Genomic DNA, 50,860 nt, shown 5'->3' on the forward strand with positions numbered 1-50,860 from the left:
TCTATGCGTATGTCTGTGTGTGTCTGTGTGTCTGTGTATGTCTGTGCGTGTTTCTGTGTGCATGTGTGTGTATGTCTGCGTGTGTGTCTATGTGTATGTCTGTGTATGTGTGTCTGTGAGTGTGTGTCTCTGTATGTGTATGTGTGTGTGTGTCTATGTGTATGTCTGTGTGTGTGTGTGTATGTCTGCGTGTGTCTATGTGTGTGTCTATGTGTATGTCTGTGTATGTCTGTGTATGTGTGTCTGTGAGTGTGTGTCTCTGTATGTGTGTGTGTGTGTGTGTGTGTGTGTGTGTGTGTGTGTGTGTCTATGTGTGTGTCTGTGCGTGTGTGTGTATGTCTGTGTGTGTCTATGTGTGTGTCTATGTGTATGTCTGTGTGTGTGTCTGTGTATATGTGTGCGTATCCATGTGATGCTGAAAAATTGGGGCAAAAAATGTGTAAAATACAGAGTTAAATCTATTTTTAAAAATGTAGTATTTGTTTCCCTGTTAAATATATCAGTCATTGGGACACAAATAGTTTCCAATAGTTTCCAATAGTACATACAGTCAGACATATAACATTATCGTACACATTCTACATGAACATCAGAACTATCACATAAGCAGGCAGAATACTGAATAATAGGCTACAATGTAGCAACTTAATATTGTATACTGTAAAAAAACACAACATAATGTCAAAATAGCATCAGTGTCCATCTACGAATAGCCTATTACAATAATTTTATACATTTTATACGATATCATAATTTTTTTAATAAGTTTCCATTACATTTTTTACAAGATTTTAGAGTTTTAACTAGCTAATTAAATTTGAAGTGGTCTAAAAAGAACAATAAATTAAATATGAATTTATTGCGCTAAAAGTGTGGCCACTTATGCATCTTACGAAATTAAAAGTCCCACCTCATTTTTACAGTTTTAAAATTATGTTCAGTTAATTTGTTAGCTTGTGCAGCATGTTCTTCTTTAAATTGCACAGATACTCTTTTGCATTGCGTAACTTTGCACTATCGAGCGCAAAGTAAGAGGCGGTGCTTTACATTCACAAGCACGAGCAGAGAGAGACCCACCAGAGACTCGACCAAAACCACCTCAGCATGTTCCACGGGAATGCGCACAGTTCAGTCATGGGCAAACTTCACTTATCTGAAGGAATACCGAGAAAACCCGACCTTACCGCAATGACTGTTGGGAGAAAGTCATTCTTGGAGTTGATTTTTGATGTATAAGGTAAGTTTGGAGCGTCAAAATGAGGATTTACCTACTTGAAGGAGAATTATCTCTCTCACTTACCGCGTAAAAGCGCACAGCATGAGGGACGCGTGCCAAAACTTAAAGAAAACTTCACTGACATGTGAGAGAGTTCATTAACACCAGTGAATTTCCTTGTGGATAAGCCGGTCGTGGCCCTCACTTGTGTACACTGATGCCAGAGAGCCGCGTGCAGGATGAAGGTGTGTAACCGTGGAATGCAGATGCTCCTCACCACGGCGGGGGCTTTCGCGGCCTTCAGTCTGATGACCATCGCGGTGGGCACCGACTACTGGCTGTACTCGCGCGGCGTCTGCAGAACCAAAAGCGTGAATGACAATGACACGAACCGAAAGAATGAAGAGGTGCTCACGCACTCTGGGCTCTGGAGACAGTGCTGCATGGAAGGTACATTATTTTAAAAACGGTGATAAACCGCTTTTTACTGCATGTTTATGTGGATGACATGAAAACAATATATATTAGTGCTGTCAAACGATTCATCGCAAGCAAAATAAAAGTTTGTTTTTATGTGTGTGTACTGTGTATAATTATTATGTAAATACACACATAATATATATAGCCGATATACATCTAAATATTTCTTAAATATATACATGTATGTGTGTGTATTTAAATATACATAATATTTATTACACAGTACACACACATATATTACGTAAAAACAAACTTTTATTTTGTTTGTGATTAATCGCGATTAATTGTTTTACATATATCTAAAATTGTATATTTATATGTTATTTTTTAATACATTTTGACCCTGATAATCACAGTTCCAGCTAAAATACCTTACCACTATAGTTAATGTTGCAATAAAACTGGTATTGAACAAAAAAAATAATCAAATGATCATTAACGAAATGACAGAAAGGTTCTGAAACCTTCATGCAGTGTTTGGTTGAGATTTAATGGTTGATTTAATTTAATTTAATGTTCTGAATAATTGAAATATTCATATAAATCCACTTTTTTTCATTTCATACAATAGTTTTACTGTTTTTTTTTTTTTTTTTAAATGTTCCATGCTAGCATCATGCTAGTCTTTGAAGCATTTTGGATTACTCATGAATATAGTAAACACTATTCAATGTCCACTATTACATATTATTCCTGTCTCTCATCTATTACCATAACTGCTCATCACTTTTTTTGCAGTGGAGTTGTGTTGACTATAAATGTATCAAAGTTGGAGCTGAATCAAACATCTTTCCTGTGGAATGATTTATTTATTTAATTATTGATTGAATTATTTTTACTTTCTCGCACACTACGCGTTCCTCTAGTTTCGACCCATCTCTCACACCCTACTCTCTGACCTATATCTGTTCAACGTCAATTATTTTAATGGAATGTGTAATGAAGCGTTCACTCTGTTAAAAGGGCATCAAAGTGGCAGCGTTCACTTTACGTGTGTGAATGCGAGAGCGAGTACGAGATACTTAGGGTACGAGATGCCAGTTATGAAAGATGGCTGTGCAATTTCTCTACAAATGTCAATTATGCACACAAAGAGCTACATCAACAGAAATACAGCTCCTAAACATCCAGATACAGACACACACACTCCTCACACACTAACATACACCCATGTGGGGACCATTTTGTTGATTTTATATTGCACATAACAACAAAAAATAGCAATGGAGGCCCAGTTTGTAAAGTTATGCCACTTTAATCAGCTTCTATAGATCTTTGATAATAGTTATGTGGTTCATATGTGGAATGAAACTATAAGAGAAAGAGAAAATGTGTTGCCCATTTAAAAGAGAAATAGAGGGTTTGCCTGTGTTTTTTTTTTTTTTTTAGAATGACTAATTAGATGGGAGGATATTGATATTGTTAATGATTTCATAGCATTAGTCCAATCATGTGGAAAATGGCATTGGCCATTAACTGACGCACGTGTGACTGTGAAGGCGTCTGGATGTGTGTGTGTGTGTGTGTGTTTCTTACAGGCGTATTTAAGGGAGTTTGTAAGAACATTGATCATTTCCCAGAGGACACAGATTATGAGCAAGATGCTGCGGAATATCTACTGCGTGAGTATCTACAAATGCTTGACATTCAGTTAAAGGTCAAACACATACAATAAAAATAGCACTTAAAAACTTTATAGAGCATATTCACTGTAAAAAAAAAAAAAATTATAGCAACATTTTGAATTTCAGTTCAATTATTTAGATAAATCACAACAAATACTGACTTTAAATCAGAGACACTAATGAACTTGTGTGTGAAAATAAATAATATGCCAAAATATTAACAGTCAGTTGTACATTTTTGTTTTGTGCGTGTGTGTGTGTGGCAGGTGCTGTGCGCGCCTCCAGTCTTTTCCCTATAATGAGTGTGGGACTGCTGTTCATTGGTGGAGTGTGTGTAGCCGCCAGCGAGTTCTACAAGAGCCGACACAACGTCATTCTGTGCGCAGGCATCTTTTTTGTCTCAGCTGGTATGTCTATGCACATATATAGACTTTTACCTAGTTATTTAAATGGGTATGTACCATAGATGTTATTTTCAAATACATCTAAATATGAATATATCTGAAAGTGGCAATCACAGGGTGAACCTCTCCAACTGCAGCCTGTAGGTGGCACTGTAACCAAATTTATGTGGTGTTTTTATGGCAATGAAATGGAAGCCAATTTCTGCCACACAAAAAAATCATGCTTTGGTAAATCATAATTGATGCTTCGCAAAGACCTGACCCCCTTAGTTACTGTTGCTATGTCCGATAAGCCAAGGCGCTCTCACACCACACATCATGTTATAATATATAGCGGAGCAAAGAGGACACTCACAATATGCCAACAGACAAGAGTTAATTTTGGTATAAAACTAAGTGTTAGCTTTCAAATTTTGTCATTTTTTTAAGAAATTCAAACAATAAGTACCATTTTGTGACCATGTTTCGTGACAGATCGCCTCAGTTCAAGCGTCATGTGAACCGATAATCTCTTCCTACTAGTTATAGCACGAAATAAACATGAATGAACATCAGAAGATACGTTGTTTCAACTGCGGAAATATGTCAATACACAATTTTTCCAAAAAAAGTTAATCTACTAACTCTCCTGTCTGGTTTGTTTGTCAGACAAAATGGTGAATTCGCCGTTATGATTGGACAGATCACCTGTCAATCAAACGAAGGGTGAATTTCGACAGAAAAGTCATAATTATGACATAAAAAGTATAAATGATGAGATACTAATTCAAATATGATAAAAGGTCATTATTATTACTAAAACAAAAAAAGTTAAAATTCTGATAAAAAGTTGTAATTATGTCAAAATGTTTACATATGTCATTTCAACTTTCCTTTTAATTTCATAATTAGGACTTAGTTTCCCACAATTTCGACTTTTATCTAATTTTTTGGGGTGATTTTTGTCTTTGTTATGATAGGGTAGTATAAAGTGGACAGGAAGCGAGGTGGGAGAGAGAGAGGGATGGGATCTTGAAACGTTCGCAAGCCGGGACTCGAACCCGGGTCGCCCAAAGCGCAACAGCGCTATATCCCGGACCCCCTCTCTGATAAGGGCCCTTGAAATCATCCTAACATAATAACTTCTATGAACATTTAGCTTATTTCTAGGTACATTTTTTAGCAAATTTGTCCCCAACATATGACTAGGTTTGAAACACTCACACAGACATGGATTGCAGCAAAAGAAGGAAAATTGATCGCATGCTTTTCTTTCAGGTCTCAGCAACATCATTGGCATTATCGTGTACATCTCGTCCAACGCTGGCGACCCCAACCAGAGCGAGTCCAAGCGCAGTCACTGGTACGGCTGGAGCTTCTACTGCGGCGCTCTTTCCTTCATCATAGCAGAGACTGTGGGGGTCCTGACCGTGCATCTGTTCATCGACACGCACCGTGTGTTGAGAGCGCGTTCGCATCGCACATTCCAAACCAGCACGCATTCCCTGCAGCATCGCCGCTCGACCAGCTACCGTTCCCGCTACCGCTGGAGGCAGGGTCAAAACCGCTCGTCTGACTCCCGATCTCGCGAACCCTCCCCTGCCCGTCGCGGGAACGACCTCGGGCTGTACGCTCTGGGACGCGGGATTCCACCCACAGCTACCCACACGCTCGCGCGCAACTCCCTCAACACTAGCCATGGTTTTGCACATTTTCATAACTCTGTCATTGTTAATAACAGCTTTGCAAATCCTCACGTTGTCACCGTGCAGAACTCTGTGAAATCAGAAAGAGGGCTCCCGCACATACAGAACTCGTTGAGCACTGAGAAAGGGTTTGCACATGGACAAAATTCAGTCAAGCCGGAAAATGGAGTCATGCTGTCGCAGAACTATAAGCTCAACTCAGTAAATCCCAGTAAAAGCACAGCGCACATGCAAAATTCTGGGGATGACATTGCACACATGCAAAATGCTGTAAAAGAGCCCTCATATGTGTCTCAAAGTGGGACAAAAACAACTCCAGTGTGAAAAGAAATGGTTTAACTCTGCTGCTACTTGAAAAGCTATATATGAAAGGTCTGAGTGAAGATTAGCTTACCTTTACTGAATATGTGCATATTATTTTCTTTTAACTTTATGTACTAAATTATGAAAGCTTGTTTGCACCACGAAATAAAAAAGGTAATTGTAACTTTATATCTCACAATTCTGACTTGTGAGTTTATATCTCGGAGTTCCGACTTTATAAGACACAATTCCAAGTTTATATCATGCAATTCTGACTTTATAACTTGCAATTGTGTTTATATCTCGCAATTCTGAGGAAAAAAAAGTCCGAATTGTGAAATAAAAAGTCGCATTTACCTTTTTTATTTGTTTATTTAGTCGCAGAAACAAGCTTCCAAACTAAATGGAGTGGATTGACAAAAAAATGGTGCTGTTTATTGTCCCTCTGCTGTCTTTATGCAGAAGCGAACATGCTACTTTGTCCTTGGGATGTTTTTCGGATGCAATACTCATAATGGCCACATGAGCAGCCAAGTGCAACTGTCATGTCAAAAATAGACACTCTCAGTACTGGTTCATCCTTCATTTCTAGATCCTTATGAATCATAAAATCAATCCAGTGTAAAAAACACAATGCATGATTCTCAAGTCAGTGCTCACACATCTGCAAATTCCAGCCAGTGATTTAACAGACAATTTTATACAAATTAATGACAACTCAATTGATAGGACAGATGGCTTCGGGCAATGAGGGTTAAGTGGATTGATTTTAGACTCGGTGACGACAGAACAGAATGGTGACATTAGTGTCTGGGTCACACATGACTATGACTGAACCTTGAACCCTTGTTTTAGCATATTAGCCAATCAGCATCTCACTGCCTCATTCATTTGTTGTCACCCTTTGGAAGGCAGAGCGGGAGTGTTACAAAATATTCTCAAAAACAAATTTTAGTTTTTTATTTTAGTCTTTTGATATGAAAAACTATGTGTTATATCTTTCAGAATAAGTACCTCATTTTATTTAAATTAGCACTTACAAAAATTTTATGTACACTACTGCTCAAAAGTTTAGGGTTGGTAGGATTTTTAATGTTTTTAAAGGATTGTCTTCTGCTCACCAAGGCTGCATTTGTTTGATCAAAATAAATGCAGTAAAAACTGTAATATTTTTAAACATCGGTACAATTTAAAATAATTGTCTTCTGTTTTAATACATTTAAACTGTAATTTATTCCTGTGATGATGGCAAAACTGAATTTTCAGTATCATTACAGTCTTCAGTGTCACATGATCCTTCAGAAATCATTCATGCTCAAGAAACATTTATTGTTTTAAATGTTAAAAACAATTGTGCTGCTTAATTTTTTTTTTGTTTGTTTTTTGTGCAAACTGTGATTCATTAGAAGTTCAAAAGAAGTTCCTTGCTGAATAAAAGTATGAATTTACTTAAAAAAGTAAGAGTGCACTGGAAGAAAATTAAAAAAAGAGATTTTATTAAGATGGATCCATATCAGTTTGGCACAACAATGGTGTTCCTTAAACAGATGAAATATTCTCACTCTTGGCCAGAAGGTTTCTCTGAATCTTCGTTAAGCTGTCCAGCTCTTCTCTAAATCTACAAGTTCCATGCCTTCACAGTAAGAGCGAGGACGAGACGCTTTCACCTGGATGAGTATAGCATAGTTTTCATGCTACAACAATACAATCTCAATCAGTTACAACAATATAGAAATAGAGTCTGTGTTTGTGTCTTACCGTAGTTGTATTCCTGCTGAGCTGCTGCAGTAAAGGGAATGGTGTCCACTGAATCGGCTCGATTGGCCAGCTACAGACCGACAGGTCGCTAGCTTTCCCAGAATCCACTACACCATCTGCCAAGCTGCAGTTGCTGAGATCCCAACCATACTGAGAACTGTAAGCCCAAACATACACAGAAAAATCAAGTTAACAACTTACTCTACTTGTGTACTTTGGAATATTCACTGCCAATCAAGTGTTTGTTTAGTTTTCGTTTTGATAGTTTTATTCAGCAAGGACACATTAAATTGATCAAAAGTGACAGTAAAGACATTTATAATATATATTTAAAAAAAATCTATTTCAAATAAATGCTGTTCTTTTCAACGTTTTATTTATCAAATAATCCTGAAAAATGTATCAGTGTTTCCGCAAAAATATTAAGAAGTGTAACTGTTTTCAACATTGATAATAAGAAATTTTTCTTGAGCAGTAAATCAACATGTTAGAGTAATGGCTGCTAAAAATGTAGTTTAGAAATAAATGACATTTTTAAATATATTGAAATAGAAGACCGTTATTTTAAGTTGTAAAAGTGCCCGCCCACTTTTTCAGCAGCATTGGTTCTGGAAGTATTTTCCATTCATTCCTCTAGGTATTTCAAAAAAGTCTTCGTTAAAGCGTTATAAGCCATGAACCAAGTCAAGCAGCTGCGAGATGAGTCATAACATTACAATCTTTATTTGAAGCAAAAAATTATTTTAAAATTGGACAAAAATACAAAGGTACAAGACTGCGTACTTAACGGCTTTAGTGAGGGAAAGAACTACAATCCCATGAAGCATTGCGAACAGCATAATACAAACAGCATATAAGTTTATTGCAAAATATGCATATATACTGAAATATTTAAATATTTTGAGAGTGGAGGGAGACCGACTCGATTACATCATTCGCGAGGCTTCATGGGAGTTGGCGAAGCTAACGAGATCTTTTGGAAAGTGTTGCTTTTTTCGTTGGTCTAATTTTCTGTACACAATCATGGGTAATCTAGTTTTTCACCAGGAATTCCATTGTTAAACACGATTATCTTAAAAATAAGCTGAAATAATGCGGGCTGACAGCTTCAACAGAAGCATATACCATCGATTAACAATCTAGTAGCTCACAGTAGGGCTGTCTTTAAAGGTTTATAAGTTATCATTAAAAATTAATTTCCCTATGGAGAAATTTAAAAGTGCCCTAGAATTAAAAATGGAATTTATCTTGGCATAGTTAAATAACAAGAGTTCAGTACATGGAAATGACATACAGTGAGTCTCAAACTCCATTGTTTCCTCCTTCTTATATAAATCTCATTTGTTTAAAGGGATAGTTCACCCAAAAATGAAAATTTGATGTTTATCTGCTTACCCCCAGCGCATCCAAAGATGTAGGTGACTTTGTTTCTTCAGCAGAACACAAATGATGATTTTCAACTCCAACCGTTGCCGTCTGTCAGTCAAATAATGCTAGTGGATGGGAACTTCTACTATAAGAGTAAATAAAACATGCATAGACAAGTCCAAATTAATCCCTGCGGCTCGTGACGACACATTGATGTCCTTAGATACGAAACGATCGGTTTGTGTGAGAAACCGAACAGTATTTATATCTTTTTTAACTCTAATACACCACTATGTCCAACCGCGTTCAGCATTCGCTTAGTAAGGTCTGATCGCGCTCTGACAGCGGCAGTGATGTCTCGCTCTCATTGAAGTATATGCGCGAGACATCACTGCCGTTGTCAGAGCGCGATCAGACCAAACGAATCGAGTGATGAATGCAGTTGGACATAGTGGTGTATTAGAGTTAAAAAAAGATATAAATACTGTTCGGTTTCTCGCACAAACCGATCGTTTCGTGTCTTAGGACATCAATGTGTCGTCACGAGCCGCAGGGTTTAATTTGGATTTGTCTGTGAATGTTTATTTGTTCCCATTCACTCGCATTATTTGACTGACAGACGGCAACGGTTGGAGTTGAAAATCATCATTTGTGTTCTGCTGAAGAAACAAAGTCATCTACATCTTGGATGCGCTGGGGGTAAGCAGATAAACATCAAATTTTCATTTTTGGGTGAACTATCCCTTTAAAAGACCTCCGAAGAACAGGCGAATCTCAACATAACACCGACTGTTACGTAACAGTCAGGATCATTAATATGTACGCCCCCAATATTTGCATATGCCAGCCCATGTTCAAGCATTACACAAGGACAGGACGTCTGGATGTGCACAGCTGAATCATCAGACTAGGTAAGCAAGCAAGGACAATAGCAAAAAATGGCAATAATAACTGATATGATCCATGATTACATTATATTTTTAGTGATATTTGTAAATTGTCTTTCTAAATGTTTCGTTAACATGTTGCTAATGTACTGTTAAATGTGGTTAAAGTTACCATCGTTTCTTACTGTACTCACGGAGACAAGACTGTCGTTATTTTCATTTTTAAACACTTGCAGTCTGTATAATTCATAAACACAACTTCATTCTTTATAAATCTCTCCAACAGTGTAGCATTAGCCGTTAGCCACGGAGCACTATCAAACTCATTCAGAATCAAATGTAAACATCCAAATAAATACCATACTTACGCGATTAGACACGTTGCATGACGAACACTTTGTAAAGATCCATTTTGAGGGTTATATTAGCTGTGTGAACTTTGTTTATGCACTGTTTAAGGCAAGCGCGAGCTCCGTGGGCGGGGAGCGTGAGCATTTAAAGGGGCCGCAGCCTAAGTCGGCTCATATTTAATTATGCCCCAAAATACGCAGTTAAAAAAATTAATAAAAAAAAATCTATGGGGTATTTTGAGCTGAAACTTCACAGACACATTTAGGGGACACCTTAGACTTATATTACATCTTTTAAAAAGATGTTCTATGGCACCTTTAATGGAGATTTTACTTCTGGAACGCAATTGTTGCACTCTATAGTAGTGTTGTCAAAAGTACCGACTTCGATACCAAGTTGGTACTGAAACTTTAAAAATGTGACGATATCAGCATTGATTGGCAACAATGATCAACGCTTCAAAAACATGTAAACAAACATCTTTGACGCTCTTCACTGAGCGCTTGCACAGACCGGTCCGCTGATAGGTGCCTGCTTTCAAACACTCGTGCTTTCAAAATGCTTTTGAAAACACCCGTGGGCTTTCAACACGCTCCCCTGTGTTGATCGTTGTAGCCAATCACAGACGTATCTATTGAGCGCATGAACACAATGGCCAATCAGATGTGTTTAAGAATCCACTCAACAGCAATCAAAATGCTAGGGGGAAATGCTGGTATTGTCACATTTTTAGAATTTCAGTACCAACTTGGTACCAAAGTCAGTACTTTTGACAACACTACTATAGTATAGTATTTCACTGTTTTACTGTATTTTTGATCAAATAAATGCAGTCTTGGTGAGTATAAGAGACTTCTTTCCAAAACATTTAAAATCTTGCCGACCCCAAACTTTTGAATTGTAGTGTACCATGGTACTGAAATTCATTTACCATGGCGTTCACAGGGTACTTGAAAGAATACCATTGTATTACTATGATACCATGTCCAAAAAACAATGGTAAACCATTGTTTATTCAATAATATGCAAATAATCTTACGGTACCCGTGAGGATATATGGTGTTGAGGTGTGTTCCGCTTCCATGGTATGTGGAAACCACAGAAAGAGTGTCATCATGGTAACAGCAGGTACGATCAAGTGCTCTCAGATGTAGTAATTCATCTGAGCGAGTGAAGGCAGGGTTATCCAACGAGTCGTCAGAGCCTGGCCAGGACCTTCCCCAAAAACGAGCCGAAAGCTCATCAAAGTGATTGAATCTGCGATAACTGTGTCCACACACACAGAAGACAAAAGAATATTAATAAAATTCACATATAAGAGTGTCTGTGTGTGTTCACTCGACCCTGTCCCTCCCTGTGTCACATTCAGTGGTGCTATCACAACATAAGGATTGTTTTAACTAGCCAATGATTTCCTGCAAACTATTTCCAATAACAAAGCCAGGCTACTACCGATGACTTCATGGTAGTGTTTGTGTGTTTAAAACGATTGCACATGATACCTGCTGCGTGTTTGTTCCACTTTGGCCTGCATAAGCATGCTTTTATATCGGCGCACTGCGAGATAAGACAGAAGAGCCATGACTGCAGCGACAGCGATCAGTACCCCAAAACACACGCCAACCAAACGCGGTCGGGTCATGCGGAGGTCACAGCGCTGCCCCATAAACCAGTAATCCTCCCCAACAGGACACCTTCAGAAAGAGAGAGTTTGGTCAAACCTGCAGGTCATTTCAGCAAGTATTTTTAATTAGTTCTCCTGGAAAGTTGCATTTACAAGCTATACGTATCAGTGAGAAGGTTTCTTCCTTTATAAATGGGAAGATCTTGACTGAAAGCTGCAATGAGGGCCAGATTTTATGCCGCAAGTACATGTAACTTACTGGCAGATAGGCTGTTGCCCGAGGCGATGGACACAGATGCCCTGATGTTTACAGTATTCAGAGTGGCAAACAGATGTACAGGTGGCATTGCCTTTCGAAGAAACACACTGGAACCCAGATGGACATTCAAACAACCATTCACAAACATCTGCCTGCAAACCTGAGAAAGAAAGAAAGAAACAAAGAGGGGGGGGGGGGGGGTATTTTCAAATGCTTTTGCGATCTCTTGCAAAAGTATTGCATTCCCCTGTGAAACTTTGCAGAATAATATGAGGTGTGAAGGACAACTATATTTCAGTACTTTTGAGAGATAATGCAGTTTCTCGAGTAACGCAAATGTTATGCAAGCGAACGCACATCTAATTTTTTTTCAACTCCGTATTATACGAATAAATGCGAGAGATATTAAAAAAGATGTAACTGGTTAAGATCTTGTTGTTCAACACTCACCTCCCACAGTAATATTTTTCACTTTAACTCCTCCCACAAATATTCCTTTCTTCGGTAGTGGGTTTAACCCCGCCTCCTGTAACAGAGACTCCACCCTTCCCAGCCAGGAGAGTGCTTCCACTGTTTGGAATTGAACTACTGTTTGCAGAACTGGACCACTGATGAAAACACACAGGACAGAGTCAATCAAAGGCATTTAACTGACACGTCATCAACCACAGATATTTTAGATCAGGTTTTCACAATCTTTTTGTCTGCTGAAGAACAACTGTGACTTTAATTAAAGCGGAACTCAGTAAGATTTGCGAAGCTCCCCCTACAGGTTCCTTCAGTGAATCACACTGTCGTGAATACTCCAAGCGCAGCTCTGGACTACAACGACTATAACGCTCACCAGCGTAGTAGTTTTGCAAATACAGTACAATAAATCTCGATGGAGGTGGGTAATTTTCGAAATTGTCTAATGAAGTCATAATATATACATTGTTTTTGAATTACCGTAAGGCATTTTGTCACTCTCGCGTGAACGTGAACATGAGGCGAGATTGTGTCGGGTCGGTGCAGCTCAACTTGCAAGTGCTGTTTTCTGGCGTAGACGTGCCGGGGGGGTTAGTGCACGCCTCAAACACACCAATACAAGCCAATTAACCATCGTAAGGACTTAGAAAACTATTTATGAAGGTAAAAAAGTTACTTAGTTCTGCTTTAAGTACTCCCTAAGATTTTAAACTTTATATTTTGATTGATTTAATAATTTATATTTAACAATATATTTTATATAGCCTAATAATATAATGTATATTTAATCATACATTGTGTTTTTTTTTTAAATAATGGTTTTATTTAGATTCATTTTGCATTTGCATTTCTATCACAATCTCATGAACCCTTTGCAGTTCAATTATGATCCTATACATATAATTAGGGTACGTTTACATGACAACAATGTACTAAAAACGGAAAAGTTTTTTCTTCGCGTACAGACAACACCATTGTCAAAACGATCCCCATTCACACACGGATTCACGAAAAAGATTAAAATGTTGCATTCTGCTGCAAGGCCAGTAGTTAGCGATGTCACTTTGTAAAGAAACACTATGCACCTATAGACTGAACATGCATGCGCATGACGTCACTGTTTTCACAAATTCGTGTTTTTGTAGTTTGTACGGAGACGATAATGGTATCGTTTTCAAAAACATGCACTTTGAAACCTGTTTTCAAAAGTTTGCGTTTTTAGCCACCCAAAACACCATTGTCATGTGAATGAATGGCCAAAACGCATAAAAAGTGTTATGTTTTTAGTTGAAAATGGTGTCGTGTAAATGGACCCTTAAAGTTTAGACAATCAGTCAAAACACTTAAAGGAACACTCCACTTTTTTTGAAAATAGGCTCATTTTCCAACTTCCCTAGAGTTAAACAGTTGAGTTTTACCGTTTTCGAATCCATTCAGCTGATCTCCAGGTCTGGCGGTACCAATTTTAGCATAGCTTAGCATAATTCATTGAATCTGATTAGACCATTAGCATCTCGCTCAAAAATGACCAAAGAGTTTTGATATTTTTCCTATTTAAAACTTGACTCTTCTGTAGTTACATTGTGTACTAAGACCGATGGAAAATGAAAAGTTGCGATTTTCTAGGCCGATATGGCTAGGAACTATACTCTCATTCCAGCGTAATAATCAAGGAACTTTGCTGCCGTAAGGGTGCAGCAGGCAGAGTGATATTACACAGTGTCTCTCACAAATGTCTCCATGGTTGCAAGGCACGCTCCCCGAGCAAGCAGGGGGGTCACAGGCAGTGCGTAATATCATTGCGCCTGCTACACCCATGGTACGGCAGCAAAGTTCCTTGTTTATTACGCCGGAATGAGAGTATAGTTCCTAGTCATATCGGCCTAGAAAATCGTAACTTTTCATTTTCCGTCGGTCTTAGTACACGATGTAACTACAGAAGAATCAAGTTTTAACTAAGAAAAATATTGAAATTCTTTGGTCATTTTTGAGCGAGATGCTATTGGTCTAATCAGATTCAATGAATTATGCTAAGCTATGCTAAAAGTGGTACTGCCAGACCCGGAGATCGGCTGAATGGATTTGAAAACGGTAAAACTCAACTGGAGTTGGAAATTGAGCCTATTTTTAAAAAAAAAGTGGAGTGTTCCTTTAAATTACATTAAAAGAAAAATGTGTTCATTTACATCAACAACTACTTTTTAAATACTGACTGAATGGCAATAATGATTACAGCAAAATCTAGTCTCTCAGCTAACCTACAATGCACATCTCTAAACAGATGAATTGCAAATATACAGGCCAATAAAGCTACCTGTGCCAGGTCACTTGTTGATTCTGGAATCCAGAAAGGCTCTGCAGAAATGTCTCCACCTGCAGGAGTGGATGATTAACCAAACATTATTGCAATGCCAATTAAATGGGATCAACCATCTAATGACATGAGTGTGCATACACTACAGTTCAAAAGTTTGAGGTAAGATTTTTTTTAAAGAAATTAAAATTCAGAAAAAAAAAAAACACATTAATTTGATCAAAATTACAGTAAACAGTAAAGACATTTTAATGTTTCAAAGCATATATATTTCAATATTCATAAATGCTGGTCTTTTGAACTTTTTGAAGTCTTCCTCAAAGAATGATGAAACAAATGTACTACAGGTTCCTCAAAAATATTAAGCACAACTGTTACCAAATCATGTGACACTAAAGTCTGAATATTAAAACAGACAATTTAAATTGTAATAATATTTTAATATTTTTTGTAACTGTATTTTCGATCAAATAAATGCAGCCTTCTTTCAAAAAAAAATTGTACCAAACTTTTGAACAGTAGTGTACATAAAGTAATTCAAATGGTTTCACCTCAAGCAGTCTCATACTAGGTGCATAATCCCCTTCCAGGATGATTTGTAAGAGTACTTGAAATGTTTTCTCTGAAAAAACAGAACAAATGTTTTTCATGAAAACAAAAAAAGATCCCTTTTTAATCAGAAATGTGTAATAAATTAGGAGTCTCAGAGAAGCAAAATCAACAGAAATGTTACTCACCCTTGATGATTGCTGGCTGGTCCTCCACTATGAAATAATGCTGCCCATGTGGCCACTTCCTGTCAACGCTGGATGCAGTAGAATGGATCTTAGATGTTTGGGTGACTGCTTGTGAAGATATTGTGTGTGCTTTTGTTTGAATAAGATAAGAGCTTGTGGTCATATGTTGGGGAGGTCTGACAGTGCTGGATTGAGGCACTGGGATGTGCGTACGGACCTGGGCTGAAGTCGTTTCTGTGGACGTGGCATGTGGATTCATCTGCAGTGTAGTTACTGAAGGTGGGTGAACCGCAGAAGTCTGACTGGTTTCCCAATGTGGAGTAGTCACGCTAATAGGTGTGCTTGTCCGAAAGCCACGATCAGTTGTACTGACCTGAGAGATGTAGGAAGCTGTGGTGTCAGATGATGAAGTACTCAATGTTATGGTAGTGTGGGCAGTAAAGACATTAGTGTTTTCTGTTGATCCAGTATGAATGTCATTAAATGGAGATAAGCCAAGAGTCGTCTTCAAACTTGTCGCACTAGTCAGAGTAGGACTCGAATGACTTACACCCATTGTTTGACCACTACTCATCTCACTGATATCTGTTGCATCGGAAAATCCCACATTGCTCTGCGTGTTTTCAGAAGATGGAGTTGAATACTGAGGTGTAAATGTAGGGAATTCAGTATGCATACTTGCATTTGTGTTGGCATTCTGTGATGGGGACACTTCAGGTTTCTCAAATCTCACTGTAGAGCTATCTTCAACCATGAGGTCAGAAGTCACATTAGGACTAATCTGAGGACTTGCAGAACTTGACAAAGAGATCGATGGAGAGCTGGTAATGGGGCTTTCTTGTTCTCCTAGTACTGTAGATGGTAAATACGAGGTGCATGCAAGACCAAGACAATCACTTCCAGATGGTGATAGACCCTCATCCTCTTCTGGTGTACTAGGACCTTCAGTAGGAGTCAGGTTTGGAGGGATGGTAGTTGGGAAAGTGGTGAAGGCACTGATTTTGTTATTGTTGTGTGCCGTCAGATCAGACATTGATGCAGACGCAGAGCTGGTTTCTTGGGTGCTTGTATTGTGCTGACTCTGGATGGTGTGTGAGATGTGAGGGGTTGATGCTTCCAAAGAAGTTAAAGTTGGAGTTGGAAGCGTGTTAAGTGAAGTGTGCATGAACTCGCTTGAGGTTGTTGGCTCGTTCTCAGTGGTAAGAGTTATTGGTGGCTCACTTATTTCACTTGGAGATGTGGAGTAACCTGAGTATTCATTCATGTCGCTATCAGAAAATGCTAATGGGTTGATTTGATTAACAACTTGAAACTTTGATACTGTAGCAGGCGTACTCCGAGTAAGTACTGAGTCATCATAGATTGTTTGATTTTGATTAGTTGACCTTGGAGAGCGATCTGTCCTGTCCATTTCCGATGCTATAGGCTGGTTGTCATCTGTGATAGTGTTTGAACTCAAAAAACTGGCATGAAATTCACTCGTTCCGACGTTCTCTGGTACTGTAAACACATCCTTGTTTGGGAGCGTCACTATTGTAGCTTTAGCCTTGTTAACAGTGTCACTAAGGAAGTCTTTAGGTTTAGAAGTTGTGTCAAATGGCTGAATATTTTGTGGACTTACCATAATAAAGCTGGAAGTCGGAAACATTGAACTCGGAAGACCTCTTTTAGTCGTTTTGGACTGAATTGTGTGTTGTGAACTTCCTCTATGCAATTTAGTGTGTGCAAAATCAGTAGTGGCTAAAAGTGCACTTGTTTTTGTCGCAACGTCTGTTGCCTGTCTGGGTGTAGTTTGGACAGACAGCAATGGTGATTGGATTTCAGTGGAAGCCAAAGAAGGTTCATGGGACAACCCGACGAGCGCGTTCATGTGTGTGTCAAGGGCAGAGGTGGTGTGCGTATCAAAATAAGAATGTGTGCCAGTGAGTGTGAGGTCGGAGTTCCAGGCTCCAGCCGTTTCCTGTCCATTGTTGGTGATTTCCTGCAGAAAGAGGGGTCTGCGCTTATCGGCCAGGTCAGACACACCTCCGCCCTGCTGTATATTCTCGCCCCTGAGAGCGTGTGTTCTGGGGGCTGCATTGCTGCTCACTGGAATGTCTGCGGTGTAGGTTACATCGTTTGAGCCACTCGGAGAGGGAGACACTGAGTTAGCGTCAAAGTGGGTGTAAGGAATCATAGCAAGAGTGTGATTGTCCTCTGACGTGTTCCATCCTGAGAAAAACACACACACACACACACAGATGAATGGAAACAGGAATTATGAGATTATTCATGACACAAGATTCTAATACTAAATAAATAAACATACAACAACCTTCTCTGAAAATATTATAATATGCTTGAGTAATGTTTCTTATCAATGTTGAAAACATAATATTTTTGTGAAAACAGTGATACTTTTTTAAGATTCTTTGATGAGTAGAAAGTTTAAAAGAACAGTTGAAATTAATTGAAATGTTACTGTAACTTTTGATCAATTAATGTGTCTTTGCTGAATAAAAGTATTAATTTCTCTATAGAAAAAACAGATTGCTGACCCCAAACTTTTGAATGATAGTGTAAATATTAATATGAAAATATTTTACACTGATGAGCGCTAAATACATCAACATCTAAGACACTTGTTTTTTGTTCTGATGTGTTTACAAGATTAGCAGATTATATGTGTACAAAAAATACCATGCTGTTCTTTTGAACTTTTTTGTTCATCAGAGAATCCTGAAAAAAATATCACGTTTCTCAGAAATTTTAAGCAGCACTCTTTTCAACATAGATAATAATATATGTTTCTTAAGCACCAAATCAGCCAATTAGAATGATTTCTGAAGGATCATGTGACACTGAAGACTGGAGTGATGATGCTGAAAATTCATCTATGCATCACAGGAATAAATTATATTTTAATCAAATAAATGCAGCCTTGGTGAGAATAAGAGACGTCTTTCAAAAACATTTAAAAATCTTACCAACGATACTTATAGTTTTTTGGACATGCCATGGTACCCCTTACCAAAAAGCTACTGTACCATGTCCTTACAAAAAAAGTATGGTTGCGGTATTATGGTATAGTGATGCTAATACTATATGGTACTTTGAAATTTACCATGGTCCTGAAATTCATGTACTATATGGTATTTACATGGCACTCTATGGTACTTCCTAGAATAACATGGTACTACCACGGTACATGAACAAACCTTTGATACTTGGTATTGGCATTATACGTGTCCAAAAAACATGGTATTACCATATTTACCTAAGTACTATGTCTAAAAACATGCTATTGACATCCTACTGGCTGGCATGACCTTATTACACTTACTTAGATGTAATGTGGCAAATGTTTTATCAGTCCTTCTCAAGCTCCATTCAATGATGGTTCTCCCAGTGCCAGAGAATAACGCCCGCTCCTCTTTTTTGTAAGTAAGTGTATCCCTTTTCCCAAACTGAATCCCAAGGGCACCTTTCCCAACAGAAATGACATCTATCCAAACAGTCTGGTTTTCATATGCATCAATATCCCAAGTGCAGGTAACATCCAACAGTTTTTCTGTGCTTTCGTTGGTTATCCTGTTAAATAAAAGGCTGTTTGGGTGTAAAGAGTACCGGATTGAGCCACTCCTCTCTCCAAGAATTTTACCACCACAGTCTTGCACGTTTAACAACGTCTTACCTACAGAGAAACATCATTATTCATCATCACCTTCAATAATTAAGAAGCATTACATATTTCTTCTGAAAGTTAGGCCATGAATTTCAGTACCATATTTCAAAGTATTAAAGTATTAACATCTGATACCAGCACTATTGGTGGTAAAGTACCACCACAGCACTTTTTTAAGGGGTGTTACTGTGGTACTTTGATAAATAATATACTGAGTTCATGTACCATGGTATTTACATGGTACTTCCAAGAATACCATAGTACTACCATGGCATATGTCCAAATACATGGTAGTACTTTTGATATGTGTGTAAATTCTGTGGTGCATAACAATTCAGTAGGTCTAGTATATGGAATTTTAAGGTTACCATGGTCAATTTATGTAGGAATATTATATATAAAATATTAAAAAACTATATGAAATACAGTTTTTTTTTAAAGAATATTGCTTATCAATAGGCTACATTTTTAACATAAAGCAGGATAAATAATATGTTTAGCATTTAAATATCTCCTATCGTCTATTAATGAAATGATCTTCTTACCTGGAGCAAAAATAAATAACAAAACATAGACAAAACGAAACATTTTGCGAGCCAAAACATTCCAGGATGGAATCCGTCCACACAGTTAATTCCATAAAGAATATTATACTGTTCTAAAATATGATGTAGACAATACTTAAACTAGTCGAGAAGAATGTGTAACGAGGGTCAATAGCAGTTTTCGTTCTGTTTCTTTAAAAAGACCTTTATAGAAGAGTCGGGTTCATCCTTCAGTCCGCCACAGAGAGGTTGAACTGACCGCAGCTCACTTTAATGAAGCGCGCGCGTGCGTGCGTTTCTGTGAGCGCGCAAGCTCGCCTACAGAGTGTAGAAAACAAGGCAACGTGCAAACATATGATTACGATTAGGCATCTTTTTAAGAGGGAAAATGGGACGGAAGCGGTTAAAAGTTAAGGGGACAGACAGAGGAGATTTCAAGATTAGGTTAACAACCCAGGTTGTGTGTGTTTGTGTGAGAGAAAACAGAGAGAGTGCTTGTTTTCGCTCCCCTGACGAGCTTGTGCTGTCAATTCAAACTAAAATACAGTTTAACATAGAAGGTCATTCAGAGATCATTGTCAATGTTGACTCATCATGCGTCTCAAAATCAAGAGATACCTATTTAGACAGCAGTTTTTGGGGATTGAATGCACCTAAAACAAACAACAAAAAAGTACTAAGGAATACCATATTATTACCACAGTATCTTTGTGTGAGGGTGTAGACGCAAGTACAAATCAGTTTCAGTACCAATATCACTAAAACAATGTCTTCTTTGGAGCTGCATTTGTACAGGCAAGTGAAAACTAAAACTCTAATATCATTGCATTTAAAACTTTGCTTAACAATTCCCAAATGCACAGAAATTCTGACACTCACAAACACAGAGAAAAGAAGGAAATGCCTGAAGCGTCCCTCCCTAGCTTCTCATCATCTCAGTGAGAGGTATGTTCACAGACATACTAACACACACATAAACACAGAGGGAGGGAGAAGGGTTTATTACACCTAAAAAGGAAACATGGGCTTATTTAAGTTAATAAATTTCAAATCTAAAATCTTTTGAACTTAACATCAACTAAAGTCTGAATGAGCCATTATGGCAATAGCATATTGCTTATTTATTAAGTCTAGATTAAGGATGAATCATATGTCAAAAATCATATAATAGTATTGCTGTAATCCTAAATTTTGATATAGATTAGTTCTCACTGAAATTGTGTTCTCTGCATTTTGCTCCTCAGACTATTTTGACTATTATGTGTAATATGTAATATTCTGAAGGAAATACAAGGTTGAGACAGACACATTAGTCCTTTTATGTTCAAGAGAAAATCCTGAAATACACAAAATTTAGAAATGGCATTAAAGGAATTCATGTGCAAATGTGAAAGTATTCACTATTTTAAGCCACACTATAATAAATGTTTACTGCTTGATATTATTTAGGGTGAGTTAAAAGTTATAGTGGAAGATTGTATTAGTTTAATTACAATGAAGATTGAGTACTGGACAAGAAATGTTTCCTAATATAGCCTGTTTAAACTCTTGGCTCCAGCTCTGGAAAAGACTTTGGGTAAAATTTTAGACTTTGAAAGCATTTCCAGTAGGTGGTGCTGTGACATACCAAATACAACCACTCCTAAATATGATTGTGAACTCTTGCAGTTTCTTGTTTTGTACATTACCATTCAAAGTTTTTTTTTCTTTTTTCTGTTTTGAAGGAAATTAAATACTTTTATTCAGCATGGATGCACTGAATTGATCAAAAGCGAAAGTAAATACATTTATAAACTTACAAAAGATTTCTGAAGGATCATGTGACACTGAAGACTGGAGTAATGATGCTGAAAATTCAGCTTTGATCACAGGAATAAATTACATTTTAATAAAATAAATGCAGCCTTGGTGAGAATAAGAGACTTCTTTCAAAAACATTTAAAAAAATATATATATACCAACCCCAAACCTTTGAATGGTAGTGTACTTAACATTGATACTTAATTGGGTAACACTTTATTTTACAGTGTCCTTGTTACATGTTACATGTACTTACCATAGTAATAACAGTAAATTATGCATAATTTCATGCAGCTAACCCTCAAACCCTTGTCCTACCTTAATCCTATAGTAAGTACATGTTGTCAATTAATATTATTCTGTACTCAATAAATATATAATTACACTGTAACAATGACATCTTAAAGGTGCCCTAGATTCAAAAATTGAATTTATCTTGGCATAGTTAAATAACGAGTTCAGTACATGGAAATGACATACAGTGAGTCTCAAACACTGTTGTTTCCTTCTTCTTATATAAATCTCATTTGTTTAAAAGACCTCCGAAGAACAGGCGAATCTCAACATAACACCAACTGTTACGTAACAGTTGGGGTGTACACCCCCAATATTTGCATATGCCAGCCCATGTTCAAGGCATTAGACAAGGGCAGGACGTCTGGATATGCACAGCTGAATCATCAGACTAGGTAAGCAAGCAAGGACAATAGCGAAAAATGGCAGATGGAGCAATAATAACTGACATGATCCATGATAACATGATATTTTTAGTGATATTTGTAAATTGTCTATCTAAATGTTTTGTTAGCATGTTGCTAATGTACTGTTAAATGTGGTTAAAGGTCCCGTTCTTCGTGATCCCATGTTTCAAACTTTAGTTAGTGTGTAATGTTGTTGTTAGAGTATAAATAAAATCTGTACAATTTTAAAGCTCAAAGTTCAATGCCAAGCGAGATATTTTATTTAACAGAAGTCGCCTACATCGAACGGCCAGTTTGGACTACATCCCTCTACTTCCTTCTTTAATGACGTCACTAAAACAGTTTTTTGACTAACCTCCGCCCACAGGAATACACAAGAGTTGCGTTTGTAGAGTGTGTTTGTCGCCATGTCGTCGAAACACTGTTATTTTCATCCCGCAGTCCAATCACCGGGTCTGATTCCGGCTCAAATTGATAGGGTAAAATTAAAGACATGTTTACAATAACACTGAGCGCGTGCATCTCCACGTTATGGTAAGAGGCGTGACCTTTCCGGGCAAGATGCGCTAAACTGCTGTCGAATCACAACACAGGAACCGCTGGCACAATCAGAACTCGTTACATATTTCTGAAGGAGGGACTTCATAGAACAAGGAAGTCATCAGCCCGTTTTTATGACAGTGGAAACAGCGGTATACAGATAAGTAAATTATGTGAAAAATACTGTTTTTTTACACGCGAAACATGAACACGTTATATTGCACACTATAAACACAATCAAAGCTTCAAAAAAACACGAAAAACGGGACCTTTAAATTAACCATAGTTTCTTACTGTATTCACGGAGACAAGAGCCGTCGTTATTTTCATTTTTAAACACTTGCAGTCTGTATAATGCATAAACACAACTTCATTCTTTATAAATCTCTCCAACAGTGTAGCATTAGCCGTTAGCCACGGAGCACAGTCAAACTCATTCATAACCAAATGTAAACATCCAAATAAACACTGTACTTACGCGATTAGACATGCTGCATGACGAACACTTTGTAAAGATCCATTTTGAGGGTTATATTAGCTGTTTGAACTTTTTTTATGTTGTTTAAGGCAAGAGCGAGCTCTTGGGGCGTGGAGCACGAGATTTAAAGGGCCACACACCCTGAATCAGCTCATTTATAATGATGCCCCAAAATAGACAGTTAAAAGAATGAATAATACAAAATCTATGGGGTATTTTGAGCTGAAACTTCACAGACACATTCAGGGGACACCTTAGACTTATATTACATCTTTTTAAAAAAGGTTCTAGTGCACCTTTAATTCTTATAAATACTTTCTGGTTTATACGTCAAAAAACAAAAAATCTTATCAATGAGCGAACTGATCACATTGGCAAAGATTCATAACGTACATCTGAAGACAAAATTAAGATGCTTAAAACTGATTTAAAGTCTTTATTGTTGTAGCATTCATATGAATTATTAACATTATTTGCAAGCTCTTTTTGTATGAATGAGGAGCTTGTATGTGTATCTAGCATAGAATGCTGCAGACCTGCAAATCACAAGCGGCCACAAACAAAATTATGAACACCGATTTAAACATGTATCTAAATACAAAAAGAATAAAGAATGAAGAACTGCAGAAACAAACAGTTCGTGACAAAACCTCCATGGTCTTTGTCATCTGACGGGATGATCTTTATCTGGATGAAAAAGAGCAAATAAACATTCATAAGCATAAGTGAAGTGAATGTTCAAGATAAATCTGCAGAACTGAGGCCAGCGGCGTCAGACCAGAAGTTCTGGTGGTGCTGACGATTGCGTATCCCGCTCCAACCACTAACCCTACCTTTCACTATATCTATAAGCTCAACCCTAATGAATGCCCAACCCCACCCAACTACTAAACCTACCCTTAATGATAAGCTATACCCCAACACGGGTCTGAGACGGCTCGTCTAGCACTGCTGTCCTGTTTTGATGTATGGCTCTGCGGTTCTGCAGTTGGTTATTATTGAAATATTTAAAAATTGCAAAGTGTAACTAAACTCACAATGAATATTTATGCTCATTCATAGACATCCTTCTTGTCTGCGATGTACTGAGCAATTTCTTGTGGTGTCATCAATTTCTCTGCCTCGGCGTCAGGGATCTCAAAACCTGTACACGTGAGAAAACACTGTATCAGCTGGGTGAATACACATCCAACAATGCATACATTCAAAGAATCCATAAATACAAAACAATGGTCATAATGTGAAATGTAATACATGAAATTAATTATAAACATTTGTAAATGCAAGTACAAACCAAATTCATCTTCCATAGCCATGATGATCTCCACTTGGTCTAAACTGTCCAATCCCAAATCTTTCATGAAGTGGGACGTAGCCTGAAGCTATAAAAATAAAAATAATCAAACAGTTAATCTGCAGAGAGCAATACATTTGGAGCTGATTTGAAATATTTCAGACAAACATGTCCATCTGATCAAACTGATGGAGTATTTACCTTCTCAGGGTTGATCTTGTCATAGAGCTTCAGGACGTAGAGGACACGGTCATGGATCGTCTCTAGGGTTAATGGAGGCAAGTCACCGTACGCCCTCCACTGCAAGACCTGAAACGAACTGCCAGAGATCTACAGAAGAAAACAAAACATTTTAGAAAGTATATATGTGACCCTGGACCACAAAATAAGTCACACAGGTATATTTGTAGCAATAGCCAACAATACATTGTATGGGTCAAAATTATCGATTTTTCTTTTATGCCAAAAATCATTAGGATGTTAAGTAAAGATCGTGTTCCATGAAGATATTTTGTAAATTTCCTACCGTGAATATATAAAAAAATGTATTTTTGTGAGTGGATATGCATTGCTAAGGACTTCATTTGGACAACTTTAAAAGCGATTTTCTTAATATTTTGATTTTTTTTGCACCCTCAGATTCCAGATTTTCAAATTGTTGTATCTCAGCCAAATATTGTCCTCTCCAAACAAGCTTATTAATTCAGCTTTCAGATGATGTATAAATCTCAATTTCAAAAAATGGACCCTTATGGCTGGTTTTGTGGTCCAGGATCACATATAGACAACTGGAGCAGTGTTGTTTTAATAATATTTATATATGATTATAGTATTAAAGTTTTGAATTAGCTTTTATTTTTATATTTTCAGTTTTCATTTTATCTTAAGTTTTAGCAATTTTGTTATGTGCTATTGTCATTTTCATATTTCTATTTAATTAGCTTTATTTTTTATTTCAAATTTTAGTAATGTTAGTACTTTAACAGTTCGATTTTTTTATTTAAGCTTCTTAGGATTAAGTTTTTCATCTAATATTTATATTTTATTTTATTTCAATTACCAAAGACAATTTAACAGTTTTAGTTTTAGGTAACAATAACAACACTGTAACGGAACTGTTCAGTTAATGATAAATGGTGAGTATTATGATAAGTGAATCATATATTTGTTTAATATCACAGAATATCAATGAGTTTGTTGCCATTATACTATACAAACATTTTTAAACTTTTAAACATTCATAAAGGTACATGTACGTACAATCTTGTAATGTATACAAACCATTATAATTGTTAAACCATGAGTGATTACAGGAAAAGAGATTAAAAATTAATAAATAAGAAAAGACCAGTCTAATTATCTGTTATGCCACATTAAGATGATAACACATTAAATTAGAAACAATATCGCTGACTGCATTCAGCTCGTTTGGTTCACACCTATTTCGTTGCTGCACACCGTACATAAACTGAAAAGAAGTGAAATAAGGCAGTTTGTCCATCATGTTGAAGTCATAACTAAAGACACGGGTAGGTCATTGGATGTCATCAGTCAATCATTAAAACACACCTGCGCCAGCGGAGACTTGTGTCCATTAGTCAGATGTGAAAATGTTCGGCCATGGGTGAGCGGAGCTGCTGTTAATGTCGCGGCAGTATTTACACGGTTAAAATATACGGAACGGTGGTTCAGGGATCGGACACACCGGGCAATGATGCGCGCCGCCATGTTTCTCAATCCGCTCCCACAATGCACGAGACTGTCACTGCGCATGCGCGACACACTGTCCTTACGAGACATCAAACAATATATTTTCGATTTACTTTAAATTTACATTTAAAGATTTTTTTTTAAGTACAATTTTAGTTTGACCACACATACTATATTACATAATAGTAAATATTCAAATAACTATGAACTATAACTATAAAAGCTGTTATGACCTTTTCTTTTTGTGTTCTTTTTATGTTGCCTTGGTATTGGCATTCATTTAAAAAATAATGGATAAAATAATATAGTTCAACATTAAAACCCACTAAAACCTTAAAATTAAAGACATATAAAGTATTTAATCTTTCACAGAAAAAAAGTCCATTCACAAAATTATATTTTATTTTGTAAAATATTTTTACATATCACATACAAAAAGTACAAATTCTCTGTAACAATTAGCTGTGCCCCTATTGAGATTTAACAACTCAAACACAAACACAAAATCTTGTGTAATCATTTTTTTTAAAGATTTTAACAGTGTAAGATTTTAAATGTTGTAGAAAAATGGTGTTCGAGAACTTTGAATTAAAGTGACTGACAAACATTTTGTTGAACTGGGATGTATGATCTGTTTATGTAGATTTATAATGAAACACACTAACATCCCCATTTAGATATCCAGTCAGCAGAGTGTTTGGCCCTGCCCATCGAGCTAGTCGACACAACTCGTCCAGCACGCCAACAACTTTCGCCACGCTTCCTCTAAGATCCCAAACAACAACATGACCAGACTGAAAAACGCCAACAAGCCCAGAGCCCAAGACATCACCATCTATTAACCTAGAGAAAGAGAGTAATATTGATTCAACTTTACTGCTAACATAATGTGCACTAACATCACAACATTTATCGCTTCTAGTCTTACTGCTGATTGTGTTGATCAGGGTAGTTGATAGAGGTCAGTGTGATGTGTTTGCCAGTAAGAGGATTCATGGCAATCAGAGTAAAAAGGGATGCGTTACTCTCTTCATCACACACATTTCCTGCATTTTGAAGCAATACACACAGCACACCCTGGAGGAATGAAAGCACAAGGTTATTACTGGCACATACTCATTTTAGTAACACGAGAACAATACACTGACTCACTCTGTAAGAATATCCTTTCATGCAGTTTGTCATGGTTAGAGTCTTTTCCAGGTATATAGTCTGAAGCAGCTGGCCGGATTTCATGCTCCTGAAATACACAATTATGACAAAAGAGATAATCAATTTGAAAAAATTAAAATACTAACAAAACAAGATATGAGAAGTACTAAGTCATTTACTGAAAAAAATGCTCAAAACTGACCCAAATTCAACCCACCTCTTAGTACCATATCAGAAAATAATTTAATCAGAAATTAATAATTACAAATCAAAACAAACATCAGTACAACATCAATATAATAATAGAAAACTTGTAATTGTATCTTAATATACAGGACAGATACAAAAAATCGTTTAAAAGTTTAAGGCTCAATATTGCCCAATTCATCACCATATGAGGAGGGTTTTGCATTCTGTCCAACCAATCAGAGCATCTTTTTCCCCCTCTACAGCTGCAAGGGTCCGAATGTTCTGCTTAGCAGACACCAAGGGAAGAGTGTTCACTACCCTGTAATTATGAAATAATTAATAGTTTTGCTAAAATATTTTAAGCGAATGATATATTAAAAAGGTTTCAGGTCTTTAAAGGGTTAGTTCACCCAAAAATGAAAATTCTGTCATTTATTACTTACCCTCATGCCGTTCCAAACCCGTAAGCCCTTCGTTCATCTTCGGAACACAAATTAAGATATTTTTGATGAAATCTGAGAGGTTTATGACTTTTTAACCGACACTTTCAAGGTCCAGAAAGGTAGTAAAGACATTGTTAAAGCAGTTGACGTGACTGCAGTGGTTCAACCTTAATTTTATGAAGCGACAAGAATATTTTTGTGTGCAAAAACAAATAAAAAAATAACGACTTTATTCAACAATCTCTTCTCTTCCCTGTCATTATCCTTACGCAGGTGATGCAGTAAGCACAGTGAAGGCTTCCGTGTTTACGTCCAAATGCCGGCTCAGTATTGGCCAAAGCTGATCATGTGAGCAGCACGACATATGCGTGTGATGCTGACGCAGGAGCCGGCCAATAATGAGTTGGCATTCTGACGTAGAACCTGGAAGTGCTGGACGTAAACAACGTATGAGAATGACAAAGAAGAGAAGATATTGTTGAATAAAATCGTTATTTTTGTTTTGTTTTTGCGCACAAAAAGTATTCTCGTAACTTCATAAAATTAAGGTTGAACCACTGCAGTCACATGTCTTTAGTACCTTTCTGGACCTTGATTGATTGAGTGTTGATTATATTGCTGTCTATGGACGAGTCATATACCTCTAGGATTTCATCAAAAATATCTTAATTTATATTCTGAAGATAAACAAAGGTCTTACAGGTGTGGAACGACATCAGGGTGAGTGATTAATGACAGAATTTTCATTTTTGGGTGAACTAACCCTTTAATATAGGCATGATGGTTTGTTACCTTCCCTCTTGAGTCACTGTTAACACATTGACTCTTTGTTGATCTCCAGGGGTGGAGCAACACACAAGCCGACTGTTAGACACACCCACCACTGCTTGCAATGTGTCCTTGCACACCACGTTCTGAGAGAACGTCCCATCCACACTTGGACAGCAGAGCACCCTGCAATCAAGAACACAGAGTGAATTAGCTTTGCATTTCAGTTTATTGAATTCTAACACAAAAACTCATCTTGGTTTTTGAGCGCAGTTCTCCAAGTGTTTGAGTACAATGTTTTCAAAGGATGAATTAGTTTTGGTCCGCATAATGGTAATTTTGCCAATTTTTATATTATGAAATTTTTGTTACCTTGTTTCTGTGATTTCCAAGCGACCCAAAGTCACACAAAGCAAGCCCGAAGAGTCTGGAATCACTTGCAAAGACATGACAGGCTACAAATACAAACACAGGAGTCAAAGCAGAGGGACTTAGGCATATTTTTTAATTATTGTGATAAAGGGTTAGTCACCCACAACTGAAAATTCTGTCATCATTTACTCACCCTCATGTTGTTCCAAACCCCTAAGACATTATCTTCAAAACACAAATTAAGATATCTTTAATGAAACCTGACAGGTTTCTGTCCCTCCATTGAAATTCCAGGTAACTAAAACTTTTATTTACATCTAAACAATGATAGACACACATACATAGAGCACATCACATACGGTAAACACGGAATCTTAAACGTGTGCGTTTCACAAGAATAAATGAGGCTTGTTCTAACTTATGAAGCATTCATGTGATGCACACACGCTTCCGTGTTTACTATATGCGATGCGCTCTACAGGGAGTGCAGAATTATTAGGCAAGTTGATTTTCTGATCATATTTTTTTTCCAAGCACATTTTACCAATTCCAATCCACATCAATCTTAATAACTACTATTAATATTGTTTTAATCATTTATAAGTGATATATAATTGTTCATGAAGGCTGGAAATGAAAAATGCCCTATATTCAGGTGTGCAGAATTATTAGGCAGGTTTTCTTTTACAGGCAAAATGAGCCAAAAAAGAGATTTAACTCAGACTGAAAAGTCAGAAATTATTAAATACTCATGAGAAGGACGCAATACTAATTCAATACTAGAAATTGCAAAGTTAAAGCATGACTAATGGACAGAAAAATGCTCACTGGGTCAGCGGGGTCAAACAAAAACAGCTGGAGAAGCAAAGACACATGTTAACTGCAAAATAATTCAGAATTAAGGTGAAGAATTAAGTGTGAAACAATCAGGAATCCTTTAGTCTCCAGCAACACCATTTTCCAGAACTGCAACCTACCTGGAGTCTCCAGAAGTGCAAGGTGTCAGGATCTCAGAGACTTACGTTAGCTAAAGAATCCTAAAAAATAACCCACTCTTAATAAAAATCACAAGCTGAAGTGTTATAAAATAGATGAAGACTGGGTTTTTATAGGCCTTATAGACAGACAGCTTGAGAGTGACTCCTGAAGGACCAGCACCACAATCTCTTGTACCACTGTTTGAAGAATTTATCTTCCAGAATCTGGCAGTAAGTTTTGGAAGATCATTTTTAGTCCATCTCTGCAAGACGGACATTTCAGGATAAGAGATGGACTAAAAGTGAACTCCCACACTTTACTGCCAGATTCTGGAAGATAAATTCTTCAAACAGTGGTACAAGAGGATGTGGTGCTGGTCCTTCAGGAGTCACTCTCAAGCTGTCTGTCTATAAGGCCTATAAAAACCCAGTCTTCATCTATTTTATAACACTTCAGCTTGTGATTCTTATTAAGAGTGGGTTATTTTTTAGGATTCTTTAGCTAACGTAAGTCTCTGAGATCCTGACACCTTGCACTTCTGGAGACTCCAGGTAGGTTGCAGTTCTGGAAAATGGTGTTGCTGGAGACTAAAGGGTTCCTGATTGTTTCACACTTAATTCTTCACCTTAATTCTGAATTATTTTGCAGTTAACATGTGTCTTTGCTTCTCCAGCTGTTTTTGTTTGACCCCGCTGACCCAGTGAGCATTTTTCTGTCCATTAGTCATGCTTTAACTTTGCAATTTCTAGTATTGAATTAGTATTGCGTCCTTCTCATGAGTATTTAATAATTTCTGACTTTTCAGTCTGAGTTAAATCTCTTTTTTGGCTCATTTTGCCTGTAAAAGAAAACCTGCCTAATAATTCTGCACACCTGAATATAAGGCATTTTTCATTTCCAGCCTTCATGAACAATTATATATCACTTATAAATGATTAAAAACAATATTAATATTAGATATTAAGATTGATGTGGATTGGAATTGGTAAAATGTGCTTGGAAAAAAAATATGATCAGAAAATCAACTTGCCTAATAATTCTGCACTCCCTGTATGTATATATGTGAATAAAAGCCTAAAGCCGGGGACACACCTAACGATTAGCTGAAACATTCTAAGACTGAACTGAACACACATACTGATTGTTTCCTTCGACTGGAGCCGATTTATATACTCACACATGGAATTTGAACACCGACTGTAATCACAGACTGAACGCAACTGGCTCTGACTGGACGCGTTTGAGCACGATCAGTCATAAGTATCAATTTACATTCATAATCGGCCTTACAATCGTTAAGTGTGTGCGCGGCTTAAATTAAATCTGTGCATCATACACAACGATCATATCTCTTCACAAGACTTAAATTAAACTGCTCGATTCATACAGATTCGTTTTACAACAACTTTATGACCATCTTCTAAGTTTTGCTTACTTGAACTTTCAATGAAGGGAAAGAAACATCTCGGATTCATTAAAAATACCTTAATTTGTGTTTTGAAGATTAACCAAAGACTTATGGGTTTGGAACGGCATGAGGGTGGGTAAAGGATTTTCATTCCTGGGTGAACTAACCCTTTAAAGTTGGCATGAAACAGAAGTTGTGATAGTCTTTTCTTCCCTATTGTGACATATTTAAGTGAAATGGCTTCTGGAATGAGAAAAGAATGTAAGGCAGGTTTTATTTCATCCTTGGGAATGGATTGGATTGTAGGAATTTGGGCATTGCTTAATAAATGCAACGCCCTGAAGCAAATGAATCGCTGCATTTCACAGAAACAACTGGAATACAAGCAGCGAAACATGGATTTACAGTTATCATTTTGTGTCAGATATGCTGGATTAAGGGGTAAAATTATACCCTAGGTTATATAATGTATTGACAACTCATCAATTTAATATTTACCATCTTATATTCTACGCAACTGTAAAGTTTTTGTCAACATTTGTCAACTGTCGAGTCCAACTGCCTTTAATTTAAGATAGTTTGTTTTACTCCCGTTTTCGACGTTTCCTCTATTTAAACAGGTCATGTTGCAGGATGTTTTATCACTCAGTCTAACTGAGGGGGCATGTCCTGGCAGGAAAGTAATCTCAATGCATACCCTCTATTCAATAATTATGTTCATGCATTTACTGGCAATTGAACCCATGATCTTGGCAGTGGTAACTAAATGGAGCCAGATCTGAATGCCAAATTGCAGTTGTGGAGGATATTTAGTTCCACCCTCTGCCGAGATATACGTGATGAAAAGAGTAGGTTACTGTTTTGAGAAGGAAGGGAGGTTGACGTTTTTGATTAAACATTAGGGCACGCGAATTAAAAAAATTATGTGCACAGATAAATAATTTATAATAAACACTGAAACATTCTGTAAAAAAAATAAAATAAAGACTTGTCAATTTTGATTTCATGGTGATTTTGAACTTTCACGCCATGTTGAAATTCTTTAAAATTTTGCTTTTATTTATGATGAAATGCCATAGCAAATTGGATTACCTGTGCAAAAGTCCAGGTATGTAAAAGACTCCAAGACTGAACTCCCTTCATCTGAGCCCAAAGGCAAACGCTCCATTCTCCTGCCACACAAATGCACCAATCCTCCGACGACCATCGCACCAAACACAAGTCCAACACGCATCCGCCCTCCAGTGCCTTAATACAAAGACAAGCACCAACCACATACATATTAGGTAATTAGATAATTAAGCACATATCATTGCTTTGCATATCAATAGATTATTTCTTATAATTTATTGATACCTTAAAAGTGTGCATCTCCTGCAGGACTCCAGAACAACCTGCTGCATCACTGAATGATGTGGCAGTTACAGTTTCCTCATGTAATAATGTCCGATTGTTGGATGCATCAGTGTTACGTTCCTCTGATTGAGTTCTGTTATTGTCAGAACCTATTGTTGTATCTGGCTGCCGATTGGTGGAAGTGTCCAAAGAGGTTGTCTCAACAGGAGTTTGATCTACATTACCAGACTTAAACTGTTTCATATCTGTAACGGCATTACTTTGGATTTCTGACCCAAGCTCAGAGTGTTTATTGGATTGAACCTCCATTTCAAAATTGTTCTGGGTTTGGATTTCAGACTCAGAAAGATTTTTAAAACTCCCTGGGTCAGGAATATTGTGGAGTTGAACTTCATTTTCTGGTGTGCAATTGATTTTATGTCCAAATTCAAGATTGCTTTTTGTATTGAAACCGCATTCACGTTCCTGTTCATTTTCTGAGATGCATGAGGACTCCTTTTCTGGGCTGTTTAAGTTTTCATATCCCAGTGCATTGTTTTGTAATGGAGTACCTGGTTTCACAGTATTTTGAACTTTTGTCATTGTTTCTTGACTAATTTGAGTTTGGTTCTGTGTTTCAGAACTTCCCTGATCTCCACTATTAGTAAAGATACAATTTTTGATGATCCCTGATGTTTTAGCTGACACTGATTCTGGAGACACACACCCCTTAAATGAGACTGAAGAGGGAGACCTAAAGACTCCAGATGGAGAAAAGAGAGGTGACCGGAGGTCTATGGGTGAACCTGGAATCAAAAAGTGAGGGGACATTCCCAAAGATGGTAGAAGAGGATCTTGACCTTTCTGCATTTGTGGGGTCAGAGACGGACTCAAGTTCAGTATCACGGGGGAAAGCGAGGTGTTCTCAGAGGGCATGTGAGATTCTTTTTGCATCTGGTTTATGTGACGCTCACTAATATTTTCAGGTTCAGAAGATTCCACTTTTGTCTCATTGCTTATTCTTTTGTCTGGTTCAGTTTGGCCAAACTGTCTGCTGTCCATGAGATCTGAAGAGATGATCTTCATTTCATTTACAACGTTGAGGTCCATCTGTATCTCTCTCTGTGATTGGTTAGTGGGGACTGACTGACAAAGAGGTAAACTATCCTCAAGAGAAGAGGTAGTTAGGGGTTCTCGAGTAAATAGTTCACACTCTGAGTAGCGTACTTCACAATTTCTTATTCTCCCACTCACTCTCTGGCGCCTGCTGCTCTGCCGTGTGTTGTACACTAGGGGGCGCTGTGCGAAAGGTTCTACAGCTGAAGTTGACAAGCGCAATCTTTCGAGCTTTAGTTGTCCAAAATCATCATCAGGTAGGTGGAAATCCTGGATATCAACAGCAGCCAGCAGTCCAGTTTTCGTACCATTTTCTTGAAGAGCTTGAATGAGTGAAGCTATTGATGGCAGAAGAGGTGACTGTTCTAAAATGCAAAAATTATTAACAAACATTATTTTTTTGTATGGTACTGTTACACATCAATTATTATTCACATTTATGCATTTGGCAGATGCTCTTATGGAGGGTGTGCACATGACGTCACAGTAGAGTTGCTGCGGTTACACCCAGCGAATGGCAAAAAGACTGAGCCTGCGTCTCAATGTGCATACTATCCATCCTAAATAGTATGTGACACTAGTAATTTTCAATACCATTTAGGGCGGATAGGGTGGATAGTATGCACATTGGGATGCAGGGTGAGTGGCAGCATAGAGACAGAGCGACACGCGTCATAATCTGAAAACCACGCCCACCAGGGGGGAAAACAATCCAACCGTCTCCATTGACTTTGTATTGCGTGAGGCTGCCTCCTTGTCATTTCTGACTTATAACAAAAAACAGGACAATGTCTAAAAGCTGCTATGTGAAAAGGTGTGCAGCAAACAAGCTAAAAAACCCAGAACCAAAAACCCAGAAGTTTTTATTACCTGTCGACCAAAACAAACGAGTGTTTAAGGACACAAAAGTGGATACAGGCAATTGAGACAGAGCGTGACATGTTACATTACATTGAGAACTACGTCCACTGGAGGGGAATGTAATCAGCGACAGGAAATATAATATATAAAACTGATATTTGGATATTTGACTTATCATTGACTAAATGTTTACTGCACACGTAGGCATACTGAGGCATACTGAGTGTCAGGATCCTAAAATTTACCCATTCTTCCTGCTAATGCTTCACTTCTTATTGCCTGTATCCACTTTTTTCTCCTTAAAGGCTGGCTTATACGGTTCGGTAACTTATAAAAAACTTAGTTCTGGGTTTTTTTTTTAGCTTTTTTGCTGCACACCTTGTCACATAGCAGCTTGTTCTGTTTTTTGTTATAAGTCAGAAATGACAAGGAGGCAGCCTCATGCAATACAAAGTCAATGGAGACGGTTGGATTGTTTTCCCCCCGGTGTGGGCGTGGCCTAAATGCGCTCCGTCTCTATTGGTGTTCAGCTTGAATACCGTGAAAAAAACCCCACAAAAAACATCTAAAATGAGAAAGAGCTTCATGATTCACTGTACAAATAGATTCAACAAGAAATCAGAGCTATCTTTTTACAGACTGCCGAGTGCTATGGAAAAAAGAAGCAAATGAATCGCTGCAATTCACAGAAACAACTGGAATTCAGGCAGCGAATCATGGATTTGCAGTCATCATTTTGTGTCAGATATGTTGGATTTGGGGATAAAATTATACCCTAGGTTATATAATGTTTTGACAACTCAACAATTTAATATTTATCATCTTACATTCTGCGTAACTGTAAAGTTTAGATCAATGTTTGACAACTATCAAGTTATAATTATGTTCATGCATTTCCTGGGATTTGAACCCATGACTTTGGCATTGCTAGCACCATGCTCTACTGCAGTGGCTCCCAACCCTGATGCTGGAGTACCCCCAACACTGCACATCTGGGATGTCTCTCTTAGGCTGGCCACACACTTGAAGATTTTAAGGCCGATTCTGAGCCCGATCTGCACCCTCCAACAATCTAGGGAGTGTGGCCCAATTTGAGGTTTCTCACAACTGACTTTTTGTCCTGAAAAATCCTTTGTGTGGTGTCATTACGATTATTACACTGCTCCAGATCACGTCAGAGCCTGCACGATCCTAAATCATAAATATCAAACATGTTTGATATTTATGACTCTTGATTGGGCTGGACAATGAGAGTGAGCAAGCTTCACCAACTGGATGTTGCATGCTTCTATAGCTGAAACTTGGCAGCCCCAAACATGCCACAAAAGTGGAGTATTGAGAAAGATCACCCATATTTTTTTTTTCTCCTTTTTCTTCCCGTAAAACAAAACGTCGCACCGTCAATCGTCCTCCATTTGTTTTTCTTCTGAAGTCACGTTTGATCTCACGAGTCTCAGTGAGATCATCGTCTGACTGTAAAAATGTTACTACAATCGACAGGTGTTCAATGGTCTCACGGTTCAGACGAATCTTCCAGTGTGTGCATTCGAAGGATTATAATGCTATAAATTGGTTGAAACTGCCCTTATGTCTGTGGTCTCCCACAGTTTTAAAATAGGTTAATATTTAAAAAAATCATTAGTGTATGGCCAGCCTTATCGGACAGACCCATCTGAGGTCTTGAAGTCTTTACTAACGAGCTGATGAGTTTGATTAGGGCGGCATCTAAACTGTGCAGTGCTGGGGGTTCTCCAAACCAGGACTAGTGTTGGGAACCACTTCTAATGTTTGAGCAACAAAGGAATACATTTAATAATACATTCATAAATAAAAAAAACAGTGATTCAGAATTATCAGAAAAACATACTACAAGACAGACAAAATATTTTCTCTCAAAGAAAATTTAAAATATAAATCTCACCATCTTTTTTAGAACTTGTCTGACACTCTCTTCCAGTTTGTCCATGTTTTCTTCTGAAAATAGGGTATAAATTTGAATCTGGGTGGAGTTGGGAATCAAAGTAAAGCTGAGAATCTGGGAGATGCTTAAAATCTTGAGTAACTCCTTGCTCTGGGCTTGTCTTCAAACTCATTGTAGGACCAGGTGACTGGATTGGCCAAGTTTCTGTCTGTGGTTGTTCAAGAACCGATTGCGATTGGCTGAGTGATTGAGTGTCAGACTTTGATTCTATGAGAGACTCTGAATCTGCTTGAGAATCACTTGCAGGATGTGATACTGTATAATCTAGAGCAGCTTTGGCACATGAGGCCCTACCAGCAGTGCCTCTTCCTCTCCTCCCTCTCTGACCTTTTCCTCTGAATCTGGCCTGATACAAATCTGAATCCACGAGAAGTTGGGAATCAAAGTGAAGCTGAGAATCTGGAAGGTGCTTAAAATCTTGAGTAACTTCTTGCTCTGGACTTGTTTTCAAACTCACTGTAGGCCCAGGTGACTGGATTGGCCAAGACTCTGTCTGTAGCTGTTTGAGGAGCAACTGTGATTGGCTGGGTGATTCAGTGTCAGACTTCAATTCCATAAGACACTCTGAATCTGCTTGAGAATCACTTGCAGGATGTGATACTGTACAATCTAGAGCAGCTTTGGCACATGAGGCCCTACCTACAGTGCCTCTTCGACGGCCTCTTCCTCTCCTCCCTCTCTGACCTTTTCCTCTGCATCTGGCTAGGTACAAATCTGAATCCACACGAAGTTGGGAATCAAAGTAAAGCTGAGAATCTGGGAGATGCTTAAAATCTTGAGCAACTCCCTGCTCTGGGCTTGGCTTCAAACTTACTGTAGAACCAGGTGAATGGATTGGCTGAGATTCTACCTGTGGCTCATCAAGAACCAAATCTGATTGGTTGGGTGATTCAGTGTCAGACTTTGATTCTATAAGAGACTCTGAATCTGCTTGAGAATCACTTGCAGGATGTGTAATTGAACAGTCTTGAGCAGCTTTGGCACATGAGGCCCTACCTACAGTGCCTCTTCGACGGCCTCTTCCTCTCCTCCCTCTCTGACCTTTTCCTCTGCATCTGGCCTGGTTTGTGGACTTGGAGACCGATTCTGAACGCTCTGGGGTCATTTGACCTCTACCACTCATTTGTGATTGGCTGAGCCTGCGTCTGCCCCGCCCCCCAGTGAGCTGGCTGTAAATGACAGCGTCTAGATCGACAGAGCTGTGAGATGCAGCCATGCGCCGTGTCGTCCGAATATAATACTCCACAGGAAACGGTAAACCCTCAACCAGCGTGCAAGAATCCAGAATGCCAGATGTAAACGAGGAGTGTTTAATGTCTGTCCTGTCATCATAACCTTTATTTGAGTCTGTGAGCAACTGGTTTGTTTGTTTAAGCATCTCTTCTGATTTGTCAGTAATCTGTACTGCTTCAGATGGCTGAGAGAAAGATGAGGTTTGAATAGGCACTGCTGAACCTGACTGTATTTTTTTCTCAACAGGTCGATCAATCAGAGGTACGTTAACTTCTTTCTTGCTCCAGTGAATGTTTTGCAGTTTGTTATCTGATTGGCTCACAGAGCAGTTTAATACACAATGCCCTTCTCTTTTCCCATCATTCTCCAGTTCTTGTGATGCTTTAGCAACTTTACAATCTGTACTTACTCCTATAGGCCTATCCTGATTCTTCTCCCCTATAGCGGGCATCATCTTAATTTCTTGTTCTTGTTTTCTTGTTCTTGTTTTCTTTTCACAGTCCTTCTCTTCCTTCTTACCTTCATTTGTCACTCCTTTCAGACTTTTCTCTTTATCAGTAAATTCACTACCCTTCTCCTTTTCACGAATATTGTCTTCACAACCATCTCTTTCTTTCTCTTGGCTGATGTCAGCGTCTGATTCTCGCTCTTTGTTCTGTAGGCGCAATCGACTGCGCCTGGAGCGCAGTCGGTGGGCAGGAGTTCGCCTGCATTCAAGGGAGTACAAAGGTGGTGTGGATGCAATTTCTGAGTGTTGCAATTTTATGGCAGGAATTTTCTGTACAGAGCTGTTTGTTTCTGCAACTATGTCTGAAAAAGCAAAAAGAAAACCATAGTTTATCAGTATTTGGAATTGAATAGGTTCTGGTATGCATTTAACTTATTTTCAACACTCTTTAGAGGGATAGTTCACCCAAAAATGAAATAAAAAACAAAATATCTTCTTTTGTGTTCAGCAGAAGAAAGAAATCTATACAGGTTTGGAACAACTTGAGTAAATGATGACAGAATTTTCATTTTTGGGTGAACTATCCCTTTAACATTAATATTACAATTAAGTATGGGAAAATAAATATTTTGGGCATTTTTCAATCCTATGGGATGTTTTGCCAGTTCATATGTCCAACTACTTAGATATAGCGCTATTCCTTATGTGGTGAAAACAATGTGTGGTAAATGTTGTTAAAACTATTAAAAAAACTATTAAAAAATTGTTTTCATTAATCGAAACAAAGCTGAAATATAAAATATAATTAGATTAAACATTTTTTAAATGTTGCCTTAAAAACAAAGTACTAAAATAAAATGAAATACAAATAAATTAAAGAAAAATTGAAATATTTAAATAAATTAATTAAAATGACAAAGGCACACAACAGAATTACCGAAACTAAAAAATAAAAGATAATTCAAATATTAGTAAAAACTATAATTGTATTTTGTATATATATATATATATATATATATATATATATATATATATATATATATATATATATATATATAAATAGAAATAAAATAAAAAAACTTAAAATGGTCTATATGATCATCAAAGGTATCTCAAACTACTCAGGCTTCCAAATGAATAGTGCCACATTTACAATCTTGTATGGTCTAGGAACAAGAACACTGAAACATGTTTGTATTTATTCATGTTTGATTTCATACTGAAGATGGCCTTACTGGTCCGTAGTCGCAGATTCTCATGGTTTTCAGAATATTCTGAGGTCGGCATGAAAGAAGTCGCAATAGACGGCTCAGATGTGTGTGCAAAGTCAATCTGTGTAAATCTGTTGTGGTCAGAGTCTCCGTTCTGCACACGCCTGCAAGTGGCATCATGATGCTCTGCTCTCTAAACAAAAAACACACAAACATTCATTAATAGGTTTTAACAAGTTCAATTTTATGATAATTCAAGCTCTATTATACTGCAGAAATCATTGTTTTAACATAAGTTTGAGGACAAATTCTTCCATAATCACAAATACAGCATGTCTTTACCTGCAATCTCTGTGCCGTCCTCTCATACTCTCGCTTAAGCTGCTCCAGTCGTCTCCTCAGCTTAACACATTAAATGAATGACAAATGAAATGATGTTTTTGTCTGTCATGTTAAATGTTAACATAAAAAAACACTAAAACATAAATAAATGTTAATCTTACATATAAAAACATTATATGGTACCTTTAAAAGTACTACTATGGTACAGAGAGGATATCAGATGTTAATACCATGTTACTACACCAAGTATGCTGAAAGGTACCATAGTATTTACACTGTGTAACGTTACTTCAAAAAATACCATGGTATAATGACTTTTGTCAAATGGTGCTTCCACAATATGAACTTACTGTCTCTTTATCTTCGTTATGGAGAATCTCCTCTGACATCCTGTAAACTAATATGTTATTTCTTTATTTACAAGATGCAGGTGTACATTTGACATGAAAACATCAACCAACTGTAAACAACCACACAAACATCTTGACTGAGACGCACTTATGAATAAACACAGATTTGGCTGCCCAAACAATCATTTTCATTTACTAAACATTCGTTTACATACCTAGGTGAATTGTTTTATTCTCAAAAGCTGGTTTTGAGTTTTGTTTCTAACCTGACAAGACGTGCTGAATATTTTGCCGCACTCAACCGTCCCGCGAGTTCTGACTGCAGACAAAAACAATCGACAACAGATCACATGCCGTGAACTTTAGGAAAAGGTTAACTTACTCGGTTTTCCTACTGGTATTAAAATTGTTCATTATAACAACAGACATATAACCCATTATATAATTAGATTAAATGACCTCCAGAAGAGCATGATTTAATTTTAGACAGACGTATGCATTATCCGTCTCATCGGGACTCTTTAGTAATGTCTGTTCCCAGACTTCTTCTGGCGGAGCAGAAGATGGCGGTAATGCACCAATAAGCTGAGCCGCCCGTAAAATAAGAACTAAAAAGAAGAAGAAAACTTGGTCTGAGTGGTACCAGAGAAGTAGTAAAGACTGCTTAGTTAGAACATAGACAGTAAAAGAAATGGACACAGCGACCCCATTGGAACTCAATTGAGACAAGTGAAGCCCATTTTTAGCGATTTTTAGCACTTCCGTTTCTGACGCGCAGACTCAAACTAAGCTTGATGACGTCTGCAACCTGTCTGACAGATGTAAATCTTCTAGTAGCTGTGCGTGAAAACTGCCATCGTTAATCTTGCAGAGACGGCGAGCTTGAGCGGGGAGTTCTTTGGCGTGAGTAAGCAGGAGTAAGTATTCTGATTAATTATTTTGTATAGTATTTTAAAATGTAACGCCAGTACGCCATCTCTCTTGACATCTCCCCGATTGCCTGCGAGCTTCTCCTCCTGTCTGTACGGTAATTTCTCTACTGTGCGACAGAGAGTCGAGTGGTTATGACGCAATCGTTAGCCTATTTTTACAAAAACTGTATCTACGGGGCCATAATGTAACATAGAAGGTAATGGAGCCCTTTATACATTGTCGTGTATCTTTAGAAATAAATAATGGACAAATGGAGTCTTTAAACGCCTCAGATGTAAAGTTATTCACTGTCAAAGTGACGCCAAAATGAATGGGAGTCAATGGGGATGCTAACGCAAGTGAAGTTCTGCTACAAGATGGCGGCACCCGGCCGACTTCAACTTCCGGTCGACTTCCTTGGGCACTGAGTTAGAAGAGCCGCAGTGTGGTAGATTAATATTAGCTAAAGGTGTCTATTTGCATTAGAGGGAACGGTGCTCAAGTCAAGTAACGTTAGTCAAGAAGCCTACATAAAGATCACGTGTAGAAGGATATATATATATATATATATATATATATATATATATATATATATATATATATATATATATATATATATATATATTTTTTTTTTTTTTTTTTTTTTTTTTTTTTTTTTTTCATTTATTGCTTTAAACAACAAAATACAACAACATATATTTTGGAGCCAGGGGAGCAAAGAACACACACAATACAGGAAGGGAAAAAAAATAATACATTCACAGAAAAACAAGACCTTTATATCATTCAAAATGTTTGAAGATATTACACAGATAAATGTAATCTTTATAGCTTTTCCATTATTACTATTCTGAATAGTGGACAAGTACTTTTCAAATTCTTTAAGAACTACTGAGAAAAGGGGCTTTTTGTTAGAAAACTTACACTTATGAATGTGACATTTGACTAATAAAATTAACAGATTAATTACAAAAGCTTCCTTATTCACCCTGCTATCATACTTTATAAATCCAAAAACTACATTTTCAAAATGCAAAATAAAAGTAAAGAGTAGCCTACCTTTTTCTTAATAAACAGACATACATCATACCAAAGCTTTTTCACATGACTACAATTCCAAAAAATGTGGGGCACCGTGTAGAAGGATAATATACAGTAGATTTATTAGCAGCTGATGTTAGTGGTAAATAATAGCTTTTTTATTGAAGCTTCTGCGATTTAAATTAAATCCAACTAAAACCATTAAAAAACATTGTCGTTACTTGAAATGAAATAGACGTTAAAGGTGCAATATGTAAGATTTTTGCAGTAAAATATCCAAAAACCACTATGCCAGTGTTATATATTTTGCTCACTTGAATACTTACAATATCCCAAATGTTTCCAACTATTTGTAAATCGTGAGAAAATTGCAATTTTAACCAAGGCTTCGGGATGTGTGAGGAGTCGCCTGTCAATGGCGTCATACCCGCGTTACCCTTGGTTTCCGGTTTTATTTTGTAGAAACCATGGAAACACCAAATACGCTTTAATATTTACATGTTTTAAAGGGAACAACTGTTTGGTTACGTTTATAGACAGAAAATGAATTGTTATATAGCTCAACACGTTTAGTCTTATTGTTTAAATCTAATTTTCTTGATTTATTTTTGCGAGTACCATGCTTTACCATGCCTCAGAGAAAAACACTATTTTGTCAAGTAGCTAACATAGCATAATCAGATGCAGCTTTATTTTTATTAACAGTAATACATAATTTTCTCCATCATACAATACATTTTAAAATTAATTGCATGCCATTTATCAACACAAGCCATCCAGCATATATGATATTCTAAAATCGATCTATCTTACTGCAGTGTGTCTCACAGCAGCAGGCGAGCGAACGCACAGAGTAACGCTATAACATTTTCAACACTCAAATGTATCTAAATATGATAAACAGAGCTGTGTTACCTCATTCTTATGACCGGAAAAGCGGCGCCGGCGACTGTGTCATAAAAAAAGTCCCGCTGCTCGTGAGGCGTGTTGCGCAATCGCTCCGGCGGCCTCATTCAGCTCCCACAACACTCAGTCCTGCTCTGCTTCATACTACAGTAACGTTAATAATGGCATCCATGAACATGATTTCTTCCTGAGTCCTATCCCTATTGTTTCCACTGGCCGTTGAGGTGGAGACCACATGTCCCAAGATTCTGCTCTCAAACTTGCCTTCATCAAGCTACGCCTTTATTTTGAATAGGCTTCTAGCGACGTCTAGCGGACAGAAATCTTACATATTGCACCTTTAACTGTAATAAAATAAATAAAACGTATTGTATTTCAGCTAGTTCTCAAAGCAACATCCCTCATTTTCATTTAGTTTAAAAAAAGGATAGTTCACTCAAAAATTAACATTCTGTTCAAACAATTGTGGGGCACCATTGACGTCAGTGATGCCCCACAACTGTTTTGTTACAAACATTCTTCAAAATATCTTCGTTTGTGTTCATCAGAAAAAAGAAATTTATACAGGAACTTGTGGCTGAGTAAATGATAACAGAATTTTCATTTTTGGGTGAACTATCCCTTTAACTTGATGTAGGCCTACTAAAATAACTAATACTAAAACTGAAAGGAAATTAATAAAAACTATATATAGACATTTTAAATAATAATAATAATATGACAACAACACAACATAACACTGGAAGGCACCATAGCTAGAATGATTTTTACTTTTTCTGAAGAAAATGTGAGTGCAGTGCTTGTCCATCTCACTTCATTGACACTGGTGCAACCACCTTGCCACAAAGACTCCCTCAAGGAAAAAATTGGCCTACTTTACAAAAGTAATATCACATGTCTTGTGAGGTCTGCATCAAACAGGACATTCATTCATTCTTTACAAGCATGGATGTCAAGGGTCCATGCAAGGAAGGTGGGTCTCCATACGTCATGGTTCCTTGGAGGTGATAGTGTTGTGATAGTGTATGTGTGGGTGAAGAGGATGTTTATGTTAATCCTGGCATTTACATACAAAATGTCAGCTCTCTGCTCTCTGACATTTGCTGTCTGATGTCAAAAAGTCACATGCAACTGTCCTGAGCACAGACTTATGTCTTAATAAATATAGGTTAATCACTTTATGTCATTTAAAATTTTTATTAGTACATATTTATAGAATATTAAGTATGTGATTACATAATATTCTATATATGTACTAATATAAATTTACTATATACTGCATTAAATATACTAATAAACAAGACAAAGTTCAGAAAAGGCAGAACTGGAAGCCAAATAAAATTAATCATGTCTTTTATGCTAGATATATGGAAATAGACAAAGCACTTTGACTTCATAGCCTTCAGACTTGCATAAACAGTGTTTGTGTGGAAAATGTCGTTGCTCTGAGGTGGCCATGTGTATTGCCATCCCTTCCATCTGATACTTTAATTTTAATATGCAATGAATGGAAACTCACCTCTGACGTGATGAGCTCATGAAACAGTTGTTTGAAGTATTACTGACCTCAGGATGCGCTTTCTGTCTTCGCTTAATGGCAATTAAGTTACAGCCTTGTTTAAGCAATTAAGCATATAATGCTGTTTTGAACATTTTACATATTTTAATAAGTACTCAACCGTTTTTTTTCATGAAAGGACAACATGATGAAACAAATAAATTAAGATCATTAAATAGGTAATTTCCTGGAGTCTTATGAAAGTCTTTGAAAGGTCAGTCAATACATCAAGATCAAGATGATTAAATTAGACATCAAATAACTGGCTTGTTCACACATTAGTTCAATAATTAACCCTGATGTTAGATAAGCGTACATGCAGGGCAGAGTAAAAAAAAACTTTCTATAGTTTGCCAAACCACACAAGAATCAGGCTCAGAAATCCTGATTGGAATAGCACACTTTTCTTAACATACTGTATCCTGCTAATTCAATTTTTTTTTTTAATAATTCAGTTTCCACTCTGAAATTGCTAGCAAATTTCTTATTTTTTGTAAAAGCACACTTTAACGATATTTGTTTATGAATATGAAATATGTTTCGCAAAAATGAATTAAAGGTGCCCAAGAATGCTTTTTCACAAGATGTAATATAAGTCTAAGGTGTCCCCTGAATGTGTCTGTGAAGTTTCAGCTCAAAATACCCCAAAGATTTTTTTAAATAAATTTTTTTAACTGCCTATTTTGGGGCATCATTAACTATGCACCGATTTTTTCAGCGCGCCGCCCCTTTAAATCGCGTGCTCCCTGCCACACGAGCTCTCGATTATATTACAGCACATTTACAAAGTTCACACAGCTAATATAACCCTCAAATGGATCTTTACAATATGTTCGTCATGCATGCTGTATGCATGCTTCGAATTATGTGAGTAAAGTATTTATTTTGATGTTTATATTTGATTCTCTATGAGTTTGAGGCTGTGCTGGAGATCTCCAACTCACTGTTGGAGAGATTTATAAAGATTGAAGTTGTGTTTATGAATTATACAGACTGCAAGTGTTTAAAAAAGAAAATAGCGACGGCTCTTGTCTCTGTGAATTCAGTAAGAAACGATGGTAACTTTAACCTCATTTAACAGTATATTAGCAACATGCTAATGAAACATTTAGATAGACAATTTACAAATATCACTAAAAATATCATGCTATCATGGATCATGTCAGTTATTATTGCTCCATCTGCCATTTTCGCTGTTGTTCTTGCTTACCTAGTCTGTTGATTCACCTGTGCAGATCCAGACGTTACTGGCTGCCCTTGTGTAATGCCTTTCATAATGTTGGGAACATGGGCTGGCATATGCAAATATTGGGGCGTACACCCCGACTGTTACGTAACAGTCGGTGTTATGTTGAGATCTGCGTGTTTTCCGGAAGTCTTTTAAACAAATGAGATTTACATAAGAAAGAGAAAGCAATGGAGTTTGAAACTCAATGTATGTCTTTTCCATATACTGAACTCTTGTTATTCAACTATGCCAAGGTAAATTCAAATTTTGAATCTAGGGCACCTTTAAATTGACAAATAAATAAAGTGAGATTTGACAAATTAATAATTTTTTCAAATGTTTCAGTAACCACAAAAGTTAGGTTATTTCACCTGTCATAGACTCATCATGTAAACGAATCATGACTAAAGAGGTAACCATAGCAATACTCCCGCATTTAGTTTTACATTCATAAAAAGTACTGTCATCATTCACCACTTTATTATATATTTGCATATCATAAGTGTACCCCTTCCCCAATTTGTAGAATGTCGATGACCAAAAAGTTGATGGGCCCCATTGACTTCCATAGTATTTTTCCAGTCATTGGGCTCATCAACTGTTACCCATATTCTTCAAAATATCTTATTTTGCGTTCAGCAGAAGAAAGAAATTCATACAGGTTTGGAACAACTTGAAGGTGAGTAAATGATGACAGAATTTTAATTTTTGGATGAACTATCCCTTTAACCCTCTATGGTACAGAGTTGCCATGGCAACAATTTCTACTCATTTCCTTGTTATTCAGAAAAAATACAATATATTGCACTTTGGGAATTAAAAGGGTATGCCTTAAGGTTGCCAATGATGTGCTATTTTTAATTCCCATGACATTTGAATGTCCCTCAAAAACTCTCTTTCCCACTGTCACCCTCACTAGGAGGACTGTTGAAGTCCTCCAGAAATTGCTCTCATTTCTAAACATCTCTTCTCAAGGGGGATTTTTTGCAGCATCTTTGACAAGTAAAGTAGAAAGTTTTATTCACAAATCATCAACTTTGTCTAGTTTTACTGTAAATAGAGAAATTATCAATGTTGCCATATGGCAATGCTGTACCACAGTGGAATTGCAGTAATGTATTTCCCCATTGGGATTTTTTAAAGATAGTAGCATCAACAATATGATTGCAGTTATTTATTTATTTTGAAGTGTTTTTTGTAGTATAGTTGTATTTATGTATAAATAACAAAATTATTTCTTCTTTTCAGAAAATGAATATAGCAATATTTTACGGAAAGGGCAATAGGAAGAGTGCAGAGTTAGCTCTACTTAGAGTTAGGGATCTACTTATTTTTGGTTTGCATGAGTTCCAAGTATTTAAATCTATCAATTTCTAAAAGAAATGTGCATTTAAATAGAAAAGAAAATCCTAATTTTATAGAAAAACTACTTTCCATTGTGGTACAGAGTTGCCATATGGCATCGTTTCCCTATAAGTACCCCCCTGCCCCCCTAAAATTTTTTTTTTTTTTTTTTCAAAAATCTTTTTTGATTTCCATAATTGAAGCTATTTCATGTAATAAAAACTTATTTGAAAAAATATTTCATGGTTAGAACATAATGCGTACCATAGAGGGTTATGGCACCAACAGACCGCTTTTGCACGAGATTAATGAACCCCAACAGTTTGCGCCTCGACATTTTCCTACTCACCCTTAGCTGAACTCCTGAATTTAGTAAATATTTCGCACAATGTGAAACTCTACAACACAGAAACCCACGCGTCACGTCACTCGCGTTTCCATTGGCTACAACTGAGTGGTACGTAGGACGTGTTCAGGCAATATAAGGGCAGCATCCTTGTCTCTTCTCAACACTGAATACAGAATCTCGACGACATTGGCACACTCAAAGTATCTGATTCATAGCCTATGTGTTATTGAATGTTTGCTCATCAAAAAATCTTTTCTGCAAACTACAATTTATAAAATTAACGACTGAAGGAATATGTCTTTGTTGGTGCGGGAGCATCGGACTGTGCGCTTTGTGTTTCTGGGCGCCGCCGGTGTCGGAAAAACTGCCCTGATCACCCGCTTCTTGCAGGATCGCTTCGACTCCAAATACACGCGCACGGTGGAAGAGCTTCACGCGCTCGAGTACGACACGGACGGCGCGAGGGTGCGCATTGAGATCTTGGACACGAGCGGCAGTTATGCTTTCCCAGCGATGCGCGCTCTGTGCATCCGAACCGGGGACGCGTTTGCGCTTGTATACGCCGCCGACGAGCCAGACTCCCTGGATGAGGTGCAGCGACTCCGTGAGGAGATTCTGGAGTTGAAAGGGGAGAAGTTTACGGGCATCACGGTGATAGAGAACAAAGCGGACCTGGGCAGTCGTGGTCGCCAGGCTACTGCCGAGGTGATGCGCACGGTGGAGGAGGACTGGGGCGCGGGCTTCGTGGAGACGTCCGCGCGCACCGGCGAGAATGTCAACGGTGTGTTTCGGGACTTGCTTCAACAGATGAAGTTACCGAGCCGCGTGAGCCCGGCACTGCGCAGACGGACGCAGACAGTGACCAGAGAGCTTACAGAGACACGGAAAAAACCTCAAATGAAGAAGAACAACAGCTGTATCTTGTCTTAATGGACATTTACGTGACGTTATATATTGTTATGCATCATACTGATGCTTGAGTGTTCTGGATCAAATAGACTCCATAAATGTTGGACAGTTGAGGGACACTGAATGTTGATACTTTATCATAAACATAAAAGGGTTTTCTGTTCTATGATTGCTGTGAGAGCCAAAGGCATCTTTAATGAATGAATAAATGCAAATTATGTTCCAATCAATATGTGTTCTTCTCTGCATATTCCTTGGCTTGTTCCATAGAAGGTAATAGGTAATCAAATGTGACCTATAGGCTACAAGAAAAGTAGCCTACAACAACAAACTTGTGCATGCAACAGACAGACATGTTTTTATTTGTATAGGAATGAAGGAGAGGCATATACTTTATATCCATTCATTTGAAACATTATCTTGAGTCTAGGCCAGACTGTCAATAAGTGTTTTCTGCACCTTGTTGCTCTGATCCCAACAGACAGAAAATATCACTCTGACTTATAGAACATGTGAGGGGTTTTGTTACATGTGCTGAATGTCCTGACCTTTCCTCAATAAATAAAGTCAGCTCTGCACCTTACAGATGGCCTATCAGTCTGTGTGCTCAGGTCTTTGCATGACTCAACATCGTGTCACACCCTTTCTTTACTATTGGGATCAGACATGAGAGCTCACAAACTCTGCAAATAATATCATCATGTCCTTAAAGGGTTAGTTCACCCAAAAATGAAATTTCTGTACTCACCCTCATGTCATTCTACACCCGTAAGAAAGACCTTCGTTCATCTTCGAAACACAAATTAAGATATTTTTGATGAAATCCGATGGCTCAGTGAGGCCTTTATTGCCAAGAGGATAATTAACACTTTCAGATGTCCAAAAAGGTACTAAAAACATTTTTAAAACGGTTCATGTGACTACAGTGGTTCAACCTTAAAGCAGAACTAAGTAACTTTTTTTACCTTCATAAATAGTTTTCTAAGTCCTTACGATGGTTAATTGACTTGTAGTGGTGTGTTTGAGGCGAGCACTAACCCCCTCTGGCACGTCTACGCCAGAATACAGCACTTGCAACTTGAGCTGCACCGACCCGAAACAATCTCGCCTCATGTTCACGTTCACGCGAGAGTGACAAAATGCTTTACGGTAATTCAAAAACAATGTATATTATGACTTTATAAGACAATTTCGAAAATTACCCACCTCCATTGAGATTTCTTGTACTGTATTTGCAAAACTACTGCGCTGGTGAGCGTTGTAGTCGTTGTAGTCCAGAGCTGCGCTTGGAGTATTCACGACAGTGTGATTCACTGAAGGAACCTGTAGGGGGAGCTTCGCAAATCTTACTGAGTTCCGCTTTAATATTATAAAGTGATGAGAATACTTTTTGTGCGCCAAAAAAACAAAATAACGACTTTATTCAACAATCTAGTGATGGGCAATTTCAAAACACTGCTTCGAAGCTTTACGAATCTTTTGATTTTGAATCAGTGGTTCGGAGCGCCAAAGTCATGTGATTTCAGTAAACAAGGCTTTGTTACGTCATAAGTGTTTCGCAATTTCAATAGTTCACGTGACTTTGGCAGTTTGATACGTGCTCCGAACCACTGATTCGAAACAAAAGATTTGTAAAGCTTCGAAGTGTTTTGAAATTGCCCATTACTAAATATTGTTGAAAAGTCATTATTTTGTTTTTTGGCGCACAAAAAGCATTCTCGTTGCTTCATAACATGTAGTCACATGAACTGTTTTAAATACGTCTTCAGTAGCTTTCTGGGCGTTTGATAGTGTTAATTGTCTTGCTGGCAATAGAGGTCTCACTGAGCCATCGGATTTTATCAAAAATATCTTAATTTGTGTTCCGAAGATAAATGAAGGTCTTACGGGTGTGGAACGACATGAGGATGAGTAATTAATGATTGAACTTTCATTTTTGGGTGAACTAACCCTTTAATGCTCCAAAAAATAAAAATGTAAGCAATGCATTATAGTGGTCAATGAGTCCGACCATGGAATTCATTCAAACATATAGATGGTTTGTGGCTGTTTTGTAGCATATCAACTTAAAGGTGCAGTAAGCGATTTCTGTAGGGGGCGTGTCCATTCATGATCCGTGAGGAGAGAGAGAGAGCAAGAGGGAGATTTGAAGCAAGACTGTAGAAAGAGAGATGGCTGAGAGACATTACAAAAGAGAAAAGGTCAGAGGAATATC

General features: G+C 37.5%; 5 protein-coding genes across 8 annotated transcripts; 2 read left to right on the top strand and 3 right to left on the bottom strand.

The window, feature by feature from the left end:
* The first annotated feature begins 483 nt into the window (after nucleotides 1-483).
* cacng3a (calcium channel, voltage-dependent, gamma subunit 3a) lies at nucleotides 484-6,889 on the top strand. Its single transcript, XM_048197784.1, has 5 exons — nucleotides 484-1,237; nucleotides 1,405-1,666; nucleotides 3,235-3,318; nucleotides 3,588-3,728; nucleotides 4,983-6,889. The coding sequence occupies exons 2-5, from the start codon at nucleotides 1,456-1,458 to the stop codon at nucleotides 5,732-5,734; spliced, it is 1,188 nt and encodes a 395-aa protein (XP_048053741.1). The 5' UTR covers nucleotides 484-1,237; nucleotides 1,405-1,455; the 3' UTR covers nucleotides 5,735-6,889.
* A 299-nt stretch (nucleotides 6,890-7,188) lies between these two features.
* Nucleotides 7,189-20,278, bottom strand: si:ch211-14k19.8 (mucin-4). 2 transcript variants are annotated; one of them, XM_048197786.1, is made up of 11 exons: nucleotides 19,689-20,278; nucleotides 18,802-19,152; nucleotides 15,480-17,690; nucleotides 15,294-15,364; nucleotides 14,743-14,801; nucleotides 12,411-12,568; nucleotides 11,961-12,120; nucleotides 11,580-11,771; nucleotides 11,122-11,343; nucleotides 7,472-7,628; nucleotides 7,189-7,380 (listed from the first exon to the last, which is right to left on the bottom strand). In XM_048197786.1, exons 1-11 carry the CDS (start codon nucleotides 19,729-19,731, stop codon nucleotides 7,306-7,308), a joined length of 3,699 nt encoding a protein of 1,232 aa, XP_048053743.1. In that variant the 5' UTR covers nucleotides 19,732-20,278; the 3' UTR covers nucleotides 7,189-7,305. The 2 variants fall into 2 exon arrangements, with proteins under 2 accessions (XP_048053743.1, XP_048053744.1); XM_048197787.1 differs by lacking the exon at nucleotides 18,802-19,152.
* Nucleotides 20,279-23,629: 3,351 nt separating this feature from the next.
* On the bottom strand, nucleotides 23,630-26,278 carry ndufab1a (NADH:ubiquinone oxidoreductase subunit AB1a). Its single transcript, XM_048197788.1, has 5 exons — nucleotides 26,071-26,278; nucleotides 24,703-24,831; nucleotides 24,502-24,589; nucleotides 24,245-24,351; nucleotides 23,630-23,894 (listed from the first exon to the last, which is right to left on the bottom strand). Exons 1-4 carry the CDS (start codon nucleotides 26,272-26,274, stop codon nucleotides 24,260-24,262), a joined length of 513 nt encoding a protein of 170 aa, XP_048053745.1. The 5' UTR covers nucleotides 26,275-26,278; the 3' UTR covers nucleotides 23,630-23,894; nucleotides 24,245-24,259.
* A 317-nt stretch (nucleotides 26,279-26,595) lies between these two features.
* Nucleotides 26,596-40,920, bottom strand: palb2 (partner and localizer of BRCA2). 3 transcript variants are annotated; one of them, XM_048197790.1, is made up of 13 exons: nucleotides 40,665-40,920; nucleotides 40,399-40,445; nucleotides 40,049-40,108; nucleotides 39,731-39,899; nucleotides 36,755-38,857; nucleotides 32,878-34,337; nucleotides 32,614-32,769; nucleotides 29,136-29,218; nucleotides 28,788-28,949; nucleotides 27,755-27,871; nucleotides 27,364-27,451; nucleotides 27,140-27,288; nucleotides 26,596-27,054 (listed from the first exon to the last, which is right to left on the bottom strand). In XM_048197790.1, the coding sequence occupies exons 2-13, from the start codon at nucleotides 40,435-40,437 to the stop codon at nucleotides 26,847-26,849; spliced, it is 4,794 nt and encodes a 1,597-aa protein (XP_048053747.1). In that variant the 5' UTR covers nucleotides 40,438-40,445; nucleotides 40,665-40,920; the 3' UTR covers nucleotides 26,596-26,846. The 3 variants fall into 3 exon arrangements, with proteins under 3 accessions (XP_048053747.1, XP_048053748.1, XP_048053746.1); XM_048197791.1 differs by having other exon boundaries at nucleotides 40,399-40,438; nucleotides 40,614-40,920; XM_048197789.1 differs by having other exon boundaries at nucleotides 40,614-40,920.
* A 6,764-nt stretch (nucleotides 40,921-47,684) lies between these two features.
* On the top strand, nucleotides 47,685-49,228 carry rasd3 (RASD family member 3). The gene has a single exon (XM_048195526.1). It carries the CDS (start codon nucleotides 48,031-48,033, stop codon nucleotides 48,664-48,666), a length of 636 nt encoding a protein of 211 aa, XP_048051483.1. The 5' UTR covers nucleotides 47,685-48,030; the 3' UTR covers nucleotides 48,667-49,228.
* The last annotated feature ends 1,632 nt before the right edge of the window (nucleotides 49,229-50,860 follow it).

This window comes from Megalobrama amblycephala, linkage group LG7, assembly GCF_018812025.1.
Source record: "Megalobrama amblycephala isolate DHTTF-2021 linkage group LG7, ASM1881202v1, whole genome shotgun sequence".
NCBI lineage: Eukaryota > Metazoa > Chordata > Actinopteri > Cypriniformes > Xenocyprididae > Megalobrama > Megalobrama amblycephala.

Bases quoted from the DNA above. Each gene is read 5' to 3' on its own strand.
- palb2 (XM_048197790.1), bottom strand. From the start codon at position 40,437: ATGTCAGAGGAGATTCTCCATAACGAAGATAAAGAGACA. The intron at 38,858-39,730 runs GTAAGGCCATCT...TTGCTTTTTCAG, and splicing joins GAATCTGCGACTACGGACCA to ACATAGTTGCAGAAACAAAC. The intron at 28,950-29,135 runs GTAACAAAAATT...TCTTGATTGCAG, and splicing joins TTGGAAATCACAGAAACAAG to GGTGCTCTGCTGTCCAAGTG.
- cacng3a (XM_048197784.1), top strand. From the start codon at position 1,456: ATGAAGGTGTGTAACCGTGGAATGCAGATGCTCCTCACCACGGCGGGG. The intron at 1,667-3,234 runs GTACATTATTTT...TGTTTCTTACAG, and splicing joins GAGACAGTGCTGCATGGAAG to GCGTATTTAAGGGAGTTTGT. The intron at 3,729-4,982 runs GTATGTCTATGC...CTTTTCTTTCAG, and splicing joins CATCTTTTTTGTCTCAGCTG to GTCTCAGCAACATCATTGGC.
- rasd3 (XM_048195526.1), top strand. From the start codon at position 48,031: ATGTCTTTGTTGGTGCGGGAGCATCGGACTGTGCGCTTTGTGTTTCTG.
- si:ch211-14k19.8 (XM_048197786.1), bottom strand. From the start codon at position 19,731: ATGTTTCGTTTTGTCTATGTTTTGTTATTTATTTTTGCTCCAG. The intron at 12,121-12,410 runs GTGAGTGTTGAA...TTTCTTTCTCAG, and splicing joins GAAAAATATTACTGTGGGAG to GTTTGCAGGCAGATGTTTGT. The intron at 7,381-7,471 runs GTAAGACACAAA...ATACTCATCCAG, and splicing joins TCAGCAGGAATACAACTACG to GTGAAAGCGTCTCGTCCTCG.
- ndufab1a (XM_048197788.1), bottom strand. From the start codon at position 26,274: ATGCGCAGTGACAGTCTCGTGCATTGTGGGAGCGGATTGAGAAACATG. The intron at 24,832-26,070 runs GTGTGTTTTAAT...TTTCTTCTGTAG, and splicing joins ACAAGTCTCCGCTGGCGCAG to ATCTCTGGCAGTTCGTTTCA. The intron at 24,352-24,501 runs GTTTGTACTTGC...TCACGTGTACAG, and splicing joins GGCTATGGAAGATGAATTTG to GTTTTGAGATCCCTGACGCC.